Here is a 58,540-nt window from a genome sequence, read left to right as displayed (position 1 = left end):
TGAAGGGCGGAGGGACACTGTGAGGCACATTTGTGGGGCCCAGGGGACCCTTGTAGTCCCAAAAGTTGGTTTTGGCGTGCAAGGGAGCCGCAGCCCAAAAAGGTGGCTGCAGCGCCCTGACAGTTGTGGTTTGCTGCAGGCGGGATTACTCTGTAAGAGTGCTGCCTTGGGAGCCTTACTGATTCCCTTGGGGCTCAGGAGACTGTGGTGTAGGCCCCCTGAGCTGAGAGGAATGGACTGCGTCTGACTATCAACAGGGATTGCCTGGGACATTCTACGGCTTGGTGTGGGCATTCTGTTGAGCAGACCTGCCTTGGCTGTGTTACCTGGTGGACACCTGGTGGGCTGCGTATAACTCAGCCTTGCTACTGGGCCACAGTGGACTGTTGCGTGTCCCAGAGGGCTGCAGAGAGATGGGGAGGCACCAGAGTGGAGAGGTCCTGAGAGCTGGGAGAGCAAGGGCTGACTGCGAATGAAGGAGTTCGGTCGCGGAGCCCATCTCAGATGTTGAGTGTTCAACAGTCCACTTTACTTCAGTCCATCACCCTAGCCATCCAAGACACTAGTGAAGCCTTGAAATGGAAAATAGACACTGTGATAGCTGACATGCCTCCCTGTGGGATGATCAGTGCAAAATGGCTGACAGGATCAAGCGCACTGAACAGACACTGGCTGACCTAAAAACACTGATATGCAACCTGCGGGACCAGCAACAAGGGCTGGAAGGAAAGGTCTGGGTGTTGGACTGCTGAGCTAAAGATGCAGAGGGAAGGGAACAGAATAATAATATCTGCCTTGTTGGCCTATCTGAGAGAGTGGAGGGTATGGACATGGTTTCTTTTCTATAGTCCTGGCTTCGAAAATCAGTGGCGCCTGAGAGCCTCTCCCCCTTCTTTGCATTGTAAAGTGTTTATCTGGTGCCGGTGAGGCCACCTCTGCCAGGTGCTCTACTGCCACAGGTGGTGTTGAAATTTGTCCATTACAGGGACAGGGTTCATACCCTAGCCAAAGCTTGGGAGAGTGGGGAACTGGTGCTTGATAATTGCATGATCATGATTTTCCCTGATTTTGCAATGCTTGTACAAAAACAGAGACCTTCGTTTACAGAAGTCAAGAAAAGGCTCAGACAGATGGACCTTCAATATGCAATGCGCTGTCCCACTAGGATGAACATTACAATGACAGCAGGGGCTCACTTCTTCACAGATCCTAGGGAGGCCTGGGATTGGCTGAACACGCAGGCAGCAACCCTGGAGGGGCTGCTTATTCTGCAACTGCAATGCAGGGCACACAGGCAGGACCATTGGCCTGGCTCTGTGGGGGGCAGATTCCCCACTGGGCAACAGCTGAACTTGGGCAAGATGAGTACAGCAGTGGTGGGTCTGAGGGTGGTGGGCCGAGAGCAGGCTGCGGAGCAAGATGGCCTACCGAATCTGATCTGGATTCTGACTCAGCAGTGAATACGGCTTTGGGGTCGACTGGGCCCTGAATGACCCCACATTCTGCAGGTGATTTGGTAAGAACTGTGCTGGGTATCACGGTGCCATTTGAATTGCAAAGATACAATAAAGGTCCATGCACTGGTGAATGGCCTGCTCCTTGCTGAGAGATGGTACCCTTCAGATCGGGTGGGGGCGGCGGGGCCAATGTTTCTTCTTTTTTGATTGTCATTACTGGATGGTTGGCTGTGGTGCTGGGGGTCGCTTGGGGTACTATACGCCACGATCCAATCACTTTGCATCTGTCTGTTGTTGGCATGATTGTTTTTGCCTAGTTAGGACGCGGATGTTGCCGTTCTGTCATGGGATATCAGAGTTGGGATTTTTACTGTTTGGGGCTTGGTGTGGTGCATTATTGCTGCATCTAACTAATAATGGGGGAGGATGGTGAAGCTGGCGGCAGGCTGTGTTAATACTGGGATGGCTGTGTTCTGTTACATGTCCTGATAGCGGGGATCCAGGTGAGTTATAAGATTATCTCCTACAATGTACGGGGCTCAGTAGCATGACCAAATGCAAGATACGTAGGGGTCTACTGCTGGAGACACATTTGATTGCGGCTGAAGGGGTGGCTCTCAATAAGCACTGGTGAGGGCAAACATACCATACCGTATGTGTTTTTGCATGGCAGGGTCCTTATGTGGGTGTGCCCCAGGGTTCAGTTTCAGGTCACGCACCAACTTGTGGATATGGTGGGGTGCTACATTGTCATCAGGGGCGTTTTTGTGATAGGGACCTCACGTTAGTCAATATGCCCTCAATTCTGATTAGGAACGGTTCCTAAATGGACACTTGTGAGCATTGGCTCCCTATATGCCTGGTGCGGAGCTGGTTGGAGGAGATTTCAAAGGGGTGGTGTGCTCCGTACTTGACCATTCGCATCCTCCACTACCTGGTGCTCCGGGGGTCTGGCTGGCAAAAAAGTTTGCGATTATATCTTTTTTCAGCACTTCATGAACTACATGTTAGACTGGATGCCTTCCTCTGTATGCCGGATCTCCAGGCGGTGATGGGCCATTCTGAATATTTAGCCAGAATGGCATCTGACCATAACTCTCTGGTTATCTCCCTGGCATGGTTTAAGGTGCGGACAGCCATTCCCTCTTGGAGGTTGCGGGTTGTGAACCTGGAGTACCAGGTATTTTACTATAGGGGAGGGGATTCAGCAATATTTTGTGGATAAGACTGGGACAGCTATGACGGCCTAGATGGAATGGGACACCTTTAAAACTGTGATCAGGGGACAGTGCATTGGGACAGTGGTGGGGCTTTGCCGGACGTTGCTAGAAAAGGTGGACGTGCAGGAGAGAGTATTGGGGAGTATAGAGAGGGGGACAGGGAGCATTACTAGGAGAGAAGAAGAAGATGGCGGAACAGGTGGAGCATTTCCGCTGTTATGATACTGGAAGTTTATGGTGACTACCCACGCTGAGAGGGATAAGGCCAGGATGCTGTTAACATGGCATGGCTCTCGGGTCCTCTAATTGCATACAGCTGAGGGGACGTGAGTGTTTGGGCCAGATCATACTAATGAAGGGCTCCAGCGTTATTATGTTGAATTATACAGGGGGGAGCTGCAGGACAACCAGCAGGCTGTCCAGGCCTTTCTCCGTGACCTACCCCTGCTGCCACTTACTCCTGAGGAGGGAGGGGACCTGGGCAGTGACCTACCCCTGCCGCTACTTTCTCCTGAGGAGGGAGGGGACCTGGGCAGTGACATACTCCTTCCGCCACTTACTCCTGAGGAGGGAGTGGACCTGGGCAGTGACATACACCTGCCGAAAATCAAGGCAGCTGTACATGGTATGGCCAGGGATAAGGTTCCTGGTAGTGAAGGGCTCCTGGTGGAGTTCTATGCTCGCTACCTACATAGTGGTGCTGGCCCCCTGACTGGAGGATGGTTATAGGGAGGCTAAGCTTACTGGCACACACCCCTTGACCACTAGGGAAGTGATCATAATACCCCTAGTTAAACCCTGGCGGGATCAGAGTGATATCAGAGCATACGAGTTTGATGATGAACTTTGATTATAAAATATTAAGTGGGATATTGGTGGTGCAGCTCCTACCGTATATATGACCCAACTGATCCATACTGACCATGCAGGATTAATACTGGGCTGGAATACGGTGCTTAATGTATGGCAGCTAATCTTCTGACTGGTGAATGCTCCAGATATTGTGCCTGAGGCGTTGGTCTGTTGACATTGAGAAAGCATTTGACAGTCTGGATTGGCGCTACCTGTATGTTGTGATAGAATGGATGGGCCTGGGGTTTCCACAAATGGATGCAGATGTTGTATACAAACCCCATGGCTTGAGTTTGGACTTGGAGGGAGGGGCTGATTTCGGATGCCTATCAGATGGAGAGGGGCACAAGACAAGGCTGTCCTCTCTCTCTGTTGTTGTTTGCTCTGGCAATGGCGCTATTGGCGAGTGTCGCTGAACAAGTAGGCATTATGACGGGCTGGAAAGTTGTGGCAGCATGCATCATATTACATTATATCAGGATGATTTGTTACTTTTTCTTCTGAACAGGTCTTCTGCCTCCAGCAAGGCTATAAAGCTCCTGTACCTGTTTGGGGGTATTTCAGTCCTGTGGGTGAACTAGCAGAAAACCGGCTTATTTACGGGCAGATATGAATGCACCACCTATGACACAGCATGAAGTCTGGGAACCAGGGCGCAGCTGGCAACATCTGAATGTGGTGAGGTGAGCCAAGTGCCCAACCACTTCCCAAAAAACAAAATAAAACATCTCTCTCGAAAACCCCACAATAGACAACCACTCCCTACAAAAGTCCAAAATAAAACAACTACACTAACTTGAAATAAAATAGGAATAAATGGTGCTTACCCATGGCTGCACATCCTCCTCGTTGTTCTGAATCTGCATTTTGCTGTGGCTTGAGTGGAAGAGCTCCCCTATCCAATCCAGATGCTGCTCTCATGCTATTTAACAGCATGAGAGAAGGTCCAGGATTGGATGGAGCAGGTTGGCTGGATGCTCCTTCAGGCCCAGGTGCTTCGGTGGAAATGGCTGGGAGATGAGGGAGAACCTCTGACGCATAATTGTAACTTTTTCTGTACCTCCACCAGGGACGTCAGTTGTTTTGGGCCTCTAGCGAGCCCTTAGGAAAGACATTGATGTGCCACTGGCTGTGCTGAAGGATACATGGGATGCAGATCTTGGGGCACAGACGAGGTGCACATGAAGGTGTTTGCTCTTTTCTGTGCCTGGGCGGAGATGAAAAGGTCACTGCCTCTGAGGTACACACATAAGAGGTGCATAGGTAAGTGCCTGTTCCTTTCTGGATCTGTGTCTGGGAAATACAACCAGAGAAAGGTGCTTGTTCATATCTGTGCCTGAGAGGGACAGAGAATGTGCACAGAAAGGTGTTTGGGAAGTACAAAGACTTTTCACAATTAGGAAAATGTCAACTCTGAGCCTCATTGCAATATATGTCATGGGAAGTGCATGCTGGGACGAGAACATAATGAGGGCAGGAACGAAAGGAAGTGGAGAAGAGAAAAGGCCGAAGGGAGGGACAAAGAGCACCCGATCGCATTGAGGATTCAGCATTAATAACAGATAAGAGTTCTGATCCGAACACCTGCGGGGAGGCTATAGGTGCAGGTGGTTCCGTTCTTGCTGGATGGCTCAAGCATACAGAGGTCATATGACAATTAGTGCATTTTACATCACAAATCGCATGCACAACGCTGATCGAGACAACATCTTGTAAAGTGTGCATGTCAGGGCCTTCTGAGAACCTCATGCCGGCAACTTTCATGCTGAATGGGTTTAACTGACCTACGGCCCTGGGGGGGGAGGTCCATCATTCATTGTTTAACAATCGAAAGCCACCACCACGCTCCCATTTTTTCTAATGTACTGTTTTATTGCTCATATCGTCATACTTGTTCTGTGTATCCCAATTACAAGTATACGCATTATCTGCAGGGCTTTCATTTTCATTAAAGCCTTGTAAAATATACAGTGTGGATTTCTACTGCGTGGTCACCCATGTGGGGAGGAGGGTCTGGAACTCACTTGTAAATAATCCTGTGAGTCTCACAGGAATGATTGTTGCCCATTTGACACTATCAGAAGAAGAGGTGGGAAGTATGTGGGATGCAGTTTTAAGATGACAATGTACTCTTCCCTGTGTAACCGGACTCCATATCCATGATCCTATTTTTGTATTTTTGGTCATGCCACACGCTAATCCCATGTGTGTGCATTGACCTAGGCCCAAGCTTCGACACTGCTGGATCTGGACCCAGTCCTGAACAGGGAGGGACACACCAAGGCCCTAGCGGCACACTGCCCCCCGGAGCATCATTTGTTTTTACGCTCTGGTGGCGCAGTGTGCCAGCCCATATTTACAAGGCCACTCAAAGCCAGACTGCGTGAAAGGGCGTTTCATGGGTGTTGCTTGGGGTATTCCCACACAACACTCATGGGACCCGATGGAAGCTGACACATTCACAGATTTGCAATTCTGGGAATGCATCAGATTCTTACAACACCTCAGTGGTGGGGTAAGAGAGACATCTTTATTTATCCCAGTTTTTTCCTCTTTGTATGTGTGCTGCATTATGCAACACACATAGGAGGAGGACATCGCCTCCATTGATTATGCAGGACGCCATCCCTTCTGCAGAAAAACATTCATCCCCACAATGCAGGCCGCTATGCTGCACGGGTACCTGCGTTGGCTCATGGCAGCAATTTGTGCACCAACTCGAGGGGAAAGGACAGAAATGAACTATGGGGGTCATTATGACCCCGGCGGTCGGTGATAATGTGGCGATAGTACCACCAACAGGCTGGCGGCACATACTGCCACATTATGACATTGGCGGGTTGGCTGGCAGCCAACCCGCCAATATACCGCTCCGACCGGATAACAATCTCCAGTCCAGCGGCTGCTATTGTACCGCCGGCAGCATTTTGACCCTGCCTTCCGCCATGGTTTTCATGGCGTTCGTAATGCCACAAAAACCATGGTGGTAGGCCCTACTAGTGACAGGGAATTCCTTCCCTGTCACTGGTAGGATGCTCACCTACCCCCCCCCCAAACACTCCCCAGACACCCCCCACAGCCCCCACCATCCAATCCCCCGTTGCGATCCCCCACCCCCCATTCATGCACACTGGCAGACTCCCACCACACATATACACACTCACTCACACAGGCATACACGCATTCATTTACGCATGCATCCATTCATTCTCGCACACATCTGTATACACGTTCACACTGACAAGCACACACATTCACATTTACATTCATACACGCATTCTCACACATGCATACACACACGCACACAACCCTACACACACATTTGCATTCACGCACACTACACATTCATGCACACAACCACACACACACACACAACCTCCCAATCCCCTCCCCTGTTGGAAACCTGACTTACCTGCATCCAGGGGTCTTCCCGCAGGGGATGGGACGGGGCATTGCTACCACCAGCATCACCTGCCAGCAGAACACCGTCAGGCCGTATTACTTGTCATAATACGGCTGGCCACGGTCTACTGACGTGGCACTGCTGGTGGTAGCAGCGTCACCTTAACATCATCCGCCAATATGGCCACAGCCGGATTTCCGCCCTGCTTGCGGCCGAAATCCGGCTGAGTTCATAATTTGGCAGACGGATGTTGGCCGCGGCAACGGTCCTTTGGCGGCTGTTACCGCGGTGGTAGGCGCCATTTACCACCAATCATATAATGAGGGCTTATATCTTGTAGATATGGTGCATTTGTGCCCTTTCCCAACAGCGCAGGGTGGCACAACAAGGCACTTGCTGCGCCGCCCCGTGCCACGGACCTTGTAAATGATGCCCCAAGTGTGCACTGATAGTGACAGAGGACTACCATCCATGCCTGGGGTTTCAGGTGGTGGCAGCGTACCGTGTTAGTGAATTAGGCGGATAGGCCTTTTACCTGACAGTGTGAATGCCCGCCTACTGGCCCATTCAACTAAAGGTCTGCAGTTCACAATGACCCTGAAATCCGAAACATGACATCCTGTGCATTGTGCATGTGCATCAGTGGCAGCTGGTGAAATTTAAAAGTGTGTGGGGGGTGGGTAAACGCTTGTGCCAAGGTAAACAGAGTAAGTGCACCATGTTTGTCAAGCAGGACTTCTGAGGCAGGGGTTCCGCCCAAGAAAATCTTGAAAAGCATGGGGCAAAATGTAGCAAAATTACAGCACAAACTAAAATCCTATAAGTTTAAACAGCTGCCTGCTCATTGTATCCTTTTTTCTGCTCCTCGACAACATCTGGAAATGGTGTAAATTGGCCTTGAGAGTCTGTCTGAGGCAGTGGACAAATTTTAATGCATTAACATATGAATCTCAGCTTCCCTGCATAACAAAGTGAGGGATCCTCACCAAATCAGTTCATCACCCTGTGCCTATTTCATTTTTGGACACAATTAGGAACATTCATGTACAATCAGAAACACATGCATTACGTGCAACAAAAACAGCATGTGTGAATTACTTTAAGGTGATGAATTATACTACTTGGTTACTTTAAGCCAATCAAGGCACTGACTCAGCTTCTTTAAAAAGTTTCCTGTAACCTGACTTGTGAAAGCGTGGCATGGGTGGGTGCCACCCAAACTGTCTGCAGGAGCAGCCGCCTGCTGGTCTGGCGGCCTTGCCCTCTCTATACTGAAAGTGAAAGCGTGGCACGGCTCGGTGCCACCCAAACTGTCTACAGGAGCAGCAACCTGCTGGTCTGGCTGCCTTGTCCTCTCTATACTGAAAGTAAGAGCGTGGCACGGCTCAGTGCCACCCAAACTGTCTACAGGAGCAGCAGCCTGCTGGTCTGGCTGCCTTGACCTCTCTATACTGAAAGTGAAAGCGTGGCATGGCTCGGTGCCACCCAAACTGTCTGCAGGAGCAGCAGCCTGCTGGTCTGGCTGCCTTGTCCTCTCTATACTGAAAGTGAAAGCGTGGCATAGGTCGGTGCCACCCAAGCTGTCTATAGTAGCAGCAGCCTGCTGGTCTGGCGGCCTTGCCCTCTCTATACTGAAAGTGAAAGCGTGGCACGGCTCGGTGCCACCCAAACTGTCTACAGGAGCAGCAACCTGCTGGTGTGGCTGCCTTGCCCTCTCTATACTGAAAGTGAAAGCGTGGCACGGCTCAGTGCCACCCAAACTGTCTACAGGAGCAGCAGCCTGCTGGTGTGGCTGCCTTGTCCTCTCTATACTGAAAGTGAAAGCGTGGCACGGCTCAGTGCCACCCAAGCTGTCTACAGGAGCAGCAGCCTGCTGGTCTGGCTGCCTTGTCCTCTCTATACTGAAAGTGAAAGCGTGGCACGGCTCAGTGCCACCCAAGCTGTCTGCAGGAGCAGCAGCCTGCTGGTCTGGCTGCCTTGTCCTCTCTATACTGAAAGTGAAAGCGTGGCACGGCTCAGTGCCACCCAAACTGTCTACAGGAGCAGCAGCCTGCTGGTCTGGCTGCCTTGTCCTCTCTATACTGAAAGTGAAAGCGTGGCATAGGTCGGTGCCACCCAAGCTGTCTACAGTAGCAGCAGCCTGCTGGTCCTGTTGGCTTCTCCTCTCTAAAGTGAGAGTGTTGCTTTTGTGTACATATTTCAGGTTGTTCTGGGGGTACTCTCATTGTTGTGAAGACTGGGGGGATGATTGCAACTAGATCTGAGTGGTTTGTCATTAGAGCACACTCGTTCTCCCACTAGAACCCCAATGTAGTACTTCACTTGTAGACGCCATACGTGGAAATAAAATGCAGATTGTGGTTTCACATGTACTATTCACCATTAGCTGTACCCAAGGTTCTCTCTTTTGACAACAGAGTGCACATGTCTCAGTGCTCCAAGGCTCTAAAAACGTGGAAAGCAATATACCGGAGCTGCTGCACAGCCAATTTCCCGGGGAGTCAGTTACCTGAGAATCACCCCCACCCCACTCCCACGCTACCTCTTCATTAAAATAATCCCGTCAAATAGTCAAACAGAACACACATTTTAGTATTTCATTTTACAGACTGAACCAAGATACTTTGGCTATGACACTCTGCTCTGCATTATTGCACTTTACGATGCAACACTCTAATCTACACCACTGCATTCTACAATTCTACAATGCTGCCTTGTACACCACTGAATTCTACACTGCTGCACTCTGTGCACTGCACTCTACACCACTTTACTTTGCAACACTCTACACCAGTTCATTCTACACCAGTCCACTCTACTCTGCTCCACTGTACACCATGCTACACAACTCAGTCAATCGGGATTTGTATTGTGCAGCTCAGCACCCATGAGGGTATTCAGGTGCTGGGAGTACTGCTGCAGAGAGCGCAGTTGAACATGCAGGTCTTAAGTCCTTCTCTGAATTCCAGCTGAGATGGTGAGGTTTGTAGGTGATGTGGAGGTTGTTCTGGTACTTCGCACCAAGGAAGGATAAGGAGGAATCTCCACTGTTGCTGTGGCAGATGCAGGGGGTGTGGGTGAGGTAGCAGGAGGGGGAGTGCAGGTGTCTGGCAGGAACGTGGACATTCAGACGGTGGTTAAGGTACGCTGGTCACTAGTTGCACTCTGTGCCACTGCAATCTACACCACTTCTCTCTGCAACACTACACCAGTGCACTCTACACCAGTCTACTGAACTCCACACTACACAACTCCACTCTGTGCCTCTCCTAAAAGCAATACTCAGTGCTACTCCTCTCTACGACACTGTGCTCCACTCTTCGCTGTTCCACTCCACGCCATGACTAAAACACACTGGCAAAGCCAATAACACTTACATAGGAGTGAGACATGTTGACTTTGCCAATGCTTGTTGAGTACAGCTGCTCGTAGATTTTTCTAAAATGATTTTTCACCCATCAGCACCAGCTGCCCCTGCTAAGCGATGTATGTATTTTACTTTCCCGAACTGACTTACAAGGTGGAGATGCAACAAGCTGACAAGGTAACAACCACCTCCATTGGCAGCTGGAAAGAGCTCCCATGCCCTGTCAATCTCCAGACATGAATCTAGAGGCTCTGAACGGGTGGGACAGAAGGTGCTTTCTGAGAGGGGAATGGAGCAGGTGGTGAAAGGCAAGGTACAGAAGGTGCACCCTGAGAGGCAGATGGTGCAGGTGGTTCAAGGAGAGGTGCAGAAGAACCACCCTGAAAGGCAGATCGAGCGGGTCGTACAAGGAGAGGCTCAGAAGCTCCACCATGAGAGGCAGATGGAGCGGGTGGTACAAGAAGAGGCACAGAAGGTCCACCCTGAGAGGCAGATTAAGCGTGTGATACAAGAAGAGGCACAGAAGGTGCACTCTGAGAGACAGATGAAGCGTGTGATACAAGAAGAGGCATAGAAGATGCACCCTTAGAGGCAGATGGAGTGGGTGGTATAAGGAGAGGTGCAGAATGTCCACCCTGAGAGGAAGATGGAGTGGGTGGCATAAGGAAGGGTGCAGGAGCTCCTCCCTAAGAGGTAGTTGGAGTGAGTGGTACAAAGTGAGGTGCAGAACCTCCACCCTGAGAGGCAGATGGAGCAGACGGTACCAGGAGAAGTGCAGAAGGACCACCCTTAGAGGTAGAAGCAGCAGGTGGCACAAGGAGAGGTGTAGAAGGTCCACACTGAGAGGCAGATCGAGTGGGTGGTACAAGGAGAGGCACAGAAGCTCCACCCTGAGAGGCAGAAGAAGCAGGTGGTACATGGAGAGGTGCAGAAGCCCACCCTGAGAGGCAGAAGGAGCAGGTGGCACAAGGAGAGGCACAGAAGGTGCACCCTGAGAGGGAGATGGAGCAGGTGGTACAAGGAGAGGTGCAGAAGCTCCTCCCTGAGAAATAGATGGAGTGGGTGGTACAAGGAAAGGCACAGAAGCTCCACCCTGAGAGGCAGATGGAGCAGGTGGTACAAGGAGAGGTGCAGAAGCTCCTCCTTGAGAGACAGATGGAGTGGGTGGTACAAGGAAAGGCACAGAAGCTCCACCCTGAGAGGCAGATGGAGCGGGTGGTACAAGGAGAGGCGCAGAACGCACACCTTGAGAGGCAGATAAAGTGGGTGTGTAGGAGGCTGGACTGGCTTGTAGTGAGTACCAAGGGGTACTTGCACCTTGCACCAGGCCCAGTTATCCCTTATTAGTGTATAGGGTGTCTAGCAGCATAGGCTGATAGATAATGGTAGCTTAGCAGAGCAGCTTAGGCTGAACTAGGAGACGAGTGAAGCTCCTACAGTACCACTAGTGTCACTTGCACAATATCATAAGAAAACACAATACACAGTTATACTAAAAATAAAGGTACTTTATTTTTATGACAATATGCCAAAGTATCTCAGAGTGTACCCTCAGTAGGAGGATAGCAAATATACACAAGTTATATGTACACAATACCAAAAATATGCAGTATAGCCTTAGAAAACAGTGCAAACAATGTATAGTTACAATAGGATGCAATGGGGACACATAGGGATAGGGGCAACACAAACCATATACTCCAAAAGTGGAATGCGAACCACGAATGGACCCCAAACCTATGTGACCTTGTAGAGGGTCGCTGGGACTATAGAAAATAGTGAGGGTTAGAAAAATAGCCCACCCCAAGACCCTGAAAAGTGAGTGCAAAGTGCACTAAAGTTCCCCAAAGGACAAAGAAGTCGTGATAGGGGAATTCTGCAAGAAAGACACAAACCAGCAATGCAACAACAATGGATTTCCAGTCGAGGGTACCTGTGGAACAAGGGGACCAAGTCCAAAAGTCACAAGCAAGTCGGAGATGGGCAGATGCCCAGGAAATGCCAGCTGTGGGTGCAAAGAAGCTTCTACTGGACAGGAGAAGCTGAGGATTCTGCAGGAACAACCAGGGCTAGAGACTTCCCCTTTGGAGGATGGATCCCCCACGCCGTAGAGAGTCGTGCAGAAGTGTTTTCCCGCCGAAAGACCGCCAACAAGCCTTGCTAGCTGCAAATCGTGCAGTAAGGGTTTTTGGACGCTGCTGTGGCCCACGAGGGACCAGGATGTCGCCAATTGCGTCTGGGGACAGAGGGGACGTCGAGCAAGACAAGGAGCCCTCTCAGCAGCAGGTAGCACCCACAGAAGTGCCAGAAACAGGCACTACGAGGATGCGTGAAACGGTGCTCACCCGAAGTTGCACAAAGGAGTCCCACGTCGCCGGAGACCAACTTAGAAAGTCGTGCAATGCAGATTAGAGTGCCGTGGACGCGCTGGGCCTTCAGCACTTGTCCCTGTGTCGCCCAGCAGTTCCTTGGGTCTGGACGCGCTGGGCCTTCAGCACTTGTCCCTGTGTCGCCCAGCAGTTCCTTGAGTCTGGACACGCTGGGACTTCAGCACTTGTCCCTGTGTCGCCCAGCAGTTCCTTGGGTCTGGACGCGCTGGGCCTTCAGCACTTGTCCCTGTGTCGCCCAGCAGTTCCTTGGGTCTGGACGTGCTGGGCCTTCAGCACTTGTACCTGTGTCGCCGTCTGGACGCGCTGGGCCTTCAGCACCTGTCCCTGTGTCGCCCAGCAGTTCCTTGGGTCTGGACGCGCTGGGCCTTCAGCACTTGTCCCTGTGTCGCCCAGCAGTTCCTTGAGTCTGGACGCGCTGGGCCTTTAGCACTTGTCCCTGTGTCGCCCAGCAGTTCCTTGGGTCTGGACGCGCTGGGCCTTCAGCACTTGTCCCTGTGTCGCCCAGCAGTTCCTTGAGTCTGGACGCGCTGGGCCTTCAGCACCTGTCCCTGTGTCGCCCAGCAGTTCCTTGGGTCTGGACGCGCTGGGCCTTCAGCACTTGTCCCTGTGTCGCCCAGCAGTTCCTTGAGTATCCCCGCATTTGTATCCTCTTCTACAGCACGTGATACTCTCCTCCTTCGGACTGTTCGTCATTCTTGTTTCATGGAACTGACTTCCGCCTAGTCGTATCCTCCCATCCAGCCCTTCTCTGTCTTGTCTGCCACTTCAGGGGTTGTGCTGGGTCTCTGTGGTGGGAGTGGGAGCTAGCCTTTACTCTTTCCTCTGTTTCTTTGGTATGTGCTTTTCTTTTCTTCTCCCTTGTGTACTTCCTTTTGTGTTGTGATTTTTCTCCTTTTTCAGGTGTTGCAGTAATCGGGTGCTGTTGGAGGAGCGGGAAGAGTTCCGGGCTGCCAAGTAAGTCCTTATCTTCCGTCAGTTTGAAATGGTGAGTTCCACTGAGCGAACTGGACTCAGCCTCAGTCTGCGGCGGCATTTAAAGCACTGAGTACACGGCTGATAACATGTCTCTCCAGGAATCACTGAAATAGGAAATCGATGAATCCTCTAAGAGGGCAGGAGAGTAAACAATAGCTGATAATTCATTAAAGGTGTTCAAATGTCTTACTGTGATACCAGCCATTGTCACAGAGAGTAAATTGTTGATGTTGGATGGTTCTGAGAATCTGTGTTGCAATGTATGTGTAACTTGCATTTCGTTCTTCAGTATTCACTCATTTTTGTGCACACAACCTAGGGTTTCACTGGTTCCAAGCTCCCGATATACACAGTGTCCGAGAGCTGTGTCACCCCTGTCAGAAATGCAACTCAAGCTGATTTCCTTCCTCATTTTTGTAAATGCTTTGTTTCTGCAAAAAAAACTGTCATAAACATTATTTCTTGGTGTCAATTTACTATCTCTAACTCTATTTCTACAGGTCACTGAAACACTAACCGAAAAAGAAATTTTGTTTGGTGAAACACGATGATAAGGATTATTTTGAAGAAAGTAAAATATTCTACATTCTAGAGCTGTAAAAAGAAATCCTTCGCACCAGGAATGGTGAGGAACGTGGAGCGGAAGAAACTGCTGAATGTCGAAGTGATTCCTCACATTTCTTCTGTTCATTATACGTTGTCGAGCACCTAAAGTAAACCGATCAGAAGCAATTACTGAATTTACTGTTTCAAGGTTTGTAAGAACGAAGAACATTGGCGACAATTGATATCAAAGCCGCGCACTTGAGAACAAACTAATCAGTGTTGTAGATTCTGTCTGGTCGTGTATGAGCAGTGCCTTGAAGACCTGAGCACCTTCTCAAGAAAACAGCATCTGCCCACATAATTTGACAGAATTGTCAAGACGACCAATCGTCTCAGTTTAAAAGGACAATCTTTCATCTGCATCTCCTGTAATTCAAGAGGAAAGAAAACATTGTTTAAAAGAAAGCAATTATGAAAACTCTTCTTGTTGTCACTGCAATCAAAATCGCTGGATTATCGTTTTTAATATAGAAAGATTTTCTCCACCAGCTCTCTTTTTTGTGTTGATCGAGTTGTTTCAAAGACCGCCAAAGTCGATCACGTACCTGGCTTTAGCCACAGAACAAGAAAAGCTTGTACTGGGATAGGAAGCTTAAAAGGACCCAGTGTTACGCTATTGATAATTCATAAAATCAATGTGGCATGTCCTAATCCCCGATCATTACTTGTATGAACACATTTATCTAACATTTAAGCACTAAACCCCAAAGCGCTTATCAGTGCTTTTAAAACTCCTAAATCAAATGTGATAAACTAGAGTCACAAAATGAGTATAATTCTTCTTGAGAGAACTCCACCGGGCATAACTTGGAGAAAATGACTCCATGAGGGACATCTTAATAAATACAAGGGGCTCCTCAGTGAGAGTTTGTACAGACTCTGGAATCAGATTCAGTCTTAAGATGGCATGTATCCAGCAACCAACCCACCTTGGAGATGCATATATCTTGATGAAGAGCAATGAATGTGAGAGCAGCTTTAGTTATCAATCCCACCTCACTAAACACGAGAGAACTCACACTGGACAAAAACCTCATCAGTTCTCTTAGTGTAAAAAAAGCTTCAGTCATAAGGACAGTCTCTCTCGACAGAAGAGAACTCACACTGTACAAAAACCTTATCAGTGCTCTGAACACCAGAAAACCTTCAGTCAGAATATAACTCTCATTCAACATGAGAGAACTCACATGGGGCACAAACCATATCAATGTTCTGAATGCCAGAAACCTTTCAGATTGAAACAAAGTCTCACTAAACACGAAAGAACTCACACTGGGCAAAGACCTTATCAGTGCTCTGAATGCCAGAAAACCTTCAGTCAGAAAATAACTCTCATTCACCATGAGAGAACTCACACTGGGCAAAGACCTTATCAGTGCTCTGAATGCTGGAAAAGCTTCAGTCAGAAATCCTGTGTAGCTCAACATGAAAGAACTCACACTGGGCAAAAACCTTATCAGTGCTCTGAATGCCGGAAAAGTTTCAGTCAGAAATCTGGTCTTGCTCGTCATGAGAGAACTCACACTGGACTAAAACCATATCAGTGTTCTGAATGCCAGAAAAGCTTTAGTCTGAAAATAACTCTAACTAAACATGAGAGAACTCACACTGCAGAAAGACCGTATGAGTGCTCTGAATGCTGGAAAACCTTCAGTTGGAAATCTGGTCTGTCTCAGCATGAGAGAACTCACAAAGGACAAAAACTGTATCAGTGCTCTGAATGCCAAAAACGTTTCTGTCACAGATCTAGTTTAACTCAACATGAAAGAACTCACACTGGGCAAAAACCTTATCAGTGCTCTGAATGCCAGAAAAGCTTCAGTCACAAAATCTATCTCACACACCATGAGAGAACGCACACTGGACACAAAACTTATCATTGCTCTGAATGTCAGAAAAGCTTCAGTTCAAAATTAGGTCTTACTAAACATGAGAGAACGCACACTGGGCTAAAACCTTATCGTTGCTCTGAATGCTGCAAAAGCTTCAGTGAGAAACCAAGTTTAATTCAACATGAGAGAATTCATACTGGGCACAAGCCGTTTCAGTGCTCTGAATGCCAGAAAAGTTTCAGATTGAAACAAAGTCTCACTAAAAATGAGAGAACTCACACTGGACAAAAACCGTATCAGTGCTCTGAATGCCAGAAAAGCTTCAGTCAGAAATCTGGTCTCACTCGTCACGAGCGAACTCACACTGGATTAAAACCATATCAGTGCTCTGAATGCCAAAAAAGCTTCAGTGTGAAAGTGAAGTTAATTCAACATGAGAGAATCCATACTGGGCACAAACCGTTTCAGTGCTCTGAATGCTGAAAAAGCTTCAGTGAGAAATCTGGTCTGGCTCAACACGACAGAACACTGGACAAAACCTAGTCATTGTTCTGAATGCCAGGGCAGCGTCTGCTGGAGATTGTTGATTCAACATGAACCTACAATGAATAAGGAAATGATCAGTGCTCTCAAAGTGACAAAAATAGTGGTTAATGCATCCTATCTACATGAGAGAGTCAATGTGGGAGGATACAAGGTGCTCCCTGTCAACTCTGGGAAGGAGGTTTTAGCATCGCAAAAGCTTCACATGAAGCAGCCACAAAAACATCAAACTATTAACTGTCCTCCAAACTGTTTCCTGAGAAAAGCCCACAGCGAGGGATGAAAAATCTTGAATTAACCTTATTCCTTAGTAGCTATTTGTGGCCTCATTCCATTCAGTGTGTTTTGCTCGCTGTGTGTTAATAAGAATCCCTGACCTGCTCCAACTCAAGAGAAACAGCAACCCTGTTCTCTCTTACAGCTATATGGACAAAGTTTTTGCCCAGCTATGGCTTTATTGAGACAGCATCCCTGTCTGTCATTCTCATCACTTGATATAGGTCCAGTGGACAATTCCCACTGCTCTAAACTTAAACATACTAATAGGAACTCTGAGAATATGACGGATATCCTACCCCCACCGTATTACGAGTTCCATAGGATATAATGGACTCTTAATACGGCGGGTGGTATATCCGTCACATTTGGGATGGATTAACACCGTCCTCCAAAGTTGTAATCAGGCCCATAGTGTGTGGGCACCCTGGCACTAGCCAAGGTGCCCCCACATTGTTCAGGGCAAATTCCCCAGACTTTGTGAGTGCGGGGACACCATTACACGCGTGCACCACACATAGGTCACTACCTATGTGTGCGTCACAATGGTAACTCCGAACATGGCATTGTAGCATGTCTAGGATCATGGAATTGTCACCCCAATACCATTCTGGTATTGGAGGGACAATTCCATGCATCCCCGGGTCTCTAGCACAGAACCCGGGTACTGCCAAACTGCCTTTCCGGGGTTTCCACTGCAGCTGCTGCTGCTGCTGCTGCCAACACCTCAGACAGGTTTCTGCCCCCCTGGGGTCCAGCCAGTTTTGGCCCAGGAGGGCAGAACAAAGGACTTCCTCAGAGAGAGGGTGTTACACCCTCTCCCTTTGGAAAAAGGTGTCAGGGCTGGGGAGGAGTAGCCTCCCCCAGCCTCTGGAAATGCTTTGATGGGCACAGATGGTGCCCATCTCTGCATAAGCCAGTCTACACTGGTTCAGTGATCCCCCAGCCCTGCTCTGGCACGAAACTGGACAAAGGAAAGGGGAGTGACCACTCCCCTGACCTGCACCTCCCCTGGGAGGTGCCCAGAGCTCCTCCAGTGTGCTCCAGACCTCTGCCATCTTGGAAACAGAGGTGCTGCTGGCCCACTGGACTGCTCTGAGTGGCCAGTGCCAGCAGGTTACGTCAGAGACTCCTTCTGATAGGCTCTTACCTGTGTTGCTAGCCTATCCTCCTTCCTAAGTAGCCAAACCTCCTTTTCTGGCTATTTAGGGTTTCTGCTTTGGGGAATTCTTTAGATAACGAATGCAAGAGCTCATCAGAGTTCCTCTGCATCTCTCTCTTCACCTTCTGCCAAGGAATCGACCGCTGACTGTTCTGGACGCCTGCAAAACTGCAACAAAGTAGCAAAGATGACTACTGCAACCTTGTATCGCTGATCCGGGTGCCTTCTCGACTGTTTTCCTGGTGGTGCATGCTGTGGGGGTAGTCTGCCTCCTCTCTGCACTAGAAGCTCCGAAGAAATCTCCCGTGGGTCGATGGAATCTTCCCCCTGCAACCGCAGGCAACAAAATACTGCATCACCGGTCCTCTGGGTCCCCTCTCAGCACGACAAGCGTGGTCCCTGGAACTCAGCAACTCTGTCCCAGTGACTCCCACAGTCCATTGACTCTTCAGTCCAAGTTTGGTGGAGGTAAGTCCTTGCCTCCCCACGCTAGACTGCATTGCTGGGTACCGCGTGATTTGCAGCTGCTCCGGATCCTGTGCACTCTTCCAGGATTTCCTTTGTTCACAGCCAAGCCTGGGTCCCCGGCACTCTAACCTGCAGTGCACGACCTCCTGAGTTGTCCTCCGGCGTCGTGGGACCTTCTTTTGTGACTTCGGGTGAGTCCCGGTTCACTCGTTTTCGTAGTGCCTGTTCCGGCACTTCTGCAGGTGCTGCTTGCTTCTGAGTGGGCTCTTTGTCTTGCTGGACGCCCCCTCTGTCTCCTCACTCAATTGGCGACATCCTGGTCCCTCCTGGGCCACAGCAGCATCCAAAAACCCTAACCACGACCCTTGCAGCTAACAAAGGCTTGTTTGCGGTCTTTCTGCGTGGGAACACCTCTGCAAGCTTCTTCACGACGTGGGACATCCATCCTCCAAAGGGGAAGTTTCTAGTCCTCTTCGTTCTTGCAGAATCCACAGCTTCTACCATCCGGTGGCAGCTTCTTTGCAACCTCAGCTGGCATTTCTTGGGCATCTGCCCCCTCCCGACTTGAGTATGACTCTTAGACTTGGTCCCCTTGCTCCACAGGTACTCTCGTCTGGAAATCCATTGTTGTTGCATTGCTGGTGTTGGTCTTCCTTGCAGAATTCCCCTATCACGACTTCTGTGCTCTCTGTGGAACTTAGGTGCACTTTACACCTACTTTTCAGGGTCTTGGGGTGGGCTATTTTTTTAACCCTCACTGTTTTCTTACAGTCCCAGCGACCCTCTACAAGCTCACATAGGTTTGGGGTCCATTCGTGGTTCGCATTCCACTTCTAGAGTATATGGTTTATGTTGCCCCTATACCTATTTGCTCTCATTGCAATCTATTGTGACTGTACATTGCTTGCATTGCTTTCTATTGCTATTACTGCATAATTTTGGTATTGTGTACATATATCTTTTGTATATTTGCTATCTGTAGGAGGCTGGACTGGCTTGTAGTGAGTACCAAGGGGTACTTACACCTTGCACCAGGCCCAGGTATCCCTTATTAGTGTATAGGGTGTCTAGCAGCTTAGGCTGATAGATAATGGTAGCTTAGCAGAGCAGCTTAGGCTGAACTAGGAGACGTGTGAAGCTACTACAGTACCACTAGTGTCACTTGCACAATATCATAAGAAAACACAATACACAGATATACTAAAAATAAAGGTACTTTATTTTTATGACAATATGCCAAAGTATCTCAGTGAGTACCCTCAGTATGAGGATAGCAATTATACACAAGTTATATGTACACAATACCAAAAATATGCAGTATAGTCTTAGAAAACAGTGCAAACAATGTATAGTTACAATAGGATGCAATGGGAACACATAGGGATAGGGGCAACACAAACCATATACTCCAAAAGTGGAATGTGAACCACGAATGGACCCCAAACCTATGTGACCTTGTAGAGGGTCGCTGGGACTATTAGAAAATAGTAAGGGTTAGAAAAATAGCCCACCCCCAGGACCCTGAAAAGTGAGTGCAAAGTGCACTGAAGTTCCCCAAAAGACAAAGAAGTCGTGATAGAGGAATAATGCAGGAAAGACACAAACCAACAATGCAACAACTGTGGATTTCCAATCTAGGGTACCTGTGGAACAAGGGGACCAAGTCCAAAAGTCACAAGCAAGTCGGAGATGGGCATATGCCCAGGAAATGCCAGCTGTGGATGCAAAGAAGCTTCTACTGGACAGAAGAAGCTGAGGTTTCTGCAGGAACGAAAAGGGCTAGAGACTTCCCCTTTGGTGGACGGATCCCTCTCGCCGTGGAGAGTCGTGCAGAAGTGTTTTCCCGCCGAAAGAACGCCAACAAGCCTTGCTAGCTGCAAGTCGTGTGGTTAGCGTTTTTGGACGCTGCTGTGGCCCAGGAGGGACCAGGAGGTCGCAAATTGGACCAGGAGAGAGAGGGGACGTCGAGCAAGACAAGGAGCCCTCTCAGCAGCAGGTAGCACCCGGAGAAGTGCCAGAAACAGGCACTACAAGGATGCGTGGAACGGTGCTCACCTGAAGTTACACAAAGGAGTCCCACGTCGCCGGAGACCAACTTAGAAAGTCGTGCAATGCAGGTTAGAGTGCCGTGGACCCAGGCTTGGCTGTGCACAAAGGATTTCCGCCGGAAGTGAACGGAAGCCGGAGCAGTTGCAAAAGACGCGGTTTCCAACAATGCAGTCTGGCGTGGGGAGGCAAGGACTTACCTCCACCAAACTTGGACTGAAGAGTCACTGGACTGTGGGAGTCACTTGGACAGAGTTGCTGGATTCAAGGGACCTCGCTCGTCGTGCTGAGAGGAGACCCAAGGGACCGGTAATGCAGCTTTTTGGTGCCTGCGGTAGCAGGGGGAAGATTCCGTCGACCCACGGGAGATTTCTTCGGAGCTTCTAGTGCAGAGAGGAGGCAGACTACCCCTACAGCATGCACCACCAGGAAAACAGTTGAGAAGGCGGCAGGATCAGCGTTACAGAGTTGCAGTAGTTGTCTTTGCTACTATGTTGCAGTTTTGCAGGCTTCCAGCGCGGTCAGCAGTCGATTCCTTGGCAGAAGGTGAAGAGAGAGATGCAGAGGAACTCTGATGAGCTCTTGCATTCGTTATCTAAAGTTTCCCCAGAGACAGAGACCCTAAATAGCCAGAAAAGAGGGTTTGGCTACTTAGGAGAGAGGATAGGCTACTAACACCTGAAGGAGCCTATCAGAAGGAGTCTCTGACGTCACCTGGTGGCACTGGCCACTCAGAGCAGTCCAGTGTGCTGGCAGCACCTCTGTTTCCAAGATGGCAGAGGTCTGGAGCACACTGGAGGAGCTCTGGACACCTCCCAGGGGAGGTGCAGGTCAGGGGAGTGGCCACTCCCCTTTCCTTTGTCCAGTTTTGCGCCAGAGCAGGGGCTAAGGGGTCCCTGAACTGGTGTAGACTGGCTTATGCAGAATTGGGCACATCTGTGCCCAAGAAAGCATTTCCAGAGGCTGGGGGAGGCTACTCCTCCCCTGCCTTCACACCATTTTCCAAAGGGAGAGGGTGTAACACCCTCTCTCAGGGGAAGTCCTTTGTTCTGCCATCCTGGGACAAGCCTGGCTTGACCCCAGGGGGGCAGAAACCTGTCTGAGGGGTTGGCAGCAGCAGCAGCTGCAGTGAAACCCCAGGAAAGGCAGTTTGGCAGTACCAGGGTCTGTGCTACAGACCACTGGGATCATGGAATTGTACCAATAATGCCAGGATGGCATAGAGGGGGCAATTCCATGATCTTAGACATGTTACATGGCCATATTCGGAGTTACCATTGTGAAGCTACATATAGGTAGTGACCTATATGTAGTGCACGCGTGTAATGGTGTCCCCGCACTCACAAAGTTCAGGGAATTGGCCCTGAACAATGTGGGGGCACCTTGGCTACTGCCAGGGTGTCCTCACACTAAGTAACTTTGCACCTAACCTTTACCAGGTAAAGGTTAGACATATAGTTGACTTATAAGTTACTTAAGTGCAGTGTAAAATGGCTGTGAAATAACGTGGACGTTATTTCACTCAGGCTGCAGTGGCAGGCCTGTGTAAGAATTGTTAGAGCTCCCTAATGGTGGCAAAAGAAATGCTGCAGCCCATAGGGATCTCCTGGAACCCCAATACCCTGGGTACCTCAGTACCATATACTAGGGAATTATAAGGGTGTTCCAGTAAGCCAATGTAAATTGGTAAAATTGGTCACTAGCCTGTTAGTGACAATTTGAAAGAAATGAGAGAGCATAACCACTGAGGTTCTGATTAGCAGAGCCTCAGTGAGACAGTTAGTCACTACACAGGTAACACATTCAGGCACACTTATGAGCACTGGGGCCCTGGAGAACAGGGTCCCAGTGACACATACAACTAAAACAACATATATACAGTGAAAAATGGGGGTAACATGCCAGGCAAGATGGTACTTTCCTACACAACCCCCCCCAAACGAAGGACAATAAGACTAGCCATGACCTGATGAGTCTTCATTGTCTAAGTGGAAATATCTGGAGAGTCCATCTGCATTGGAGTGGCTACTCCCAGGTCTATGTTCCACTGTATAGTCCATTCCCTGTAGGGATATGGACCACCTCAACAATTTAGGATTTTCACCTTTCATTTGTTTTAGCCAAAGTAGAGGTTTGTGGTCTGTCTGAACAATGAAGTGAGTGCCAAACAGGTATGGCCTCAACTTCTTCAGAGCCCAGACCACAGCAAAGGCCTCCCTCTCTATGGCAGACCAACGCTTTTCTCTAGGGGTCAACCTCCTACTAATAAAAGCAACAGGTTGATCCTGGCCCTCAGAATTAAGTTGTGATAGGACTGCCCCTACTCCTAATTCAGATGCATCAGTTTGGACATAATTTTTTTTAGAGTAACAAGTGCTTTTCAGGACAGGTGCAGAGCACATGGCCTGCTTCAGCTCCTCAAAAGCTTTCTGACAGTTTGCTGTCCATAATACCTTTTTAGGCATTTTCTTGGATGTGAGGTCATTAAGAGGCGCTGCAATGGAGCCATAGTTCTTAATGAACCTCCTGTAATACCCAGTGAGGCCTAGGAAGGCTCTCACCTGAGTCTGAGTAGTAGGGGGAACCCAGTCTATGATAGTCTGGATTTTCCCCTGAAGTGGTGCAATCTGTTCCCCACCAACAAGGTGTCCCAGATAAACCACCTTACCCTGCCCTATTTGGCACTTTGAAGCCTTGATAGTGAGGCCTGCTTTTTGCAGGGCCTCCAAAACTTTCCATAGGTGGACCAGGTGATCATCCCAGCTGGAGCTAAAGACAGCTATATCGTCCAAATATGCTGCACTGAAAGCTTCCAGCCCTTGCAGGACTGTGTTCACCAACCTCTGAAAAGTGGCAGGTGCATTTTTCAAACCAAAAGGCATTACAGTGAACTGGTAATGTCCTCCAATGGTTGAAAATGCAGTTTTAGGTTTAGCATCTTCTGACAATTTGATCTGCCAATACCCTGCAGTCAAGTCAAAAGTGCTTAGATACTTGGCAGATGCCAGTGTATCTATGAGCTCATCTGCCCTGGGTATAGGGTGAGCATCAGTTTTGGTTACCAAGTTGAGACCTCTGTAGTCTACACAAAACCGCATTTCCTTCTTTCCATCTTTGGAATGGGGTTTTGGTACAAGTACCACAGGAGAAGCCCATGGACTTTCAGAGTGCTCAACCACTCCTAGTTCTAACATTTTCTGGACCTCTTGCTTTATGCAGTCCCTGACATGGTCAGGCTGCCTATAGATCTTACTTTTGACAGGCAAGCTGTCTCCAGTATCTATAGTGTGCTCACACCAAGAAGTGGTACCTGGCACAGTAGAGAAGAGTTCAGAGAATTGATCTAGGAGATTTATGCAATGGTCTTTCTGCTCAGCAGTAAGACAATCAGCCAAAACTACACCTTCCACAAGAGCATCTTGTTCTGTGGAAGAGAAGAGATCAGGTAGAGGATCACTGTCTTCTTCCTGTCCCTCATCAGTTGCCATGAGCAGGGTGAGATCAGCCCTGTCATAGTAGGGTTTCAGGCGGTTTACATGGAGTACTCTAAGGGGACTCCTTGCAGTGCCTAAGTCAACTAAATAGGTGACTTCACCCTTTTTCTCAACAATTGTGTGGGGTCCACTCCATTTATCTTGGAGTGCTCTTGGGGCCACACGCTCCAAGACCCACACTTTCTGCCCTGGTTGGTACTGAACCAAAACAGCCTTCTGATCATGCCATTGCTTCTGGAGCTCTTGGCTGGCCTGAAGGTTTTTACTGGCCTTTTTCATATACTCAGCCATCCTTGATCTGAGGCCAAGTACATAGTCCACAATATCTTGTTTTGGAGCTTTTAAAGGTTGTTCCCAACCCTCCTTGACAAGTGTGAGTGGACCCCTAACAGGGTGTCCAAAAAGAAGTTCAAAGGGGCTGAAGCCCACTCCTTTCTGGGGTACCTCCCTGTAGGCAAAAAGGAGGCATGGTAGAAGGATATCCCATCTCCTGCGGAGTTTTTTTAGGGAGACCCATAATCATGCCTTTGAGAGTTTTGTTAAATCTCTCCACCAGTCCATTTGTTTGTGGATGATAGGGTGTAGTGAACTTATAAGTCACACCATACTCCTTCCACATGGCCTTTAAGTATGCAGACATGAAATTGCTTCCCCTGTCTGATACTACTTCCTTTGGGATGCCCACCCTGGAAAATATTCCCAAGAGGGCCTTTGCCACTGTAGGTGCTGTAGTGATTCTTAAACGAATTGCTTCAGGATATCTTGTGGCATGGTCCACTACCACCAAGATAAACCTATTGCCTGAAGCAGTAGGAGGGTCAAGGGGGCCAACTATGTCAACCCCTACCCTTTCAAAGGGAACCCCAACCACAGGCAGTGGAATAAGGGGTGCCTTTGGAGTGCCACCTGTCTTGCCACTGGCTTGACAGGTTTCACAGGACTTACAAAATTCCTTTGTGTCCTCAGACATTCTAGGCCAATGAAACAAGGGAACAAGCCTGTCCCAAGTTTTCATTTGTCCTAGATGCCCAGCTAGGGGAATGTCGTGAGCAAGAGTTAGGAGGAACTTTCTGTACTCCTGAGGGATCACTAATCTCCTGGCAGCTCCAGGTTTAGGATCCCTTGCCTCAGTATACAAGAGGTTGTCCTCCCAGTAAACTCTGTGAGAGTCACTGACATCCCCATTAGCCTGTTTGACAGCTTGCTGTCTCAGACCCTCTAATGTGGGACAGGTTTGCTGTGCCACCCTCAGCTCCTCTCTGGCAGGCCCCCCTTCACCCAAAAGCTCAGCAGTGTCTGCTTCAAGCTCCTCTGGTGTAGGTTCTGCACAGGGAGGGAATTCTTCTTCCTCAGAAGTAGAATCCACTGTAGAGGGAGGGATAGTAGGAAGTGGTTTGCTTCTACTAGCCCTAGCTTTAGGGAGCACTTGGTCCATTGTTCCAGGATCCAAGCTTCCCTATCCTTTTTGCTTTTTGGCCTGAGCCCTGTTTAAAGCAAAAATATGCCCTGGGATGCCCAGCATTGCTGCATGAGCCTCCAACTCCACATCTGACCAAGCTGATGTCTCCAAATCATTTCCTAGTAGACAGTCTACAGGTAAATCTGAGGCTACCACAACTTTCTTTGGACCAGTAACCCCCCCCCAGTTGAGATTTACAACAGCCATGGGGTGGCTAAGTGTGTTGTTGTGAGCATCGGTTACTTGGTATTGGTGACCAAGTAGGTGTTGTTCAGGGTGGACCAGTTTCTCTATGACCATAGTCACACTGGCACCAGTGTCCCTGTAGGCCTAAACCTCAACACCATTTATTAGGGGTAGCTGCTTGTACTTATCCATATTAAGGGGACAAGCAACTAAGGTGGCTAAATCAATAGCCCCCTCAGAGACTAACACAGCCTCTGTGGTCTCCCTAACAAGACCAACCCCAACTAAGTTACCAATAGTGAGCCCAGCTACTCCCTTGGATTGGCTATTAGTAGGTTTGCTCCCACCACCACTGCTATTAGTAGGGACACTAGGTGTAGCAGTAGGGGTTGTAGTGGTAGGAGGCTTGGTGCTTTTCTTTGGACAACTGGGATCTGTTGTCCAATGACCTTTTATTTTACATAAATAGCACCATGGTTTCTTTTCCTTGTTCTGATTTGAAGAGGATTTGGGCCCACCACCCCCACCAGAGTGTTTTTGTGGGCCTGATGAAGACTCATTTTTAGATTTGTCCCCACCCTTGTCAGAAGACTTACCATCCTTCTTCTTGCCATCTTTGTCACCCCCTGTATGAACTTTTCTGTTCACCCTTGTTCTGACCCATTTGTCTGCCTTCTTTCCCAATTCTTGGGGAGAGGTCAGATCAGAGTCCACCAAGTACTGGTGCAACAAATCAGACACACAATTATTAAGAATATGCTCTCTCAGGATCAAGTTATACAGGCTGTCATAATCAGTAACATTACTGCCATGTAACCACCCCTCCAAGGCCTTCACTGAATGGTCAATGAAATCAACCCAGTCTTGTGAAGACTCCTTTTTGGTCTCTCTGAACTTTATCCTGTATTGTTCAGTGGTTAAGCCATAACCATCCAGGAGTGCATTCTTAAGAACATGGAAATTATTGGCATCACTTTCTTTCACAGTAAGGAGCCTATCCCTACCTTTTCCAGTAAATGATAGCCATAGGATAGCAGCCCACTGCCTTTGAGGGACATCCTGTACAACACAGGCCCTCTCAAGTGTAGCAAACCACTTGTTAATGTCATCCCCCTCCTTATAAGGGGGAACTATCTTGTGCAGATTCCTGGAATCATGCTCTTTTGCAGGATGACTATGGGTAATACTGCTGCTGCCACCATGGGTTTCTAAACCCAACTTCTGTCTTTCCTTCTCTACTTCTAAGGTCTGTCTTTCCAAATCCAGCTGTTGCTTCTTGAGCTTCAGTCTGGTTTGTTCCACTCTCAATCTATTGAGCTCCCTTTCTAACAATCTGTCTTCAGGGTGGGTGGGAGGGACATTCCTAGACACAGAAGTATGGTGAGAATGGACAGAAGGAGACCTGTCCCTTACAGAAGCCACCCTAACAGCTTGGCTAACAGAAACATCATTTCTACTGTGATGAGAATGAATGCTCTTGCTATGATGTGAGACAACACTATCTGTATGGTTTGACTCATCATCAGTACCAACTATGCTAGACTGTCTAGTAATTGGCAGGATTGGAAGTTTCTTTCCTGAATCTTTTCCTGGGGGAGTCCCTGGATCAGATTGGGAAACATTAGCTACTTTTTCAACAGATGGGGCACTTTTAGCCTTATCTTGTTCTCTAAGCATGTTAAGTAACAATTCCAAGGAAGGATTCTTCCCTACACTCAAACCTCTCTCTATGCAGAGACTCCTTGCTCCTTTCTAGCTAAGGTGATCATATGCAATCTTAGACAGGTCAATATTTTGGCCTGTGCCAGACATTTTTAGTGAGAGTTAAAGTGATAGAAAAAGAGAAAAAAGTTTTCAGAACTTTTTAGAAAGACAGAAAAAAACTTTTTTAACTTTTTAGAACTTTTTAGAAAGTTTAGAAGTACTTTTCAGCACTTTAGAAAAGAGTGAAAAGAGGAAATGCAAAACTTTTTAGTTATGTGTACACACACTGAACTTGTTTTGTATATTTTTCTCTTATGAAAAGTACAATGACAAGAGTGGTAAGTAGTCTCAAAGCACTTATCCCACCGCTGCACAACCAATGTAGGAGGCTGGACTGGCTTGTAGTGAGTACCAAGGGGTACGTACACCTTGCACCAGGCCCAGGTATCCCTTATTAGTGTATAGGGTGTCTAGCAGCTTAGGCTGATAGATAATGGTAGCTTAGCAGAGCAGCTTAGGCTGAACTAGGAGACGTGTGAAGCTACTACAGTACCACTAGTGTCACTTGCACAATATCATAAGAAAACACAATACACAGATATACTAAAAATAAAGGTACTTTATTTTTATGACAATATGCCAAAGTATCTCAGAGTGTACCCTCAGTATGAGGATAGCAAATATACACAAGATATATGTACACAATACCAAAAATATGCAGTATAGTCTTAGAAAACAGTGCAAACAATGTATAGTTACAATAGGATGCAATGGGGACACATAGGGAAAGGGGCAACACAAACCATATACTCCAAAAGTGGAATGCGAACCACGAATGGACCCCAAACCTATGTGACTTTGTAGAGGGTCGCTGGGACTATTAGAAAATAGTAAGGGTTAGAAAAATAGCCCACCCCCAGGACCCTGAAAAGTGAGTGCAAAGTGCACTGAAGTTCCCCAAAAGACAAAGAAGTCGTGATAGAGGAATAATGCAGGAAAGACACAAACCAACAATGCAACAACTGTGGATTTCCAATCTAGGGTACCTGTGGAACAAGGGGACCAAGTCCAAAAGTCACAAGCAAGTCGGAGATGGGCATATGCCCAGGAAATGCCAGCTGTGGGTGCAAAGAAGCTTCTACTGGACAGAAGAAGCTGAGGTTTCTGCAGGAACGAAAAGGGCTAGAGACTTCCCCTTTGGTGGACGGATCCCTCTCGCCGTGGAGAGTCGTGCAGAAGTGTTTTCCCGCCGAAAGAACGCCAACAAGCCTTGCTAGCTGCAAATCATGCGGTTAGCGTTTTTGGACGCTGCTGTGGCCCAGGAGGGACCAGGAGTTCGCAAGTTGGACCAGGAGAGAGAGGGGACGTCGAGCAAGACAAGGAGCCCTCTCAGCAGCAGGTAGCACCCGGAGAAGTGCCAGAAACAGGCACTACGAGGATGTGTGAAACAGTGCTCACCCGAAGTTACACAAAGGAGTCCCACGTCGCCGGAGACCAACTTAGAAAGTCGTGCAATGCAGGTTAGAGTGCCGTGGACCCAGGCTTGGCTGTGCATAAAGGATTTCCGCCGGAAGTGCACGGAAGCCGGAGTAGTTGCAAAAGACGCGGTTTCCAACAATGCAGTCTGGCGTGGGGAGGCAAGGACTTACCTCCACCAAACTTGGACTGAAGAGTCACTGGACTGTGGGAGTCACTTGGACAGAATTGCTGGATTCAAGGGACCTCGCTCGTCGTGCTGAGAGGAGACCCAAGGGACCGGTAATGCAGCTTTTTGGTGCCTGCGGTAGCAGGGGGAAGATTCCGTCGACCCACGGGAGATTTCTTCGGAGCTTCTAGTGCAGAGAGGAGGCAGACTACCCCTACAGCATGCACCACCAGGAAAACAGTCGAGAAGGCGGCAGGATCAGCGTTACAGAGTTGCAGTAGTCGTCTTTGCTACTATGTTGCAGTTTTGCAGGCTTCCAGCGCAGTCAGCAGTCGATTCCTTGGCAGAAGGTGAAGAGAGAGATGCAGAGGAACTCTGATGAGCTCTTGCATTCGTTATCTAAAGTTTTCCCAGAGACAGAGACCCTAAATAGCCAGAAAAGAGGGTTTGGCTACTTAGGAGAGAGGATAGGCTACTAACACCTGAAGGAGCCTATCAGAAGGAGTCTCTGACGTCACCTGGTGGCACTGGCCACTCAGAGCAGTCCACTGTGCTTTCAGCACCTCTGTTTCCAAGATGGCAGAGGTCTGGAGCACACTGGAGGAGCTCTGGACACCTCCCAGGGGAGGTGCAGGTCAGGGGAGTGGCCACTCCCCTTTCCTTTGTCCAGTTTCGCGCCAGAGCAGGGGCTAAGGGGTCCCTGAACCGGTGTAGACTGGCTTATGCAGAATTGGGCACATCTGTGCCCAAGAAAGCATTTCCAGAGGCTGGGGTAGGCTACTCCTCCCCTGCCTTCACACCATTTTCCAAAGGCAGAGGGTGTAACACCCCCTCTCAGAGGAAGTCCTTTGTTCTGCCATCCTGGGACAAGCCTGGCTTGACCCCAGGGGGGCAGAAACCTGTCTGAGGGGTTGGCAGCAGCAGCAGCTGCAGTGAAACCCCAGGAAAGGCAGTTTGGCAGTACCAGGGTCTGTGCTACAGACCACTGGGATCATGGAATTGTACCAATAATGCCAGGATGGCATAGAGGGGGCAATTCCATGATCTTAGACATGTTACATGGCCATATTCGGAGTTACCATTGTGAAGCTACATATAGGTAGTGACCTATATGTAGTGCACGCGTGTAATGGTGTCCCCGCACTCACAAAGTTCAGGGAATTGGCCCTGAACAATGTGGGGGCACCTTGGCTAGTGCCAGGGTGTCCTCACACTAAGTAACTTTGCACCTAACCTTTACCAGGTAAAGGTTAGACATATAGGTGACTTATAAGTTACTTAAGTGCAGTGTAAAATGGCTGTGAAATAACGTGGACGTTATTTCACTCAGGCTGCAGTGGCAGGCCTGTGTAAGAATTGTTAGAGCTCCCTATGGGTGGCAAAAGAAATGCTGCAGCCCATAGGGATCTCCTGGAACCCCAATACCCTGGGTACCTCAGTACCATATACTAGGGAATTATAAGGGTGTTCCAGTAAGCCAATGTAAATTGGTAAAATTGGTCACTAGCCTGTTAGTGACAATTTGAAAGAAATGAGAGAGCATAACCACTGAGGTTCTGATTAGCAGAGCCTCAGTGAGACAGTTAGTCACTACACAGGTAACACATTCAGGCACACTTATGAGCACTGGGGCCCTGGAGAAAAGGGTCCCAGTGACACATACAACTAAAACAACATATATACAGTGAAAAATGGGGGTAACATGCCAGGCAAGATGGTACTTTCCTACACTATCCTCATACTGAGGGTACTCACTGAGATACTTTTGGCATATTCTCATAAAAATAAAGTACCTTTAAAGTCAGTATATCTGTGTATTTTATTTTCTTATGATATTGTTCATATGACACCAGTGGTATAGTGGGAGCTTTGCATGTCTCCTAGTTCAGCCTAAGCTTCTCTGCTAAGCTACGCTTTTCTATCAACCAAAGCTGCTAGACACCTCTTCTACACTAATAAGGGATACCTGTACCTGGTGCAGAGTGTAAGTACCCCTTGGTACCCACTACAAACCAGGCCAGCCTCCTACACATGTCACATGCGTCAGCTCTACCATGACAGCACAACATGGGGTTACTCCCCAGTTTGTCCTCATATGTGTATGGAGCACATAAATTTGCACATCAGTGCATGAAGATGTGCACAAAATGGCAGCCGCCTGTCCTGCAGTACTGCCACAAAACAGCAACAGATCCAACACCACCATTACATTGGAGGGCGGGAGAGAGGTGGTTTCACCACCAGCACCGCCACGCCAACACAATTCCACCCACCAGATTACGAGCCACAAATCAGCACAGCAGTTCTTTCACAGCAGAAAACCATTGGCAATGTGAACCGCCGCGCTCAGTATCCACCACAGTCAGCACACAACACCACATTGGATAGGTTGAATATCCCGCACCTGACACAAATACACACACCAGACACACCTATTCACAGCACTATATAACACACTCCAACAGAACCCACAATCCTTTGCTACAAAACCAACTTACACATACACAGAGAGCACACACATAGCACCATAGGCACAGATATACATCTCACCTCACAGTTCACAGACGACGAGTTGAGGGTCATGTTGGATGAAATCGTCAGGGTAGAGCCACAACTGTTTGGAGCACAGGTCCAGCAAACCTCGATTGCAGGGAAACTGGAGTTGTGACAGGGAATAGTCAACAGGGTCAATTCAGTAGACAACCATCCACGCACAAGGGAGGACATCCGGAAGAGGTGGAATGACCTAAGGGGGAAGGTGCGTTCCATGGCATCACAACACCAGATCGCCGTGCATAAGACTGGTAGTGGGCCCCCACCTTGTCCCACACAATTCACATCTTGGGTGGAGAAGGTCTTGAACATCCTGCATCCAGAGGGCCTGACTGGAATACCTGGTGGACTGGACTCTGTAAGTGCACACAACCTCCATGCCACACAACTGTCTTGTACTTCATGTTTTCTCACCACCCAAATGCTCCGCAATGTACTGCATGTCTCAGTACACAACCCACCTTTCCACCTAATGCCCCTCTCCTGCATGCCACACCTCCACCCAGCCCAAATGCCCACATAGCCCTTGGTAAAGGTACGCCTAGAATGGGCTAAAACTAACACTATGACTCCCACAATGCACAAGCCCATCTACCTGAATACCTGGAATCTGCACATCAGATCACATCCCTTGCATGAATGCCCATTGGACTAGCCATACTAACAAGATGTTATGACAGAAAACTACAACATGGCTATGACAGCAATGCAATGGAACAACATAATGCCAAACAAGGCTAAACACAACTGCAGCACTGTGACTGATCCAACATGCCACTAATCAGGATCCACAACCCATTAAGTCACCCACTATGATATGGTATGTCAGATGGCAGACTCCATGCATATTCCCATACCCTCCACCCACTGGGACATCATGCTGCTACGTCCAGCCTTCTACCACTCACAACTACAAGGGCTGAATAGTCACTAGATAACAGTGCAGAACAGTCATGTGAACTATCACTCTGTACCAGTACCCATCAACACAGCCAGATGTACTAAACCTGATGACACCTACCTAAATGGAGTATGAAACACATGTCACACACCACTACCTAGCACAAATGGTATGTTGGGCAGCATATGTCATTGTCATTGCAGGGAATGATGTCAAGCCACTGTATGCATATGATAAAGAGTGAACCAAACACATCTTCAATATATAACTTCCTTGCTCACTCCATTCACAGGTACCCCTGCCATTGCCACCATAGAGAGAATACCAGAGACTGCCAGCCCTCCACAGGATGAAGGCCCCAGTGAGGACAACATGCCTGGAAGTCTGGACATTGACGACCTACCGTGCCCATCTGAGACACCTGGTCAGTCTACCACTCCCTGCCTCACCCTGCCCACAACAATCCCCCAAAACCCTGTGGCCTGAGCATCACAGCCTACTCTGTGCCGCCAAAGCTGTGTCTGACGATTCAGACGATAGGTTTGTATGATATGCCTGTCCTCCAGGGTTGCAAGGTCCACTAGTGGACAGTACACTGGTGGTTGTCTCAGTCTCCTCATGGCATCAAATCTAGGTAGAGAGGAGAGACTGTACTTTGAGAAAAGGACTTCACACATGTAAGCTGAACATTTCAAAATTAGTACACACCTAACACTGTCGGACATGCATAGCACTGCAGAAATATACATAAATTAGCATGCAAACATTCTCTGGACACCAGCCTCACAGCACAATGCTGAACGTGTAAGTTGTTTAGGACATGTCACATGCGTCAGCACTACCATGATGGCACAACATGGGGTTACTCCCCAGTTTGTCCTCATATGTATATGGCGCACATAAATTTGCACATCAGTGCATGAGATGTGCACAAAATGGCAGCCACCTGTCCTGCAGTACTGGACAGAAGGAAGTGACCTAAGTCCCGGTGTATGTCGTCATGGCGGTCACTACCGCCATGCAACATGTCATTGGTTAACAGCTGTGTCCCAAGGACAGAGCTAACTATTGTGCGCCCCACAGTACAGACCTGAAGAGACCCCCTCACACCCCAGACAATAAAGATCCTGCAAGCACTGGCAGTGGGCACACCATGTCTGGGGCACAGGCACCTGGGGCCAGGGGGTGTGGGAGGGAAACTTTGGGCCAGAGGATGGGGTCCCCAAGGGACTTTACTGATCAGGCTACCATATCCCAAGTCCTGAGAGCATACCAACAATCCCAGGACAGGATGGACAAGATCATAACCATGTTGGGGAAGAATCAAAGGCTGCAGAGGGAATACCACCAGGAGGTCATGCAGCAGTGGCAGGCCCACAGTGCCACCATAACCTCCATTGCTGAGGGATATCAATAGCAACCTGCATGCTTCCACCGCCCACCAGCAGGCCCTTCTGCTACTACCATTAACTTCAGACCCATCAACATCAGTGGTAGCCAGCGGACTGGAGGCCCTGCCAGGGGAACCACAGGCCTCCGAACCCCCTTTCGTTGTAGCTAATGAACCCCGCACAAACGTGGATGTCCATCCAGACATCAGGCTGGAGCAGATGGCAAGACCTCACCCACTGCCAGGAAGTGGCCCTCACCTGATTTGTCTCCCTTGTGTGTCACTGAGACACCCTGTTGATGTTCAAGGACATAACTCTATCTTCCCATTGGCACTTGGATACTGGCCTATGCAACCAACAGCTGTACCACCTACTTTGATTAATCTACCATGACCCCACTCATCACCATGGACAATGTTTACACCACTTATGGCTGTATCATTTCAATATATGCACAATTAACACCAATGGAACACAGCTACTGTATACGTGTCTTCATTACAATGGCAACAAAAGTCCTGATTGCCATATATGAGATCGCTATGCACACCTATATCCAGCAGGCATAGTAATGGGCAGGAGAGGGAGGCATCCTCAGCAGGAGACCCATTACATAAGATATGTTTCAGGACACATGTCAGACAGTCCACAATCCTGAGCCACATAAGAGTACAGTCAGCATGCACACCTGCAAAAAGACATTTACAGAGAGTACCATCAGGATGGAAGGCATGGAGCCACACAAAGCACATATGCAGCATATATAGGTCGTCCCAGTATAGATTTCCACCTAACCAGGGTCCCCCAGAGATTACCTACACAACACCAGTCACAGAATATTCATCATGTAGCACTGTAGCTGCCATCTGTCATATACAACTCTCAATTATCTAACCATTCAGCTATGGCTAGTGATTATAAACGCCCAAGCCATAGGTAGCAGAGACACATGTATTCCTAACACGGTCAGTAGGTGGAATGGCATGACTACAGGAGAATGCAGCACACATTGCTCATTACAGGTCTGTACACTGAAGATTCAAATCAAGGACACTTCATTGGATACATTTGTTAGATATGAGAAATTGTAACTTTGCAAATGACATACAAAGTCTGCTCCCTCAACACACACATAGGGATAGGACCACATCACACCACCACTGATGAGTCAACTCTGGAGGACTTTTGTCAGCATTTGATGGGGACATTCCAGAAGTACTGGTTGATTGATGAGCTCAGTCCTACAGTCAGCTGCACCTCCTCTGCCTCCTCATCACTGCCATGTCAGCATTACCAGCCACTGGTCCAGCTGCCTCACCCTCATCAGCTAGCAATGGTATCTGGTGTCTCAGGGCTAGATTATGGAGCATGCAGCAGGCTACTACTATCTGACATACCTTTTAGGGCACGCAGAGGAGGGCATCTCCATATAGGTCCAGACTCCTGATGCTGGCTTTCAGGAGGCCAAATGTCCTGTCTGTGACACACCTCGTCCTCCCATGGGCCTCATTGTAGGACCAGTGACATAACAGGTGCAGCGACAGAGAAGTATATGATGACAGATGCAACTACAGTGAACCAAATTCAAATGGATATATACCAAGGAGTCAGGCTCTCTCTCTCTGTTGTCGTGCCTTCATGTGTGGGACATTTCTGTTCCTCAAAATGAAGGAGTCATGTACAGATCCAGGAAACTTAGCTGTGACCTGTGTGATGTACTGGTCTGCCAGACACACCAACTTAACATTAAGAGAGTGGTAGTTCTTCCTGGTCCATTACACCTGTTCATTGGCAATGGGAGGAACCTTAGCTATATAGGTGCCATCAATGGCCCCTATCACGAGGGATGTGTCCTATATCATAAAAGTCTGCCTTCACATAGACCAAATCTGCACGTTGGGGGAACCTGATGTTGTCCAGGTGTGTCAATAATACACACAGTACATCCTTCAACACTAGACTGAACATTGGCTGTGACATCCCTGTTGCCAAACCATCTGTATTCTGAAAGTAGCCTGTGCAAGGAAGTGCAGCACTGACAGATCTTGAACTGTGGGAGGATGAAATAGGGATTGCGTATGGCTGCAACTGTGTACATAGATCCATGATGGTCTGACAATTCAGACGATAGGTTTGTATGATATGCCTGTCCTCCAGGGTTGCAAGGTCCACTAGTGGACGGTACACTGGTGGTTGTCTCAGTCTCCTCATGGCATCAAATCTAGGTAAAGAGGAGAGAATGTACTTTGAGAAAAGGACTTCACACATGTAAACTGAACATTTCAAAACGAGTACACACCTAACACTGTCGGACATGCATAGCACTGCAGAAATATACATAAATTAGCATGCAAAAGTTCTCTGGACACCAGCCTCGCACCACAATGCTGAACGTGTAAGTTGTTTAGGACACGTCACATGCATCAGCACTACCATGATGGCACAACATGGGGTTACTCCCCAGTTTTTCCTCATATGTATATGGCGCACATAAATTGGCACATCAGTGCATGAGATGTGCACAAAATGGCAGCCGCCTGTCCTGCAGTTCCTGACAGAAGGAAGTGCCCTAAGTCACCGGTGTATGTCGTCATGGCGGTCACTACCGCCATGCAACATGTCATTGATTAACATTGGGATTGGGGCCAATGGTGATGACCACCGGTGGTGACGGTCCTGTATATGGCGGCTGTAACTGTCATTTTCTGTAGCCTTGCTCACTTGACTCCTGACACTGTTGCCAGCAAGACCTCCAGGACCTGAGCTGCTATCTACCGTCTCTAGGATCCATCATGCCACGTCCTGCAGGTGATAGGGCCCCAGCCTTCACACCAGAAGAGCTGGAGAAGCTTGTGGACAGGGTCCTACTCCTGTATGAACAACTATATAGGGAACCAAAGGAACAGATGAGCCCAATGCCATAGTCATGTGTGATAGGGGTGCGTGTGACGGTAAATGTGGTAAGTGTACCTGTGAGGGAGTATAGATGCTTGCAGAGGGCATGAAGTGAAGGTGTGTGGACAGTGAGAATGGGTATGTGTGGGCACTTGGTGAGTCTGAAGTATATAGGCCTCTCCTGTTAGTATGGTAGCAGTGTAAAGGATTTTCTCCTTTTCTTTGTGTCATCCATGCAGGTGAACGCCCATCAGAAGAAAGGGATCTGGAATGCCATCGCCAAGAAAGCGCAGACCCTGGGGGTCCATAGCCGGCGGAGCACTCATTGTTGCAAGAGGTTGGAGGACCTGAGACGCTGGGCTTGGAACACCGCAGAGTCCCAGCTGGGGATAGCCTCTCAACGAGGAAGGGGTGCCCGTCAGACCCTGACCCCCCCTAATACCCCGCATATTGGCATACCCTGAGGTGGATGGGTGTTTGAGGGCAGCACAGCAGCCACAAGGGGTAAGTACTGGCTATAACCTGGGACTTGCATAGAGTTTATGGGATTAGCTGCCTCACTGTAGCTATAGTGTAAATAGAGTCAAGACTAGACTAAGGGGTAATGGGTAGTAACCACCTGGCCTGAGCATTAGTTGTAGATGTGTCTTGATGGTTTGCTGTCAGTGGATGTACTTCTCCCATTTCCAGTATTCTCCATGTCTGCATTGTGGAGATGGCCTCATCAGATTGACACATGTGTGACTCCATCCTGCCTTTACTATGTATGTGAGCTTGTGTACCCCCATAGCCATTGAGTATTACCTGCTCCTTACCTTAGCATTTGGGCATTTGTGGCTCTAACGTGTCAGTTCACCACCATATGTATGGCACGCCGGTATATGCAACAGTGTGACTCTGCTTTTATCATAAGGACAATAGCACTGGTAATGGTGTTGACTCCATGTGAGTCAGCCATTACATTTCCACCACAGATGTGGCTTGTGTATGCCTGGACTAATGGCTTGACGGTTGTATCCCCATATATTGGTAATCAGCTATCTATTGGATATGTGAAGGTTAGTCAAGTAGGCTCATTTGTAATGAAGCTTTGAAACAGTCTGATTGCAAACATCATGCATTGGTAAGTGCTAGACTTGTAGGGATGAAGCCCTAAACACAATGGGAAAGTACTAGAGGTGGTTAGCGCCCAGACAGACCCCTTCATTCACAAAGTGTGATGTAAATACCATGTATGCAAATGCCCCAGCAGTTACAGTGCTACATAGCTTATTGTCCGCCTGCATCATGCCCCAATTGTTACTTGGGGGCACATCTGATGAAGTGTGAACATGTCAGCTAGACTTGGCCTAGCTGAAGTGGGTGATTAGGACAGGATTGGATACTGTATTACTAATGATATGTTGATGTGATATGTATGTTGCATTTCCACTGCTGAGATTGCCCTATGTTGTAGTGTGATGTATTGTCAGTACAAAGGCGGGGCTTTTGGGCCATGTATGCATAATGCAACCTTGTATTGAGCATCAGAGATGTGTGTTGTCAGGACTTAGTTACAGGTATTCTCTAATCAGGAACGGTATGATTGAGGGTGGTATTATGATGTTGTGAAGTACTACTGGTGAAACTGCATGTGTGGTTGTTTTGTCTGTGGACCATGATGTCATATGTGTGTTCCTGATGTTCATCAGTTGTGACTCTGCACTCAGTGAATGGGTATGGATGTGTTATGTGTGCAATATGGGCCATTGTAGAGGCACTTAGATGTATGGTTAGTTGGGATTGATAGGTAATTGGTGTTTGGAGATATTCCTCTTTGATTGGTTTGAACCAATAACATGCCTGCACCCATTACTTATAATGTACACATCACATCACCTGTATGGATGTTCAAATTGTAGTGGCTTAACCAATCATTTGTGAGAAATTACCATTATTGTACAGAGTATTATGTCTGTCATGTAATGTGACAGTCGGATGCTATGTGGTGTGTGAGTGTAGTAGTATTCACTGTCATGGATATCTCATAAAGGATGTGGACTGATCAGCTGTTGTAACCGTACAGGCCTGATGTGTTAGGTTCATTCAGCTGCACTTCCAATAGGTGATAGGAGTATGGAGAGCTCTTATGTGAATTCAGGTAAACATTTGTACTTTACCCAGGGCATGATGTGCATGCAGACATGGCTATGGTGGTGGTCATGTGGATGACTCCAGTGGTGCAAACTTACTTGGATGTTGATGTGGGTGTGAGGGTTGGCACACAGGGGTGGGTATTGGTGACATGTTGTGACATGATTTAGGACATGTGTATTGGCACCTGAGGTTGCATAGGCAGGATATGTATACTCACAGATGTGCTTGCTTACAAGTGTGTATGTGAATTATGTGTTAACCCTCTCTCCCTCCCTCTTTTACTCTTTCTATTCATGTGTATCAGCATAGGCAGGCAAAGGAGAAGGGGCACAGGTGAGTGGGGATGCTGCAGGCCACCACAACCACCGACACACCCACATGCAGCACATCTACCGTACCTGCAGTCACCACCCCAACAGACATCCAGCATTGCATTTCTGAGCACCTCCTCCCCCTTCCTCCCAAAACATATAAAAGCCCACACTCACCCACCCACCACCTACAAGCATTCATCGAATACACTTGCACCCAAGACATTCACACCAACCCCTCTTACAACCATTCCCTCTCCCTCCACTCTCAAACCCTTTTGCCATGAATGCCTGCGTATGTCTAAAAAGCATTTCCTCTCTGAGTTTTCCATGTTCCCTACTCCTCTCCCACCCGTGATACCCCCAATAGGTCTATGTCCCTCCCTAAGTCCAGCCCTTCCACCTCCCCTCCACCCCCTGCTAATACCCATACCCCTCCCCCTGCTAAGAAGTCGACCCCTCCCAAGCCCAAGGAACCCCCTCCCAAGCCCAAACACAAAGAACCCCCCTCCCAAACCCCCTCCACTAACCCCCTATAGGAAGCTGGCCTGGTGTGTGGTGGGTACCTAAGGTACTTACACCTTATACCAGGTCCAGGCATCCTCTCTTAGTGAAATGTAGGCAGTGTCTAGAAGCCAAGCTCTCTAGAGGTAGCTGTGGATGAGCAGCCAAGGCTTATCTAGAAGACATGCAAAGCTCATGCAAAACCACTGTAGTCACACAGCACTTTCACACATGAAAGAAAACACTCAGTTGTACAAAAATAAAGGTACTTTATTTTTGGAACACAATACCACAAAATACTAGAAGGGCAACCATCCAATAGGAGGTAAGTAATACACTAAATATTTACACTAGTAATCAGAAATAGGCATAGAAAAGGTTAGAAAACAGTGCAAATAGCAATAACCAATAGTGACCCTAGGGGGAGCCCAAACCATATACAAAAAAAATGGAATCCAAACACAGGACCCCCATCTAGGTAAGTGGAATGTGTAGAGGGGAGCTGGGAGTACTGGAAAACCACAGAGGTAAGTAATACAGTACCCCCTAGCGACCAGGAAACCAGGAGTAAATCACTGGAATTTCCCCAAACCAGCCAAAAAGACTGCAAGAAACCAGCGGTGGATTCCTTGGGAAGAAGACCTGTGGCGAGAGGGGACCAAGTCCAAGAGTCACAGTGGAGTCCAGCTGTACTTGCAGGAGTTGGTCGATGGTGATGAAGATCAGTTCAGCACTGCAGCCCTGGAGCCAGAGAAGAGTTCCTGATGGATGCAGAAGGTTTCCAACGCTGGAGTGAAGATTGCAGACGGGTATCGGCTCAGGAATTCCACGAACAAGCCTAGGCAAAGGCAAACAACCCAGGAGGGGGAGTCACAGGGGACCCTCAGCTTCGCAGAGTCCACAGGAGCAGAGGCAGCACCCACAGAAGTCCCACAGGACGGAGACACAGGAGTCGCAGAAGTAGCCCACGCAGCACTATAAAAACGAATCCCACACTGCTGGGGAACCATGCAGAAGGCTTTGCAGGAAGAAGTGCTGGGGGCTGGAGCTGCACGTAGCCTGAAGATCCCTTGGAGGAGATGCCAACAAGCCTTGGCAGCTGCAAATGACGTGGTGCACCGGGGTACTGTCCTGCGTGGGATGAGAAAGGCTTACCTCCACCAAAGTTGGACAGCTGGCAGAGAGGACCAAGAGGACAACTCCAGCCCACCACCCATGATGCAAGATTCATGCAGCTCAGGATGAGGGGAGATCCACGCGGCCAGTCGTTGTTTGCTACAGGTGCTTGGGGTTGTAGGGGAGTGACTCCTTCACTTCAATGGAGATTCCTTCTTCTTCTTGTGCAGGCTGAAGAGTTGCTGCCTTCTGAGGATGCAGGGCCGGGGAAATGTTGCAAAGCTGGCAGGAGTCGTGGAAACAAAGTTGCAGAAGAGTCTTCAGCGTTGTCGGTTCCTCTAGGGTCCAGTTGCAGTTCCAGTGGCCAGAAGTTAAGTGGAGATTGCAGAGGAATCCTGCTGGAGTCTTGCAAGCTGAATCTGAGAACCCACCCAAGAGAGAGACCTTAAATAGCCCTGAAAGGGGGATTGGTCACCTAGCCAGGTAAGCACCTATCAGGAGGGGGCTCTGATGTCACCTGTCTGGACTGGCCACTCAGATGATCCCAGAGTTCCCTGCCAACCTTGGAACCAAGATGGCAGAACCCAGGGACCCTCAGGAGTAGTTCTGAGCACCACCCCTGGGGTGGTGATGGACAGGGTAGTGGTCACTCCCCTTTCCATTGTCCAGTTTCGTGCCAGAGCAGGGACTGGGGGTCCTTGAACCAGTGTGGACTGGTTTATGCATGGAGGACACCAAATGTGCCCTTCAAAGCATACCAGTGGCTTGGGGAGGCTACCACTCCCAAACCAGTCACACCTATTTCCAAAGGAAGAGGGTGTGACCTCCCTCTCCAACAGAAATCCTTTGTTTTGCCTTCCTGGGTAGAAACCTGTCTGAGGGGTGGCAGCAGCTTGGGCTGCCGGTAAAACCCTATAAGACTGGTGATAGCAATGCTGGGGGTACTCTAAGGAGCCCCCAGAGTGCATGGAATCATACTTCCAATACTTGCAACAGTATTGGGGTATGATTCTGACATGTTTGATACCAAACGTGTCCAGGTTCGGAGTTACCAATATGTAGCTGGACATAGGTGGTAACCTCTGTCGAGTACACGCGTAAAATGGCATCCCTGCACGCACAAAGTCCAGGAAAATGTATCTGGAGTTTGTGGGTCATCTCTGCTAGTGCAGGGATGCCCTCACACACAGGTGCCTGCACCCTGCCCTCTTGGCTGAGAGGGCCTACCATAGGGGTGACTTATAGTGATCTGGTTCAGTGACCTGTAGTGAAAATGGGTGCAGGCACTTGTTTCAAGCAGACCTACAGAACCCTTTTCATGGGCTCCCTATGGGTGGCAGAATAACTGCTACAGCCCATAGGGATCCCCAATGCCCTAGGTACCTAGGTACTATATACTAGGGACTTTCATGGGTGTACCAGTATGCCTATTGTGGGAAGAAAAAGGTACACTTACCAAGTTAGAAAGGAGAGAGCATAATCACTGGGGTCCTGGTCGGCAGGATCCTAGTGAACACAGTCAAACAGGCAAAAAGTGTGGGTAATCATGCTAGAAAGAGGCTGCTTCCCTACACCCCCCAACCTCTGAGATGCCTGCCTGCCCACTTAATGCCCCTACCCTGTGGAGGTCATTTGGCAATCGGTAGTCAGGTAGGGTCACACAGAGGTGCCATTTGTGCCTTTGGCAATTTGGACATTGGACTGCCCTATGAGCTGATATTTGTACATAGTTATTTATTTTCTTGCCATACAAATGCTTTTAATACATCTGGCCAAACTTGGTGTTGGCTTCGATGGTAACATACTTGTATAGCCTTTCTTTCTACATGGTTGTATTGAATTTGGCGCCTTTGGTTTGTTTGTGTGTGACATGTGTGTTTGTGTGGGTTGTGCTAGATGTAGTGTCTGGCCTGCGTGTGTGTGGCCCTGGCTTTTGTCACTATGTGATGGCTGTGTACTGTGTGTAGGATATGGTTGTGTTTGGTACATGCATGAATGTAGATAAATTGTTTGTGTTGAGATGTGTAATGGTGTTGTTGTGTGTTCTTGTATGGTTATGTGTGTGTGTATGGTGATGGATATGTTAGATGTGTTGTGTGTTTTGTTAGCGTGATATGATGTATGCTTCGTTGTATGGCTGTGTGATTGTGTATATTGTATGTCAGGTGTTGTTACGTGTTGTAGTATGTATGTGGTGTCGTGTGGAGGTGTGTACTGAAAGCGTTAGATGAAGCATTCATGTAGTTTTGGTTGTGATGTCGTTGTGTGTACAAATGTGCCGGTGCTGTGTATCTGCGAGTTGCTGTGTGTCTTGCACGTGTGTGTTGGCTGTGGTGTGTGTAGTATGGGTGTGCGTTGTGTGGGTGTTGTCACGGTTTCGGGCGGGTCTGATCAGGACTCTGGTTGGGACACCCCTTGAGGTCACCGAATATCCTAAAGAGGTAGTATACTGGGGCAGAAGAGCAGCTAAAGGCATACACGGAAAGGGCAGCTATGGACTGACACAGGAAACAGGAAAGTAGAAGCAGAGCAACCCTTGTGTGAACAAACAGGAAACGGATTACCAGTGGACAAACACGCTGGGGTTGTACACAGAGTAAGGCGCAGAACCTCCCACAGTGACAGGGAATCTCAATGCCTCTGTGCAGTTTGCTCTTACAGATAGTCACCCTGCCAGCCCCATAGAAAGGAGGCAGCAGAAGTGATTCTGTCTCTGGACCCTAGAGCACAGACAAGGAAAGTACTTACATACACAAGACACGCTCTTGAGGGTCCAGCTGGAAACACAGTGGCGATTCCTGAGAAAACAGCAATAGCACACTGTCACTGTTAGGCACGAAATACAACGTATAACACTGGACAAGGATGGGGGCTGGAATTGCCTCCTGGAAACCAGGAGCCAACCCCAGTACACAGGAGGACACGTATACACTGGTGAAGACTGATAGAACACTTACCAGACACAAAGAACCAAGAAGAAACAGAAACAGAAGGGAACAAACAAAGAGGCAGAGGCAAGAACTAGGAACAGGCTCAGGCTGAAGCAAAGGCAGGACTAGGACTTGAAAACAGGGCGCAAACTTCTGGCTGGGACAAACAGAGACAGGACTGGGAAACTGAGAACAGGCTCTGGCTGGAACAGGCAAGGACAGGACTGGAATACAGGGAGTAGGAAAAGAGCAGTAAACAGGACTGGGAAACAGAGAGCAGGTTCAGGCTGAAACAAGGCAGGAGCAGGGCAGAGAAACAGGGAGCAGGCTCTGGAAGAAACAAACAGGTACAAGGCTAAGAAGTAGGGAGAAGACTCTGGCTGGAACAATCAGGAGCAGGGCAGAGAAACAGGAAACAGGATCAAGCTGGAACAGAACAGGAACAAAACTGGAACACCATCCGACAAGGGGTCTGTAACACAAATGGCTGCTTATAAGCAGTTCCAAGCTGGGCTGCACAGGAGAGGTTTCAGGTGTGTGTAGTTTCGGACACTTGCAAGTCCTGGAGGAGAGGATCCAGTGAAAAGGAGCAACTGGACTTCTCCCATTGAAAACAATGGGAAACAGAATCCGGGTTTTCCTGACGACCAAGCTGTGCATTATGGGATTTGCAGTCCCAAGAAGCAAATGTAGTACTATACAAGTGTACCATAGAGAAAAGGGAAACAAACAGGGGTCAGCAAGGGACTCTAGGTAGGTGTTCAAGGTGATTCCCAGGCTTCTGACAGTCCCCTTACAGCGCCCCCTGGAAATGGGACGACCGAGTCGTAACAGGTGTGGGTCTGTAGGTGTGTGTATGTGCACATGGGTATGTGGTTACATGGGTGTGTCGCCGTCGTCTGCCGCCCTAGATGTGTATGTTGTGTATGCGTGTGTACTTTGGGTTTTCCCTAGAGGTTCAGGTAGATGTGTATGCTCACAGTTGTCTTTGTCGCCGCTGCTGGTTCAGGAGTCGTTGTGCATGCAGGAACAGTGGGGGGGACTTTCAGTCCGGGTTTCATGGTGGCTCCAGACTGGTATGTGTTCCTGAAGGTGAGTGTCTCCTTTAATAGAGTTGATTTCTACCAGGGTTTTCATGGTGGTTCTACCACAGCGGAAACCTTGGCGGTGTGCAATCTCGTAATGTGTCCGGCAAGAACATGGTCCCCACCAGCCTGAAGGTGTCTATCACCGTCCGTGGTGGCTTGACCACACTGGCGGTACTGGTAGTAGTTTAGCTGGCTTCTGTTGAGAAGACCACCATGCTCATAATTGGGCGGTCTTCTCCGCCAGCCTGTTGGCAGTACGACCGCCAATATGGCGGTCATGGAACCGCCAAAAATGTAATGACCCTCATTGTGTTTTCCCTCACTGAGTACCCCTACGAATCCACAATCCTTGATTGTTTCCACTGCCTCTCATGCCCCTCCCATGCACCCTGCTTGTTGTATAATGTATTTAAACATAATATGCCAGCCAAATTGTCGGAAAATCTGAAGCTCACCCCCCCCCCAATCTTACTGACCAAGCTACGCCCTTGTTGATTATGTGTGATGTTTCAATGGCTTCTGTGGACCTCTGAGTGACATTCTGCTGCTAAATGGGTGACATTTCAAGTGACTCTTTCTAGCAAGTAAAACCAAGCAATGGGGCTGGCACCTGGATGCCACGCCACCAAGGCCACCTGCGCTATTAGCCAAATGCCACGTGCACCTGAGGTGATCGTGACTCACTCACCTGAGAGTCAAGTACCGCCCAGTAAGCTTGATGTCCCGCCCAGGAAGAGGGGGTGTTAGAAATGGGGTTTCTGGTTGGCTAGGGCATGCACCTCAGCCAGGCAGAACTTACCCACTCTAGTCAGGGCAAGGGAGTTACACGTCCAAGATAACCCCTGCTCACCCCCTTGGTAGCTTGGTACGAGCAGTCAGACTTAACCTGGAGGCAATGTGTAAAGCGTTTGCACAACACACACAACACATGTGACGCAATATCCCCACCACAAAGGAAACACAACACCAGATTATATGAAAATATACTGTATTGTACACAAGGCAATTATCAGACCAAACATCACATATCAGTACTATCCTGCTACCTTAGCAGTTGTCAGAACGTTACACATTAGTTACTCTGCAACCTAGCAGTAGTCACACATAACACACAGGTTACTCAGTATTCTGCAACATAAGCAGTAGTCAGGAGAACACGTTATTACATCACAGCACTTGTCATAAGAATATCATAAAATGCCCATAGTAGGAACATTAGAAAACATATGGCAAGTTAGAAAAACATATTAGCAAGCATGTCCATAAAAGGAACATTTGCATACACATATGTAAAAACATCAAACGCAGGTAGGTAATATATGAATCAAACAAAATGCTGTAGAAAGAACCTTGGATTGCAACTATATTGGTCCTTTAAAAAGTACCTGTTGGATGATGGCACCTCCAGTGCCTAGAAGGCGAACAATGGGGCCCCCGGCACTCCTATGCGCAAAACGGGGGCCTCCCTTATACTCTGGGGTCAGAGGAGGGCGGCATGCACCTCCTCTCTTTTATAGACAGGCCCCTCTGGGGACTGTGATTACTGGGGGCCCACCAGGGCCTCAACCAGCCCTCACGAGGGGGGCCAAAGCCAGCAAAAACAACTTAGGGCAGGAGGGGGGCACCACGCACCCCTTCCGGTTTAATGACAGCCCCTCCCGGGACCTGTGATCTCTGGGGGCCCCCCAGGTCTCCACTGGCCCTTCCACCAAGGGGCGGGTGCCCACAATAATGGCCGTTTTACCTAACAGCAGAAAAGGAGCGTCCTGCTACTAACGCAGAGGCCATGGGGAAGGGGGCACTCCCCGCGCCTTCCCCTGGTCCTGCCGTGACGCCACAAGAAGATCAGACCCCTCCTGGGGCCCGAGCAGACACTCGCCTGCACCCAATGCGGTGCGCGAGTGTTCTTCCAGCTTCCCGGGCCGCTGCGGTGATCTTATTTAAAGGGGCCCAATGCAGCAAGGAGCCTACGAGCTCCCAAGGCTCCATAAGCGCGCTGCAATCAGCGCTATGGCAGCCGCAACCACGGAGAAGCACCCCTTGTGAAGAAATGGATGCAGGGGTCAGGGGCCACAGCACCTTGCCCCTGGGGAGCAGAATCTTAAGACAAGGTCCTCAGGTGGAGGGCCCAGCTACAGGCCAGCACAAGGGAAAGGCAGCAAGTGGCAAGTCCTTCACAGTGACCAGGTAGGTCACAGGTCAGCACAGCAGCAGCAATCCATGGTGGTTCCTGGTGAGTCCTTTCAGCCTTTGGTGTCCAGTTCCAAGATGATTCCAAGAGTCTCCAAATTGTGGGGAAAGTTCCCCTGTACTTATAGTCCTTTTTTTACAGTGTTTTACAATGACAGGGAGAGGAGGTTCCAGCCAGTTACAACTGGTTCTGGGAGGGCCCCCTCTCTCCTTTCAGCACAGGCTCCAAACATCAGTGGGGGGTTAACGACCCTATTGTGTGAGGCCAGGGCACAGTCTTTGCAAATGCAGGTGTGCCCCACCTCTCCCTTCTCTCAGCCCAGGAAGACTATTCATTATGCAGATGCACCTCTGTGACACCTCCACCCTCCCTGTGTACAGGCTGTCTGAAAAGTATGCACAAAGCCCCAACTGTCTCTCTGCCCAGACGTGGATTGGAGTCAAGCTGCAAAACACCAGAGTCATAAGCACAGATAAATGCGCACTTTCAAGAAGTGGCATTTCTGTGATAGCAATAAAAAATACACCCACACCAGTAAGCAGCATTTATTATCACCATCACAACCATACCAAACACGCCTAAGATACCCCTCATAAATCAGACAATACCCCTTACACATAAGGCAGGGCATTTCTAATGCAATCCTATGAGAAGGCAGCACTCACAGCAGTGAGACACCAAGTTAGGCTGTTTGTCACTACTAGGACAGGCCATGCAATATGGCACATGTCCTGCCTTTCTACATACATGGCACCCTGCCCATAAGGCTATCTAGGGCGTACCTTAGGGGTGACTTACATGTAGTAAAAGGGGAGACCTGGGCTTGGCAAGGAAGTTTAGATGCCAGGTCCCTGTGGCAGAAAACGGCGCACACAGGCCCTGCGCTAGCAGGCCTGAGACAGGTTTGAAAGTGTACTTCAGTGGGTGGCGCAAGCAGCGCTGCAGGCCCACTAGTAGTATTTAATTTACAGGCCCTGGGTATAGAGATACCACTGTACATGGGACTTATAGGTAAATTAAATTTGCCAATTAGGTATAAGCCAATCATACCAACTTTAGATGGGAGAGCACCTGCACTTTAGCACTGGTTGGCAGTGATAAAGTGCTCAGAGTCCTAGAGCCAACCACGAGAGGTCAGAAAAACCAGGAGGAAGGAGGCAAAAAGACTGGGGATGACCCTGCATAAGGCAAAAAGTCCAACAGGGGGGGTCCGGGGGACTGTTAGGAGGGGGTCCTTCAGGTGTAGGGAGGGGATATATACTTGTTACTGCTCAGACTACATACAGCAGTGGGAATATTCCATCCCCCACGGACACTCAGTTTCCCATGGAGGGGGCTGTTTTAGATAATGTGGAACATAACATCTCCGCCCCCGGACCTGGAGCCATGAGCAGCAGCAGGAAATGTTGCTGGTTACGTTGAAGAAAGTTTAAGGTTCCCCTGTAGAGGCTGGCCTGGCTTGTAGTGGGTACCAGAGGTACTTACACCTTGTGCCAGGTCCAGTTATCCCTTATTAGTGTAGAAGAGGTGTTTCTAGCAGATAATGGCAAAGCAGCTTAGGCTGAACTAGGAGACATGTAAAGCTCCTACTATACCACTGGTGTCATATGCACAATATCATAAGAAAACACAATACACAGATATACTAAAAATAAAGGTACTTTATTTTTATGACAATATGCCAAAAGTATCTCAGTGAGTACCCTCAGTATGAGGAGAAGAAATATACACAAGATATATGTACACAATACCAAAAATATGCAGTAATAGCAAAAGGAAGTAATGCAAGCAGTGTAAAGTTACAATAGATTCCAATAGGAGCAAATAGGTTTAGGGGCAACACAAACCATATACTCTAGAAGTGGAATGCGAACCACGAATGGACCCCAAACCTATGTGAACTTGTAGAGGGTTGCTGGGACTGTAAGAAAACAGTGAGGGTTAGAAAAATAGCCCACCCCAAGACCCTGAAAGGTAGGTGTAAAGTGCACCTACTACCCCCAGAGAGCACAGAAGTCGTGATAGGGGGATTCTGCAGGAAGGACAAACGCCAACAATGCAACAACAGTGGATTTCCGAGTACCTGTAAGACAAGGGGACAAAGTCCAAGAGTCGCGACAGTGTCGAGAGTGGGCAGGAGCCCAGGAAATGCCAGCTGAGGGTGCAAGGAAGCTGCCACCGGATGGAGGAAGCTTGGTGTTTTGCAAGAACGAAGGAGGATGGCTGCTCCACGTCGTGAAAAAGCTTGCAGAGGTGTTCCCACGCAGAAAGACCGCAAACAAGCCTTGCTAGCTGCAAGGGTCGCGGTTAGGGTTTTTGGATGCTGCTGTGCCCCAGGAGGGACCAGGATGTCGCCAATTGGAAGAGGAGACAGAGGGGGCGCCCAGCAAATCAGGGAGCCCTCATAGAAGCAGGCAGCACCCACAGAAGTACTGGAACAGGCACTTAGAAGAGGAGTGAACCGGAGTCCACGCGAAGTCACAAAAGGGAGTCCCACAACGCCGGAGGACAACTCAGAAGCTTGTGCACTGCAGGTTAGAGTGTCAGGGACCCAGGCTTGGATGTGCACAAAGGAAATCCTGGAAGAGTGCACAGGAGCCGGAGCAGCTGCAAATCACGCGGTACTCAGCAATGCAGTCTAGCGTGGGGAGGCAAGGACTTACATCCACCAAACTTGGACTGAAGAGTCACTGGACTGTGGGAGTCACTTGGACAGAGTTGCTGAGTTCCAGGGACCACGCTCGTCATGCTGAGAGGGGACCCAGAGGACCGGTGATGCAGTCTTTTGTTGCCTGCGGTTGCAGGGGGAAGATTCCGTCGACCCACAGGAGATTTCTTCAGAGCTCCTGGTGCAGAAAGGAGGAAGGCTACCCCCAGAGCATGCACCACCTGGAAACAGTCGAGAAAGCCGGCAGGATGAGCGATACAAGGTTGCTAGTAGTCATCTTTGCTACTTTGTTGCGGTTTTGCAGGCGTCCTGAGCAGTCAGCGGTCGATCCTTTGGCAGAAGGTGAAGAGGGAGATGCAGAGGAACTCTGGTGAGCTCTTGCATTCGGTATCTGAAGAATTCCCCAAAGCAGAGACCCTAAATAGCCAGAAAAGGAGGTTTGGCCACCTAGGAAGGAGGATTGGCTACTCAGAGAGGTAAGAGCCTATCAGAAGGAGTCTCTGACGTCACCTGCTGGCACTGGCCACTCAGAGCAGTCCAGTGTGCCAGCAACACCTCTGTTTCCAAGATGTCAGAGGTCTGGGGCACACTGGAGGAGCTCTGGGCACCTCCCCTGGGAGGTGCAGGTCAGGGGAGTGGTCACTCCCCTTTCCTTTGTCCAGTTTCGTGCCAGAGCAGGGCTGGGGGATCCCTAAACCGGTGTAGACTGGCTTATGCAGAGATGGGCACCATCTGTGCACATCAAAGCATTTCCAGAGACTTGGGGAGGCTACTCCTCCCCAGCCATCACACCTATTTCCAAAGGGAGAGGGTGTTACACCCTCTCTCAGAGGAAATCCTTTGTTCTGCCTTCCTGGGCCAGGGCTGCCTGGACCCCAGGAGGCAGAAACCTGTCTGAGAGGTTGACAGCAGCAGCAGCTACAGTGGAGACCCCGGAAAGGCAGTTTGGCAGTACCCAGGTTCTGTGCTAGAGACCCGGGGGATCATGGAATTGTCTACCCAATGCCAGAATGGCATTGGGTTGACAATTCCGTGATCTTAGACATATTACATGGCCATGTTCGGAGTTACCATTGTGACGCTATACGTAGGTAGTGACCTATGTATAGTGCACGTGTGTAATGGTGTACCCGCACTCACAAAGTCTGGGGAATTTGCCCTGAACAATGTGGGGTCCCCTTGGCTAGTGCCAGGGTGCCCACACACTAAGTAACTTTGCACCCAACCTTCACCAGGTGAAGGTTAGACATATAGGTGACTTATAAGTTACTTAAGTGCAGCGGTAAATGGCTGTGAAATAACGTGGACGTTATTTCACTCAGGCTGCACTGGCAGGCCTGTGTAAGAATTGTCAGATCTCCCTTTGGGTGGCAAAAGAAATGCTGCAGCCCATAGGGATCTCCTGGAACCCAATACCTTGGGTACCTCAGTACCATATACTAGGGAATTATATGGGTGTTCCAGTATGCCAATGTGAATTGGTGAAATTGGTCACTAGCCTGTTAGTGACAATTTGGAAAGCAGAGATAGCATAACCACTGATGTTCTGGTTAGCAGAGCCTCAGTGAGACAGTTAGTCATCACACAGGGAACACATACAGGGCACATACTTATGAGCACTGGGGCCCTGCCTGGCAGGGTCCCAGTGACACGTACACTAAAACAACATATATGCAGTGAAATATGGGGGTAACATGCCAGGCAAGATGGTACTTTCCTACACAACCCCCCCCAAACGAAGGACAATAAGACTAGCCATGACCTGATGAGTCTTCATTGTCTAAGTGGAAATATCTGGAGAGTCCATCTGCATTTGAGTGGGTACTCCCAGGTCTATGTTCCACTGTATAGTCCATTCCCTGTAGAAATATGGACCACCTCAACAATTTAGGATTTTCACCTTTCATTTGTTTTAGCCAAAGTAGAGGTTTGTGGTCTGTCTGAACAATGAAGTAAGTGCCAAACAGGTATGGCCTCAACTTCTTCAGTGCCCAGACCACAGCAAAGGCCTCCCGCTCAATGGCAGACCAACGCTTTTCTCTAGGGGTCAACCTTTTGCTGATAAAAGCTACTGGTTGATCCTGGCCCTCAGAATTAAGTTGTGATAAGACTGCCCCTACCACTAATTCAGATGCATCCGTTTGAACAATGAATGTCTTGGAGTAACATGGGCTTTTTAGGACAGGTGCAGTGCACATGGCCTGTTTGAGCTCCTCAAAAGCTTTCTGACAGCTAGCTGTCCACAATACCTTTTTAGGCATCTTCTTGCTAGTGAGATCATTAAGTGGGGCTGCAATGGAGCCATAGTTTTTAATGAATCTCCTGTAATACCCAGTGAGGCCTAGGAAGGCTCTCACCTGGGTCTGAGTTGTAGGGAGAACCCAATCCATGATTGTCTGTATTTTCCCCTGAAGTGGTGCAATCTGTTCTCCACCTACCAGGTGTCCCAGATAAACCACTTGCACCTGCCCTATCTGGCACTTTGAAGCCTTGATCGTGAGGCCTGCCTTTTGCAGGGCCTCTAAAACATTCCACAGGTGGACCAGGTGATCATCCCAGGTGGAGCTAAAGACAGCTATATCATCTAGATATGCTGCACTAAAAGCCTCCAACCCTTGCAGGACTGTATTCACCAACCTCTGAAAAGTGGCAGGTGCATTTGTTAACCCAAAGGGCATCACTGTAAATTGGTAGTGCCCTCCTATAGTTGAAAATGCAGTTTTAGCTTTAGCATCCTCTGCCAATTTGATCTGCCAATACCCTGCAGTCAATTCAAAGGTGCTTAGATACTTGGCAGATGCCAGTGTATCTATGAGCTCATCTGACCTGGGTATAGGGTGAGCATCAGTTTTTGTTACCTGGTTGAGACCTCAGTAATCTACGCAAAACCTCATCTCCCTTTTTCCATCTTTTGAGCTAGGCTTTGGTACAAGCACCACAGGAGAGGCCCATGGGCTTTCAGAATGTTCAACCACTCCTAGATCAAGCATTTTTTTTACTTCTTGCTTTATGCAGTCCCTGACATGGTCAGGCTGCCTATAGATTTTACTTTTGACAGGCAAGCTGTCTCCAGTATCAATTGTGTGTTCACACCAAGATGTGGTGCCTGGCACAGTTGAAAAGAGTTCAGAAAACTGTCCAAGGAGATTTATGCAGTTGTCTTTCTGCTCAGCAGTAAAACAGTCTGCCAAAACTACACCTTCAACTAAAGCATCATCTTCAGAGGTAGAGAAGAGATCAAGGAGAGGGTCACTATCTTCTTCCTGTCCTTCATCTGTTGCCATGAGCAGGGTGAGATCAGCCCTGTCGTAGTAGGGTTTTAGGCGGTTAACATGAATCACCCTAAGGGGACTCCTGGCAGTGCCTAGGTCAACCAAGTAGGTGACCTCACCCTTCTTTTCAACAATGAGGTGGGGTCCACTCCATTTGTCTTGGAGTGCTCTTGGGGCCACAGACTCCAATACCCACACCTTCTTTCCTGGTTGGTACTGAATCAGAACAGCCTTCTGGTCATGCCATTGCTTTTGGCGCTCTTGGCTGGCCTGAAGGTTTTTACTGCCCTTTTTCATGTACTCGGCCATTCTGGATCTTAGGCCAAGTACATAGTCCACTATATCCTGTTTGGAAGCTTTTAAAGGTTGTTTCCAACCCTCCTTCACAAGTGTTAGTGGACCTCTTACAGGGTGCCCAAATAGGAGTTCAAAGGGGCTGAAGCCCACTCCTTTCTGGGGTACCTCCGTGTAAGCAAAAAGGAGGCAAGGTAACAGGACATCCCATCTCCTCCTGAGTTTTTCAGGGAGTCCCATTATCATTCCTTTGAAAGTTTTATTAAATCTCTCTACCAGTCCATTTGTTTGTGGATGATAGGGTGTGGTGAATTTGTATGTTACACCACGTTCCTTCCACATAGCCTTCAAGTATGCAGACATAAAGTTGCTACCCCTGTCTGATACAACCTCTTTTGGGAAACCCACCCTGGAAAAGATTCCCAGGAGGGCTTTTGCTACTGCAGGTGCTGTAGTGGTCCTTAGAGGAATTGCTTCAGGGTATCTTGTGGCATGGTCCACTACCACCAAGATAAACCTATTGCCTGAAGCAGTAGGAGGGTCAAGGGGACCAACTATGTCAACCCCTACCCTTTCAAAGGGAACCCCAACCACAGGTAGTGGAATAAGGGGAGCCTTTGGTGTGCCACCAGTCTTGCCACTGGCTTGGCAGGTCACGCAAGACTTACAAAAATCTTTTGTGTCCTCTGACATCCTAGGCCAGTGAAACAGGGGGAGAAGCCTTTCCCATGTTTTGATCTGGCCCAAATGCCCAGCCAAAGGAATGTCATGTGCCAGAGTTAGTAGGAACTCTCTGTACTGCAGGGGAATGACCAATCTCCTGGCTGCTACAGGTTTTGGGTCCCTTGCCTCTGTGTACAAGAGGTTGTCCTCCCAGTAAACTCTATGTGAGTCACTGACATCCCCATTTTGCTACTTGACAGCTTGCTGTCTGAGACCCTCTAATGTGGGACAGGATTGCTGTGCCACACTCAGCTCTTCCCTGGCAGGCCCCCCTCCACCCAAAAGCTCAGCAGTTTCTGCTGCCAGCTCATCTGGTGAAGGTTCTGCACAGGGAGGAAATTCTTCTTCCTCAGAAGGAGACTCATCTGTAGAGGGAGGGATAGTGTGTAGGGATTTACCCTTGCTACCCCTAGCTTTAGGGAACACTTGGTCCATTGTTCCAGGATCCAAGTCACCCTGTCCTTTTTGCTTTTTGGCCTGAGCCCTTGTCAAAGCAAAAATATGCCCAGGAATGCCCAGCATTGCTGCATGAGCCTCCAACTCCACTTCTGCCCAAACTGATGTCTCTAAATCATTTCCTAGTAGACAATCTACAGGTAAATCTGAAGCAACCACAACTTTCTTTGGACCAGTAACCCCCCCCCCAGTTGAGATTCCATGGGGCGGCTAAGAGTGTTGTTATGAGCGTCTGTCACTTGGCACTGGTACCCTAGTAGGTGTTGTTCAGAGTGTACCAGTTTCTCTATCACCATGGTAACACTGGCACCTGTTTCCCTGTAGGCCTGAACCTCAACACCATTGATTAGGGGAAGTTGCTTGTACTTATCCATATTAAGGGGACAAGCAACCAAGGTGTCCAAATCAATGGCACCTTCAGAGACTAACACAGCCTCTGTGGTCTCCCTAACAAGACCAACCCCAACTAAATTGCCAAAAGTGAGCCCAGCTACTCCCTTGGATTGGCTATTAGTAGGTTTACTCCCACCACCACTGCTATTACTAGGGGCACTAGAGGTTGCAGTAGGGGTTGTGGTAGTGGGAGGTTTGGTGTTTTTCTTTGGACAACTGGCATCAGTTGTCCAATGGCCTTTTACTTTACATAAATAACACCAAGGCTTTTTTACTTCATTTGAAGAGGATTTGGACCCACCACCCCCACCAGAGGATTTTTGTGGGCCTGATGAAGACTCATTTTTAGATTTGTCCCCACCCTTGTCAGAAGACTTACCATCCTTCTTCTTGCCATCCTTGTCACCCCCTGTATGAACTTTTCTGTTCACTCTTGTTCTGACCCATTTGTCTGCCTTCTTTCCCAATTCTTAGGGAGAGGTCAGATCTGAGGCCACTAGATATTGGTGTAACAAGTCAGACACACAGTTAATCAGAATATGCTCTCTCAGAATAAGATTATACAGGCTTTCATAGTCAGAAACTTTACTGCCATGTAACCACCCCTCCAAGGCCTTCACTGAACAGTCAACAAAGTCTATCCAGTCTTGTGAGGACTCTTTTCTGGTGTCTCTGAACTTAATCCTGTATTGTTCAGTGGTTAAGCCAAATCCATCCAAGAGTGCATCCCTCAAAACTGCAAAATTGTTAGCATCACTTTCTCTAACAGTAAGGAGCCTATCCCTACCCTTTCCATTGAAAGATAGCCACAATATAGCAGCCCACTGCCTTTGAGGGACCCCCTGTACCATACAGGCCCTCTCAAGTGCAGCAAACCACTTGTTAATGTCATCCCCCTCCTTGTAATGGGGGACTATCTTGTGCAGATTCCTGGAATCATGCTCTTTCACAGGATTACTATCAGGAATACTGCTGCTGCCACCATGGGGTCCAAACCCCAATCTCTGTCTCTCCTTCTCCAGGTCTAGGGATTCCCTGTCTAGAGCCAGCTGTTGCTGTTTAAGCTTTAGCCTGGTCTCTTCCACTCTCAACTTTTTGAGTTCCCTTTCTGACATGTTGTCTTCAGGGTGGGTGGGTTGGGAATGCTTGGACACTGAGGATATATTGGAACCAACAGAGGGAGATCTGTCCCTAACAGCTTGGACTCTAACAACCTGGCCTCCAGGAACAAAAACATCCCTACTATGATGGGAGCTTCTATTACTACCAGCATTGCTCTGAGGTCTGCTGAGGGGCAGATTTGGAATAGAACCCTCCACACCTCCCTCAGGGGGTTCCCCTGAGTCAGAACGGGAGCTATCTACTAACTTCGCAGTTGAAGTGCCAGCTAGGGGCTTATCATTCTCAATGAGCAGCTTAAATAGAAATTCTCTTGAAGGATTCTTTCCTATCACTAAACCTCTATCAATGCAGAGACTCCTTAGGCTCTTAAAGTGTAAATTGTCATAAGTTGTATTGACTATTTTAAGAGAAGTTCCTACATCAGACATGATAGAAGAAGGTTTAGAGACAGTGAGAAGAGAGAAAAAGTTTCAGGACTTTTTAAAGAACAGAAAAAAATACTTTTTCAAACTTTTTGGAAACTTTTAGAAGTTTAGAAGTACTTTTCAGCACTTAGCAGACAGTGTAAGAGAAGAAAAGCACAACTTTTTGGTTAGGTGTACATACACTGAACTTGTTTTGTATATTATTCTCTTATGAAAAGTACAAAATGACAAAGTGGTAAGTAGTTACAAGTACTTATCCCACCGCTGCACAACCAAGGTAGGAGGCTGGCCTGGATTGTAGTGGGTACCAGAGGTACTTACACCTTGTGCCAGGTCCAGTTATCCCTTATTAGTGTAGAAAAGGTGTTTCTAGCAGCTAAGGCTGATAGAATGTAGCTATGGCAAAGCAGCTTAGGCTGAACTAGGAGACATGTAAAGCTCCTACTATACCATTGGTGTCATATGCACAATATCATAAGAAAACACAATACACAGATATACTAAAAATAAAGGTACTTTATTTTTATGACAATATGCCAAAAGTATCTCAGTGAGTACCCTCAGTATGAGGATGGCAAATATACACAAGATATATGTACACACTACCAAAATTATGCAGTAATAGCAAAAGGAAGTAATGCAAGCAGTGTAAAGTTACAATAGATTGCAATAGGAGCACATAGGTATAGGGGCAACACAAACCATATACTCCAAAAGTGTAATGCGAACCACAAATGGACCCCAAACCTATGTGAACTTGTAGAGGGTCGCTGGGACTGTAAGAAAACAGTGAGGGTTAGAAAAATAGCCCACCCCAAGACCCTGTAAGGTAGGTGTAAAGTGCACCTACAACCCCCAGAGAGCACAGAAGTCGTGATAGGGGGATTCTGCAAGGAAAACCAACACCAGCAATGCAACAACAGTGGATTTCTGGACCTGAGTACCTGTAAGACAAGGGGACCAAGTCCAAGAGTCGCGACAGTGTTGAGAGTAGGCCGGAGCCCAGGAAATGCCAGCTGAGGGTGCAAGGGTGCAAGGAAGCTGCCACTGGATGGAAGAAGCTTGGTGTTTTGCAAGAACGAAGAGGACTAGGAACTTCCCCGTTGGAGGATGGATGTCCCACATCGTGAAGAAGCTTGCAGAGGTGTCCCCACGCAGAAAGACCGCAAAAAAGCCTTGCTAGCGGCAAGGGTCGCGGTTAGGGTTTTTGGATGTTGCTGTGGCCCTGGAGGGACCAGGATTTCGCCACTTGGGGGAGGAGACAGAGGGGGCGCCCAGCAAGTCAGGGAGCCCTCACAGAAGCAGGCAGCACCCACAGAAGTACCGGAACAGGCACTTAGAAGAGGAGTGAACTGGAGACTACGCAAAGTCACAAAAGGGAGTCCCACAATGCAGGAGGACAACTCGGAAGGGCACTGCAGGTTAGAGTGTCGGGGACCCAGGCTTGGCTGTGCACGAAGGAAATCCTGGAAGAGTGCACAGAAGCTGAAGCAGTTGCAAATCACGCGGTACCCAGCAATGCAGTCTAGCGTGGGGAGGCAAGGACTTACCTCCACCAAACTTGGACTGAAGAGTCACTGGACTGTGGGAGTCACTTGGACAGAGTTGCTGAGTTCCAGGGACCACGCTCGTCGTGAGAGGGGACCCAGAGGACCGGTGATGCAGTCTTTTGTTGCCTGCGGTTCCAGGGGGAAGATTCAGTTGACCCACAGGAGATTTCTCCAGAGCTCCTGGTGCAGAAAGGAGGCAGGCTACCCACAGAGCATGCACCACCTGGAAACAGTCGAGAAAGCCGGCAGGATGAGCGATACAAGGTTGCTAGTAGTGGTCTTTGCTACTTTGTTGCGGTTTTGCAGGCGTCCTGAGCAGTCAGCGGTCGATCCTTTGGCAGAAGGTGAAGAGGGAGATGCGGAGGAACTCTGGTGAGCTCTTGCATTCGGTATCTGAAGAATTCCCCAAAGCAGAGACCCTAAATAGCCAGAAAAGGAGGTTTGGCTACCTAGGAAGGAGGATTGGCTACTCAGAGAGGTAAGAGCCTATCAGAAGGAGTCTCTGACGTCACCTGCTGGCACTGGCCACTCAGAGC

General features: G+C 48.7%; 1 pseudogene; it reads left to right on the top strand.

Moving 5' to 3' along the window:
• The first annotated feature begins 14,936 nt into the window (after positions 1-14,936).
• Positions 14,937-16,645, top strand: LOC138286948 (zinc finger protein 84-like; annotated as a pseudogene).
• The last annotated feature ends 41,895 nt before the right edge of the window (positions 16,646-58,540 follow it).

This window comes from Pleurodeles waltl, chromosome 4_1 (assembly GCF_031143425.1).
Source record: "Pleurodeles waltl isolate 20211129_DDA chromosome 4_1, aPleWal1.hap1.20221129, whole genome shotgun sequence".
Lineage (NCBI taxonomy): Eukaryota > Metazoa > Chordata > Amphibia > Caudata > Salamandridae > Pleurodeles > Pleurodeles waltl.
The sequence above is the reverse complement of the archived record's forward strand: the minus strand, read 5'-3'. Positions and strand labels throughout refer to the sequence as shown.